At 39.6% G+C, this 63,256-nt stretch overlaps 3 protein-coding genes across 15 annotated transcripts; 2 read left to right on the top strand and 1 right to left on the bottom strand.

Annotated features, from left to right (window-relative positions):
* Positions 1-3,081: 3,081 nt before the first annotated feature.
* FAM114A1 (family with sequence similarity 114 member A1) lies at positions 3,082-41,859 on the bottom strand. 3 transcript variants are annotated; one of them, XM_087736882.1, is made up of 14 exons: positions 41,230-41,859; positions 38,237-38,586; positions 36,005-36,092; positions 26,052-26,165; positions 25,786-25,892; positions 23,908-24,042; positions 21,964-22,116; positions 19,588-19,711; positions 14,511-14,596; positions 13,207-13,374; positions 11,806-11,945; positions 10,456-10,528; positions 7,735-7,788; positions 3,082-6,145 (listed from the first exon to the last, which is right to left on the bottom strand). In XM_087736882.1, exons 1-14 carry the CDS (start codon positions 41,744-41,746, stop codon positions 6,044-6,046), a joined length of 2,211 nt encoding a protein of 736 aa, XP_087593008.1. In that variant the 5' UTR covers positions 41,747-41,859; the 3' UTR covers positions 3,082-6,043. The 3 variants fall into 3 exon arrangements, with proteins under 3 accessions (XP_087593008.1, XP_087593009.1, XP_087593010.1); XM_087736883.1 differs by having other exon boundaries at positions 14,511-14,593; XM_087736884.1 differs by lacking the exon at positions 41,230-41,859 and adding an exon at positions 39,232-39,415.
* Positions 41,860-42,046: 187 nt separating this feature from the next.
* Positions 42,047-48,643, top strand: LOC104009809 (toll-like receptor 6). 10 transcript variants are annotated; one of them, XM_087736887.1, is made up of 5 exons: positions 42,047-42,382; positions 42,569-42,646; positions 43,293-43,370; positions 45,407-45,571; positions 46,551-48,643. In XM_087736887.1, exon 5 carries the CDS (start codon positions 46,614-46,616, stop codon positions 48,576-48,578), a length of 1,965 nt encoding a protein of 654 aa, XP_087593013.1. In that variant the 5' UTR covers positions 42,047-42,382; positions 42,569-42,646; positions 43,293-43,370; positions 45,407-45,571; positions 46,551-46,613; the 3' UTR covers positions 48,579-48,643. The 10 variants fall into 10 exon arrangements, with proteins under 10 accessions (XP_087593013.1, XP_087593014.1, XP_087593016.1 ...); XM_087736888.1 differs by lacking the exon at positions 43,293-43,370; XM_087736890.1 differs by lacking the exon at positions 45,407-45,571.
* Positions 48,644-52,928: 4,285 nt separating this feature from the next.
* LOC104009810 (toll-like receptor 1) lies at positions 52,929-60,230 on the top strand. Of its 2 annotated transcripts, none has more exons than XM_087736422.1 (3): positions 52,929-52,977; positions 55,328-55,963; positions 57,341-60,230. In XM_087736422.1, the coding sequence occupies exon 3, from the start codon at positions 57,431-57,433 to the stop codon at positions 59,885-59,887; it is 2,457 nt and encodes an 818-aa protein (XP_087592548.1). In that variant the 5' UTR covers positions 52,929-52,977; positions 55,328-55,963; positions 57,341-57,430; the 3' UTR covers positions 59,888-60,230. The 2 variants fall into 2 exon arrangements, with proteins under 2 accessions (XP_087592548.1, XP_087592549.1); XM_087736423.1 differs by lacking the exon at positions 52,929-52,977 and adding an exon at positions 55,045-55,252 and having other exon boundaries at positions 55,906-55,963.
* The last annotated feature ends 3,026 nt before the right edge of the window (positions 60,231-63,256 follow it).

Here is a 63,256-nt window from a genome sequence, read left to right as displayed (position 1 = left end):
CCCAATTTAATGTCTTCTCTCCTATAATTTAATTCTGTTGTTCTTGCTGCCTATAGACCTCCCTCTTTTCTCTTCCTTGGATGGCTAAACTGTGACTTACTATTTTATTGCCCACAGTTATCCCACAGCTCTCTAAGTGTTTGGTTTTACTGCCCTGGAAGGTTCCACCTTTCAAGTTACCTTTACAAAACACCAAGAACAAGTAAACCTAAGAGGCTCTTATAAGATTTTAATCTCTGTTGAGTAGAGCTTCCCTTGTCTTGGAAGTATGACCCAGCCTACAGGGAACAGTGGGAGAATGGGGAGACATTGGTAAGAATGGTAAGGAAAAAAATGTGATCCTAAGGTAATTCAGGTTGAAAGGGACCTCAGGCAGTCTCCAGTCTGACCTCCTTACACTGGAGGAGGAAGGAGGGGACTAAAAAGCAACAGGTTTAGTGTCTTCCCATTTTCTCCTGAGATCCTCTTGGTTTCTCTCCTCCCATGTCCTCTTAACCCCTTGTCTTCATCTGGCTTTTCCGCAACTGAGCAGTGAGGAGATAAAGGATGTCCTGGGGCAGCCTGTCAGGCATAAGATGATGGGCAGGAGGGAAGAACCTCAAAAACCAGCAGGGGAAGGAGACAGGAAGGTGGAGGAGAGTGGGGTGAACAACACTGGTGGGGAAGGCAGAACTGACGGCATACAGAAACGTGCAAAATGGATGTGGGCAGAACCGGTAAGGGAACTGGCGGAAAGGCACAGACCACCTTAAATACCAGCACGGTGTAAGCTGCTGATCCGGTCTCTGGGGTAAGCAAGGGCAGGAGGAGCAGGACGGCATTTTTCCAAGTCTAGTAACCGGGCTGAGGGGCTTCTAAGGTGTTTAAAAGTTGTTTGAATTACCCAGTGTTCTGGCTTTCATTTAGGTGACACTGTCTGACCCCAGAACCGGCCCCTGTTGCCAAATGCCTTTCAGCCTCAACCCTGTAGCGCGGGAAGAGAAATAGCACACGTTTGTTTGAGTCATGCCTTCACGCCTTCCTCTTTACACCAGCAGCAAATTCAGTCCGCTAAGAATGATGACTAGTCCTTGCTGCAGTTTTTTCAGACTCCCTTTGCACACTATTGTAGCATTGCATAATAAATATTCTTTCACTCCTTGAGTAAAATGTTTGACAGGCAGAATGAATAGCTAGTGCTCTGCTTTGAGTCTGTCAGCACACCTCCTCAAAAGACTGTAAAGGGAGGCTGTGGAAAGGAGATCAAAGCGGGGAGACTAAGAAGTTCTTGGCGGATGCGTGCTCGGGGACTTTTGGGGTGCAGGCAATAAAGGGAGCACGAGCACTGCAGCTCTGGAGTGATCAGATCAGCTGTCTTCCTTCCTCTGAGCTCTTCCTCTTTCAACGTTCTTCTCTTTGACTTCCTTCCTTCAAGTTCATGCAGATTTTCGTTTACTTCAGAAGCGCCGTTATTCCAGTTCTGCTGGAACTAATCAGATGTCATCTCTTGTTTATTCTGAACAATGCTGAAAAATTCTTTCAGCGAGGCTTTTCTCTAATCCAACCTTGAAAATTGTTGCAATTTCCAGAGAGCACATCCTTTTCTTTTCCCCTTTGAAAATCATTTTCCCTCTCTCATCTTTTTAATGCAGCTCAATTTTTGACATTTTATTTTCAATTTTTTTAATTCTGAAGCTGCACACCATCATCAGTATCGTGAACACTGAGGCAGGAGTAAGAGCATGGAAAATGTACAGGTCGCACGTTGGAAGCAGCTGGTTATGTCCTCGTATTCTCAGCAACAAACAAAGGCTGACCTGAGACAGAAAAAAAGCGTTTGAAGTCCAGAGGGCTTTCCAGTCAGACTGTAAGAATTTCAAAGTGGGTCAGACTGGCTGATGGTGTCACGTGAAACCTTGCTCCAAGATGGTTTGAAAAAGAACTCAGGAAAGTCCTTTTCCACTCTTTACATTCTTTTGAGACGAGCAGAAAGGACAGGGCTGTCATCTGAAATAGAAGTGGAATGTCTCAGAGATAATCCTGAGCTGGGTGACTGCTTGTATGATAAAAACGACTTTTGTGAATCAGAAAAAAGGTGAGAATCTGTATTTGTCACTCAAAATACTGTGGCGTTTCAGACTCATTAAAGTTATTATGAATCCTGACTGGTGGGTGACATTGGAAACATCATTAAAAAGCATCTCAAATGGTAATGATTGTGATTTTGCATTATATGATTGAGGCACATTTTAGAGGAAGATATGGCTTCAGCGGATGATCTAAGCAGCATGAAAAAAGTGGAAGAGACAGTTCTTTTGTTCAGCTGTCTCAAGCAATGGATGCCTGAGCGTAGGAGCAAATCATGGGGAAGAGATGTTTACACATGAATAGATTATACCCTAAAAAGCAGCAAACAACTTCCAGCTTGCTTTGTTTGCCTAAAAACATAAATAAAAAAGCAAATACCTTTAATATACAAATACAGCAAATGACTTGTCTCTTAGTTTACTTCTAGCTCATCCTTCAGTGATGACCTGTAATAGTGGATCATCGGCAAGGCTGTAGGTATGCAGATATTGCTTTAAGGTTCATCTTGCTAAATTTCACAACTTAGTGAGTGCAAAAGCCGGCCTCCTTTGTCTCTGCCTAAACCGGTGTGCTCAAAAGTGAACGGAATGCCACGACGAACAGATCTGCTCGAGAGAACAGGTAATTTTCACAATCTAGGTTATTGTTTAAATTAAAGTATTTAAAACCTGGTAGTTTGACACGTACCAAGGCACACTCGGTGTACTGACCTGGAAAAAGGCGGTGATGAAAGACAGAAGAGTCTCCCTTAGAAGTTTAAGGCAACGTCTGTTTTTGTCAGACTCAGCAAAATCACACTCATCATTCCAAAGGTAAATCACAAAACCAGAAAGTCAAAGACTTCACTGAGGACATCCTCCCATCACATTCTTCTTCAAAACATTCTTTTTTAGTATACTGTCTCAGTTCTGTATCTCAAATGATTTATTTGACTGATGGAAAAATACAAACCAGTGTAAACAAAATATTCTGGTTACATCCACATAGAACTTTCCTACTGAAATATTATTTACCTAAAATTGATTTAAAGATGTAACATTCGGTTTTCCTAGGACAAGATGATCACATCTGAGATCCGACAGAGTATCCCTGTGCTCATATTCTGCCCTATTTCCCTTCCTACATTGTATGAATGTAAATACTTAAAGTCCACACGTTATTTTTTATAGCTTCTTTTACTTTAGGGTAAGGTACTTTATTCAATACATACATAATTTAAGCAAGACAGTGAAACCTCTAGTAAGGAATATCTCAGACAAGCAATCTTTGCCTTAAGAATGCCCCTCAACGATTTCAAACATTATCCCCTGAGGCTTCTAACACTATATTGTTCACCCTCTGCTAAAAGGCACCACTGTTAGTCAACACATTTTTCTGACAGTTTTAACACTATATATTCTGCACTGCATTTCAGAGAGAAAAAAGATCCATATGAAAAAGTAACTAAAATCATTTATATTTGAAAACATTAACTTGGCACAGGAACAATATGAAACAGCTACTGCTATGTTCTATGACTCATTTGGCAGTAATACCACGTTTACAGGTACCTGATGCAGAGCTCTACTCCAACGTGAACAGAAAGGCTTCTTGATCAAAAAATAATGATGAAATTAAAGCAAAAATAAATCCAGGATGTAATGGTTGATAGGTGAAAACACTAGACTTTTCTTGACAGCCTTCATTTGAAAAATAAACAAGCTTTTAACCAGGTATTATATTCTGCTTGCCAACATAGAACAACAGAAAAACCTGCGTTAAACAAAGAGGCCTTTTTGCAAGCTACTGAATGCTTTCACTAATGTCCAGATCTTTACAACTGGAAACGGCTCATGATGAAGTGTATGGAGCAAGTACATGGTCCTCAGCAACCTGCACGGAGGAGCTGTTCTTCTGGGTTAAAGTGGGTATACAAGAATGACCCCGGTCAGGTAAGTACAAGCGTCAGTCTCTTCCAGCAGCCAGAGAAGGCTGCTGGAGAAGAGTACGTTTATTCCCCGCAAAGTGCAGAAGCCAGAGGAGCGCTGGGTATGATGCAGTGCTGTGCATCAACTAACCATTATTTTGTAATCCACTTTTGAAAAGATGCTTTCAGAAATAAAGCAATGCCAGATGGAAGCATCATGGATATAACGGCTGGTGGGAGCCGTATCCTACCTTTGGGCTAGTGAGTCTGCTTACCAGCTGCGTTTTCCCCTGCCCCTCTTTTTCCCATGCTGTAGTAATGTTACCTGTTCAATACGGCATAAATACCAATGAATGTCAAGCTTCCTTGGCCTTTTCAGATGCCAAGGGGCTTCCTTAGTTTTGTGCACGTTGCTGTAGGTTTCTTTTTACGTTCCGTGCAAATGGATTTGAAGACTGTACCCCTTTGACGTACCCAGACAGATACCTCAAATCTATTAAATTACAGGGTGGCGGAAAACAGATTTTGCGTAAAACACCTTATTTCAGAGGTAGTGAAAATTTCATCTCTAAATAACAAAAGATGGAAAAGTCACAATGCGCGTGCCAGCAGAACAGGGACCACAATAGTGTAAGACACAAACGGGCCTTTCTGTCCTCTCGTATTTGGGCTCAGAAAAGTTACCATGTGCAAAGCAGATACATGGTTTCTCATTTCTGACAAACAGGATAGTATTTCCTCATGCTCTGTTTCATTAATTTTATGATGTATGAACTATGCTTCTATGATTAAACATATTCAGATGTTAACTACAATTAAAAAGCATTACAATTCATGAGTGTATCAAGAGGAAAAAATACAAAATAGCTGAAAGAAATGTAATAAACAAGGAAAATCCAGGAGAACGGGCTACATAAAATATTGGAAGGTTCTTCCTGTTCAGGAGGTAAACTAGCCTAAACAAACTCTGAGGTTCACAGCTCAGGATTTTAAGCGAAGTGTTATTATGAAACGTCATTCCTGCTGCTCAGTTATGCTCTGTCTAGCTACTGCCTCAGAGAAAAGGTGATCGCTCTGACGTGCGACCTCCCCACCCACAGCAACTCTAACTTCTTTACACAACTTCCTCTCTATGCCCCAAAACTGTATTTCTGAATTGTCAGTATCAGTAACTCCATTTGATAAAAAGGTTCCTAATGTTTAAAGCCCAAATTAAGCCCCAAAGTGCTAACGTGATAACACATCTAAAAGGAGATTATTTTGGGGGTGTTTCAATTGCCGAAAAAAAGGGAAATTTTCTATTCCTCGCATATTAAAAAGATTACTTTGGCCTGCAACGTTGTTCAGCCGTTGGAATTAAGAAATAGATATAAATGAATATAAAATTATGGGTCAGCAAATATAGAGCTTTACCCGTACTCTTAACTGGCTCAGAAAATTTCTTTTCGGTATAATTCTGCATGCATATCCCCCATGATTTTAATTTAGTAACGTTAATGCCTATTACTGTACAACTCTTGCAACACAACGTGTTATGTAAGTGGTACAGATTATGATGATGTTACTATTTGCTAGCGTAAAAATATTTAACAAGCAGAACACTACGATAATTTGTTCATGTTGGCTAAAATTAAATACTGAAACCAACTTTTGAGATATACATTTTTACCTGACAGGATGCAAACCATGGAAATGGTCATTTGGGCTGAAATGTTTTACAAAACTTTACATTCTAATTTGCTTCATACATCGTCTACAACTGAAAGGGTCAACATTTAGAATCCGTATTTAAGTCAATGCTAATATCAATAAACTTCAGTTTAAATTAATGCAAAGGATATACTCTAATGGAAAAGAAATTACTCACTTTACTAACTACTTGTAAAGTCTAAAAGTCTGGAAGGGTTTCAAGATGTTGTTCAATATTGTATGTGCAAAACCGCGTTTAGTGTCTTCAAAGGACTCTAAGTGGCCAGGCATCTCTCATACCATCCCGCCTATCTGCATACATTAAAGACATTAGGTCTGTGGTTTCCATTAAGCCCTGTGGTGACAACTGCTGGGAAACTGTCACTCTTGAGCTTTCAAACAACTGGTCTGGATATGTGAAATTTGCAGAACTGGAAGCAATAGCTGGAAGGCATCCTGAATATAAGTGGTACTGTTGCAACCCTAATGGAGAGAGAAAACACGTGGTTCATCAGTACAGCTACCATGTATTTCAGGAATTACATAGTACTTTTTAAATAAACTTTTTTTTTTTAACATCCGCATCATGCTATATTAACATACGCATTCATACATGATTTTAGAATCTGTAGATAACAAAAATGATAAATTACAACAGTTTAGAGCTAACAAGGATAGCCTGAATCACTATATAAAAATCTGATTTCCCCTCAGTTTGAACGCTTGGACAGTTTTGTTTTTAATGTGAGTAGAATAAAATGCCACAGTGTTCAGAAGTAGATTTGACTTTTTAAATACAAACCAGCTAGTCTTTTCATCAACAGAACTAATTTTGAATTTGCTGTAGGTGGAAGAAGTGTCACTGAAATTAACAGTTTGAATTATTATAATGGTTTTAACACATAGGACTATTTTTGGAATTTCTAATCCTGAACGGTATAGCAGCTTGTAATTCTCCATGAACCTAGGCTGTACTAACACATATTTGTATACAAATAGGGGATTTAAGAAGTACAAAACATTGTATTCCACAATTCTGGACATTCACAGATTTTGCAGTCCCTGGCGCACAGAAAGATATGTCAGCTGCAACAGCAAATTTACCCTATAACAAAAGAAACTGTATAGTAATCTTTACTACAGCTCTATTCAACTTCCCATGATTTTCCTAAAGGTATTGTTAATTCAGTGAAAAATTGCTTATTGTAAAACAATCTTTTCCTCATTTTTAAGGGAACACAGCTATTAGATACACAATGACAATTTGTAGTCACTACTATAGGTTTATTTATGTTTAAAGCGAAGTGTGATCTAATTAGCAGAGTTAAAGGAATTCGTGCTGCAGATAGTACACATTTTAGTACTTTCTGAGAATATTACTCCCTCTTGACCTCTTCTCTTCTTGGTAAAACTGAGACACATTTTACTCACTGTGCTTTTCTGATGAAAAATAGCTCATAGGGTCTAACAGAAGAGGTCACTCATAGATCACGGTGTCCAATAAAAGAAATCACTCGTGGACATTTTGGTGATGTCTGACACATGGTTATCCATGTGCTGACCAAGCCTGCCGCTAGACTGTGAATCTTTGTAGAAATCTAAATGGCCATGGATGGGAAACACTTTAGCATACCTGCAGCTCCAATGTTAAAGAAAAGAGAAGTCTGAAACTATCTATGAATCAGAAATACCCTGCAATATTTGAAGGAGGTAATGGAACAGTAAGAATAGACTTATCCCAGGCAACCTGTGAATAGGTTAGAAAAGGGCTAAACAGCACATTGCAAATTGTCTGCTGTGCTCTGACCAATACAGCAGCAGAATTGAAGAGCTGGCCAGTCTCACTTCAGTCATACAGTTCTTAAGAACCCTCCGTAAATGCAGTATTACTACTACAGTATTTGCGGGAGAGGCTGAACACAAAACCGAGAGGTTTATGACGTGGCACTGAACAGCCAGAATGATATTGTCATTACTTTTTATATGGTTCTTTCTTCCGACATAAATGCGACTGTTTCATTTCAACATCATTTTACTAGAACACTTCCTAATGTGAAAAAGTGAAGGCTTACCTCTAATAGCACACTGTTGATGATGGGGTTAAGAACCTCTGCCTTCATACTGCTCTGTAAACCAGACAATAGAATGAAATGCCAGGACAAGAAATACATTTAACAGAAATATACTGACCTCTGAAAAGTGGTTTTATGAATTCTATAAAGGTGTTGCTTCACCTTGATTCTTATTCATGCTGTTTATTACAGTATCCTGATAACTGTGTCTACATTTCACACACACTTCAGTAGACCCTACGTATTTCTGTCACTGAGTACAATGAACTAAGATGGGCCCACGGTTTTACTTTTTTATCCATTTATGTACTGCAGAGTTTCAAATTGCCTGGTTTCATATGGATGTGAGATTTATGTGATGACATTGTCTGTCCATCTGTCTGTCGGTGCCCTTTTCATCTCCCCCAAATTTTTTTAACCCCTTGCTCATTTTCAAGGAGACAAGAAGGAAAAATACAGGTCAGAAGGAAAATGAAGTTCTTAAAAGTTTCACAGATATCTGTGGTTAGGAGGAAATGAAAGGCCCAGATCAGCTCCCCTGCAGAAGGGAAAACAGGAGAAACTCAGATCCCCAAACTGGAGGCAGTATTTGTTGAGCTGGACAATGCAGGCTGGCCAGTAAACGTAGCTCAGCATGCATAGCATTCTTCTCAACCAGCAGATAGGAATAAAGATGGGTACAATGAGTAGTGACACTACTAGAGGCTAGAAAACCAAGATTTGTTAGCTCCTCTGCTTTTTAAAACGGCAAAAGTTCTTTCCTTTTTTTTATTCTCACTGTTCTTTGCATTGTATTTTTTAGAATGGCAGTAACCTCCAGCAAGAGTTGCTTTCTTTCACTACCAAACGGTGGACTTTTATTAGAACAAAGGAAACACAATACTGATTAATTTAACTGAAGGGCTTCCACTTACAAGCTTGTAGCTTTCTTACTACAGATTTAAAGAAACATGAAACACCTTAATTTTAGTTTGGAGAAAGATGGCAGAACAAAGCGAAGATGGTTAGAGAAAAGAAGAGCAATTTTACTGTCAGTTACTAGAAAATCCATTACGCAGTGCACCGTTTAGTTGATTGTCAATAAACTGAAACAGATAGAGAGCAGTATCAATTAAATACTATTGATTGTATGAATCAATAAGTTAAAGTTTGAAAGAAATCTTGCGTAGCAAGCAAAGCTGTTATTTCTTACTTCTGCATTACTGCTCACTCGGAAACATCGCCAACACTATAGACTATGTGTACAGCCAGCACTACAACTAGTGTCTGAATTATACAGATATAACTATGGGGATGGCATAAGTTTGTAAAAAAACAGTATTTCCTGTTCTAAGCCATTTCTCAGTTTTCCATGAGTTAATGCACTTTGCAGGGTACTGGAATGTGTTTGTGAACCCGGGTGCTGTCAGCAGGCTAAGGAGGAAGTTGAACCACTGGGACGTGCAGGAAGATGTAGATTTTCTCCAGTCCTGTGCGACAGGTGCTCCTTACTTTCCTGCTCATCACGGTGAGCAGAAGGCCCACATCTTCCTCCAAAAGCTTACAGGGATGGGGCAGCACATAAAGATCACCAGACTGCCCTACTAAAACTCTCTTCTAGAGAGTATGTGTCCACACAAATGACACAAAAACAATCTGGTCCTAAAAACTGAGTACGGAGTTGATAAGAACAAAACCTAGTGCAATGCTTATGAAAGCTTTAGTTTCCAATTTTCTGAGCTGCACCAGCTTAATATTTCATGTGCAATTTATTTTTATATGTCTGTGCATGTATTTATTGCAAGTGTCACACAAAGCTATGCTAAAATACAATCCCAAAATGCAAAATAAGCAGTTTCTCCCAGGGTAACGGGAAGGTATGTAAATTATTCAGAATAAAAGCAGCCCAATAAATCATGTTCTCTACAAATAAGACTGAAATAACTTGCTCAGAGATGTGCTGGAAGAGCTCATGGGAGAACTGGGAAAATTTCCTTTGATGTTCATGGAGTAATCAGGAGAGCCTAAGTTTGTTCTTCTCTGACGTTTACAGAACAATTTCAGCAACAGCACAATTTTTGCCTCTGGATCCTACTAGAATACTCAGATGTCAGTCATCTTTGAAACATCCTGAAAGGCAGGATACTATTTCTAGCAAAGATGTTCACAGATAAATGGATGTTCCTAAATGGAATATCTTGAGATACAAGACAGAGTGATTTTTTTTAAGATGGATGACCAAACAGATTTTCTAATCTCTTAAACCTTTTGAAAACACAGCGGCCCTAGGCCAGGGGATTTAGCAAAGGCTAAGAAGACAGCTTGTGAAACCATCTTAAGGTACTGGAAGTATTATCTGTTAATGGCTTCTACACAAATGCATTCAAAAGGGATAGGCTGCGTAGAAGAAAATATCTTCAGGTTAAGGGACTTCAAATGTGGGACCCTTTCAGTACAAGAAGATAAGAAGTGCTGAGTGGTGATCAGGCAAAATGGGAAATAGTGTCCAGAAAGAGACATTTCAGAAGGCAGGGGACACACTGCAGTCTACCAAGTATTATAAACTTTCTCTGCAACAGGGAATCGGCTGTAAAAATGCTCTGTGTTCTTGATCTGAGGAAAGAAGTGCGCTCCTTGCTGGTGCCTCATGTAAAGCCACCGGACGTCGGTAATAATTCCTCTTTCAAGAAGTGAACTATGTTAAAAAAAGCCCAAATGCTACAGAAAATGCTGTTATCTTACCCCAGCTGCTGTTAAAGAATCGGAAAACTTCTTTGATAAAGACGAAACTTCATTGCACATGGCACTTGTTAAACTGGTTTAAAAAAAAGAGAGACAAATATAAAAATACACCCTCGTCCTGTCAACGGATAAAAACCCTATGACTGTTCCTGGCACAAACTTCATCTTAGAAGCCAGGAAATGTTCTTAAGGTAATTTTGCTTCTAGTAACTTTTTAAATATTTTGGGGTAACTTTGTCATTATACAGTTTTTATATTCCTCCACTGAAAAATCCATTGCTGACTACAGCAGCAAAATGATGTCATGTTGGCTCAAACACTAGTCTTTTTTGATAGGGCAAGGTTTCAATTTTTTAAATTCTAAACTTCTAGTTAACTATTGTCTTTCTGATGATTGCAGCAACACAACTCCTACAAATACTGTTGGAAATAAATCAAACTTTAATGAGAACAGTGAGAAATTTCCTATCTAAGCAATAATACATCTACTCTGTAATAAAAGAGGAAGTACCCTTGTGGTTAAAATGCAAGAGAACAAGATCTATTCCTAGATCTTTCACTGTTTTGCTAAACATTCACAAGTGCATCATACAGAACCTCATCCTGCAAGGTGCACCATACCTTAGCTCTAATTCTGAAAAATACTTGTTCAAATACTTTGTTTTAGACTGAAGTGTTCCTGTGGACTTTGCTATTGTTACTAGCATTCCTAAAGATAAACACTTGCTTAAGTACTTTACTTACTTAAGACTCAAGTGCTTACAACATCTTGACATTAAAACCCACTGAAATCAGTAGAATCGATTACTACAGACAGCTTGAGATCTGAATTTTGAGTCCTACTAGATAAACTGGCTTCTTGAATTTATCTATGTTTTGTTGTGGTTTACTACAAAGTTGCCGACAAATGTGGTCTTATCATTTAGAACTACAGATTGATTTTTGTATATTTTTGGCAGATAAACACTAGATAATGAAACTGTATCGGCAGATAATAAGTCTGCATTATGCATGCTAAAAGCAAATTCTATATATGCTAGCACAGTATCTTTTGCAGTGGGAACAGGAAACACGACCCAAATTAGCATGCACATTCACTTGCTGCAGCAGAAACAACTTTCAGCCTGTGAACAGGTCGTGCTTTTGTAAACATACATACGTTAGCCATGTCAAGAAATGACAGGTAGCCTAGGTAACTTGATTACATGAGAAAATATAGCACCAGGACCCCTAAAGCCAATGCTGTTTGTTGATCCATGAACTTACTGTGCCTTTAAGTGCCAAACGCTGAACGGAACTTCAGTTTTAAGCAAATGTCAAATGTTCATATATGAAGTACATAATACTCACTTTGTCAGTACTTCTGCTTGATCTTGAGCTGTTTTTTCTACTTCCTGCCCATGTAGAATTAATTCTGCTACTTTATGAAGCTGTTCAATACAACGAGCAGTTACCTCAGCCAGACTTTCAATGGACAGCATGTAGATTTCCTTAAATTAAAAACAGGGACTAATATAATCAATAATAACAACACTGATAAATATATGTATAGATATATACATATAAAATAATTTGAAACATAGGAGCCCTCCCTGCCCCAACTGGAAATACCACCACATACATAGTGAAGTAATATCAGCCATAATGTCATCCTCACAAACAATACTGGAAAATGAAATATGCACAGATTATAAAATATAGACCTTATTAAGAACAAGTCTACCATTTATTTGGATGGGAACTAGGTCAGGCTCTCAGATTTTCCAACATACCACTTTTAAACCTAGTCCTAATGAATACAAAGATCCCTTAACTCTAGAATAAGTCATAATTACTTTCATATGGAGCCAAAAGTATTGAGTCATCCCTCAGATGAATCTCCAGAGTAGAAATGGATAATACTCCCAATTAAAAAGTGGCTTTTATCAGCAATGATACAAAATTCTACCTAGCACTATGGTGTTACAGCTTTCACAAGCTGATGCCAGCTGGAAATCTGCAATCGCATAAAAATCTGTAATATATACAGTGAAACTCTGTCTCCTTCTTTGGACCTTTTTTGTAAGGAAACATGACAGATAATTTTTTTATTAGAATTCATTCAAAAAATCTTGACAAAGATACCAACCACATTTAATATTGCTATAACTTGGCATAAAATATTCAATCACAAGTAACCTTATCAACAAGAGGCGTTGTCCAAATGGCCACAATACTTTTAGCCTTAAGTTCTATCTTTCATAAAGAGAATGGACACTTGTGAGTTACCTAAATATTATTTCTGTTTTGTCTGTTTGTGATTTAAACTGTTTAAGAGTTTAAATAAAGTTTGAGAATTTTTTCCATGTATTGTCACTGGGAGAAAGAGATGCCGAGGAATGTTGAGATATGACTTTCAATGTGCTGCTGACATTACACCACAGAATCCTTCAGCTCACTCTATGTTGTGTATACACATGCATACACACAAAAACATAGATATAAAAAAATAAAAACAATGCGATAGGCAGAGGACCTGCTACTTTGATACTTACTTATGGGAACAGACTAACAACAGTAAAAATATTTATGTAGGTTAGTTTCCTATTGGGTCTACAGTAAATAGTTATATATTAATATTTCTTAATACTTCCATGAGTTTAAAAAATAAGGACAACATATAAAACCAACACACAAAGGTAAAGAAGTAATCTTATCAAACAAAGTATGACAATTTGCTTAATGAAACTTATCCTCCAAAAGCTATTTTACCTCCACAGTTTTTTTTTTATCTACTTCTGTTTTATCACTGTCAATTTTATCTTCTTTTTCAGTCTTTTCTTCAGCAGGTTCTCCAGGTTTTTCTTTTAGCTTCTCTTCTATGTCTACTGGGGTGGAAAAACTGGCTTCTTCCAGCCATTCATGAGCTTTTTTCCTAGCCTGTCAAACAAAGAACGCAACCCCAAAGTTCAGTTCACATAGGGATTTCAAATGATGTTCCTGGACATTAATTAACAATACATTTAATTACTTCCTTTTTACATTCAGAAGTTTAAACATATCAAGCCTCTGCGTGGCACTTAGTTAAGTGTATATTTAAGAAACTGGAGGGAGAAGCATTTCTGACTGCATAAAGATAGATCAGCCAGGGATAATTCCTCTACAGGTATATTCCTAACCAACGCATAAAGTTGGCATTAATACCGAAGTTACTAATATTTCAGCTTTATGAGGTATCTTTCAAAGGAATTCACATAGAAATAATTTTCCCAAATAAGAAAAAAAGAAGGTGGTATAAAAAAAAGAAAAAAATATTGGAGAGGTAAGAGAGAAGTACTAAATTCTTAAAGGAAAAATAAATAGAAAATCACTGTATCTCCAGCTGCCTTCTCAGGCATCAAAGTAGATCAAAGTGGAAAAGCCTTGAAGTTTTATACAACTTCAGACTACTGTTATGGTTAGTAGGAAATGTATGATGTCTCTTTTTCAACATGAAGTCAGATTAAAATATGTTAAGACCTAAGCCTAAGCTAGTTATCCATAGTCTATCTATGTAGCTCGAGAGATAAATATTCGTCTGAGCCTGAGATCAGCAGGTGAACCACCTTTAAAGGGGCCTGATAGTACAAATGTGACTAGAGATGTGACTCGCTTCTACCCATCTAACTTTTAGATGATTGAAGCTAGATGAGATAAATCCAAGACTTCGTTTCTAGCTAAGAAGGTCTGGAGAAGTCCCTCAGGAAAATAAACATGATGAGCAAGAAAAATAATTCTGAACCCGACCTTTGTTCCCAGTATGTAAGACCAGACTCTGTTCTGCTGAGACATCCCTGGTTCAAGGCTTTCTAACATGACCCACTGGGCTAGCTAGTCATTGCAACTGTATTGCCTTACTAATCTCACTTCTTCTACAAAAGCTTTTCTACATTCATCATTTTAGTCCCACCCTCCTGTACTTTGCTTTCTGAACTGTCTGAACTGAGCTAGGTACTGCTTTCTGTCAGATTTCAGACCAAGCCCTCCCTCTTTGTCTTTGTCCAAGAAACAGGGGCAGCTCACTAGCAGGTGCTAACCTTATTAAGTTTGTCAGGAGTAGCAGCAACGTGCAATTCAAACAGCAGTTCAGTGAGCATGCTGACAAACTCTTCTCCCATATCTGCTGCAAGAAAAAACAAGACAATTTCTGTTAGGGTGTTATCACTAGAATTTTACATGATCAAATACATCCAGTCAGATAGTTTCCTCAAGCACTCTAGCACTTGAAAAACAGTGACAGTGATACAAGAAAGGGGTGTGGGGGGGTGTGCATGTATACGCTCAAACAAAGAAGAGAACAAGCAACAGAGAGACCTGTACAACCAGATATGCTAGCTTGACACTTCAACTACTCTTTCCACCCCATTCTAAATTCCACTAAATTTCACAAAAACAGGTAAGAGGAGAAGAAGCTGCCTGATCCCAGTTGTCTGACAAAAATATATGACCCACAAAATAACCAAAGAAGAGATACTAACCTATTCTTTCAAACCAAGGAATAAAAACTGCAGCAGGGCCAGATACAAATAACTTTCAGAGGAAACATACTGCAAAACATGTTCCCTATTGCTCTGTCTGCAAACCACAGCTAAGAGGTGTGGTTTTTTTCAATTTTAAGATTGAGCTTTGCTTAAGTGAAGAATGTTATCTGTTCCGCTTTGGAGTAATGAGCCTTAAAGAATCTGCACTTTTATTTCACAAGATTTATGAGCAAAGATAAATATCACTAGTATTCAAACTTCATCTTTATTATACATATTCCTTCAATTACTTGCATTTGCGATATTCTAACATGCTCTAAGTTCCTAAAAGTTGGTATTTTGATTGGTTCTGTTCATCTGCACTTACTGAGTTTGGAATCTTCATTAACATTTCCTGGTGGAATATACAAAATCCATTTTTTTTAGCCTGATGACACTAAAAGGTCAAAGTCCCCATACTAAGCCTGATAAAAGTCCAGCTACTTCAAAAAAGAATTTCATGTCTTGCTGTATTTCCACTTTTTCTGTTCATTTATTAGGTAGGGCCAGTTTTTCCATTTTTATGCAAATCTTCAGTACTGGTCTTAAAAGCAGAAGGCCATTACTCTACTGAGTAAACTACTGAGTTTGGGGATTTTGGTGGAACTGTTTACAGTCCACAGTACCTTGCAACATGTGGAAAGATGGTGGAATCTGACACCCAGATTATACTCTCCAAGAGCAAAGGACATCTCACCCTTGCTTATAGAGTGCCCATCTTTGGTGCTATAAAATAAATAAGTATTTAGCATAAAGAACTCTTCACCTGCAGTGACGAAGAGACTGAGCTTTCCTCTTAACAGCAGGGGAACAGGTCAAGAAGATTGTATTCTGGCACACCAAAGAGATGCAGAGAGTTCACTTCATTGCTGTCCTTATCAGTAAATTTTGGCAATAGGATTTTCAGGTTTTGCAATACAACACCTCTTGGTTACACTGAATTCAGTTGTTCTTAAAACAATGCCGAATTGTTTTATAAACTGCAGCATGCTGAAAACTGATAAGCAGTTCACTGGATCAATGCAAAATGACCAAGATTGTTAACAACTGGCATATTCAATTCAATACTCACGTTGGTTACCAGCTCCCTTAAACTCACATATGAAATTTTTGGTGTTAATGGCTTTCAAAATATAAGTAAAGCTACTTTTTCAGATATTCTCCTCTCATCAAACAACTGAAAGGTAAAGATGATGCAGTGAAAAATACATGAAAGGGCTGCATAATCAGAGTGAGAGGAAACATTAGAGAGAAAGGTATGCATTAGGCTTTCTCCTACTTGTGTCAGAAAACATATTTTCCTTTTCTTTCTTTTCATATTGATTTTGCACCTATCTGACTGTTGAGCAAAGACACAAAACCCCTACGATTCCAGTTTCAAAGTTGCCAAGAACAAAGCCTAGCCCCAGTGCTTTCCCAAAACAGTCCTCCAAAACTCACTGCAGTAACTTCTCCTTGTGTAGGACTGAAAGTGTTTACGGTAGAAACTAAAAGCAGCACTAACATCTCTGAATGAGATCCTGAGAGTCTAGGATAAGAAGAGATCCTGACAGTTTACATAAAACAAACAGCCACCCTTTTCAAACACTTGAATGTAAAGTACTGGTTCTCCTCCCAGCTAGTCTTTTTTTTTGCTGAATATTTATAGTGCTGACAAATGACACCATATAAATAACATGACTTTGATGACAAGAAAATAGTAACAAATTAACAATAAGTGGTAATTAACTTGTTTTCAAATACTGCTCAGTGGCTAGATAAGATTTAACATTTTCAAACACCATTAGTTAATCTTTGTAATTTTTAGGGGGGTGGCTTCCTTCCATAAAGTAAAAAAATACAAGTTTTATTGAGCTAGGAAGCACAAGTCAAAATCCTACTGAGGGCAAGTTAGCAGTAGTTTTAAACTGTTTAGCAAGCAGGATTAAAACTCAAAATTCCTCCACAGAATTGAACATAACCTGCTAGCTCTTGCCAAATGATGTTTAAAATTTTTGGTAACGTTAAACACAGACCATTTTCTTAGCATAAATAATTATGCCACAGAAATATGCCTAAGGTCCCAACAAGTCATTTCAGGTAAACAATTCCAGTTTAAAAAAAAAAAATCAACTCATACCTAGACCCTAAAAGATCAACTGTGCTCCCAGAAGGATACATATCAATGCCCCCAGAAAACTAAACTTATTTGTAAAATATGACCAGAATTCTAAGCGTAGTCGATAGCAAGTCACTGGAATCCAACTTAAATTATGTAAAAATTGACAAAATAAAATATCAATGAAACATTAAACTGTTCAATAGAACTGTGCTTCGTGAGCAGAAGCGGACATGCAAATCACATACAACATTACACGGAAAGGTGCTGGATATCGTTTTTATCTAAAAATGGCAGACAATTGCCATGTAAAGGCCTATTAACGGAATTCTTTAAGTTTTATAAGGTTTTATGCATTTGCTGCATAAATGCTCTTAATAAAAACACTTAAGATCCTGTGCATTAAGAAATTCAGGAAAAAGTCTGTTTTCCCTGACTCAGGAGGATTGTAAGAAGCCTTCATTCACTCTGACAATATTTTAATGAAGATAACACATTTTCGTGACTAGGAAAGGTACCCAGACTAGGACACTGTCTAGAAGGGACGTGTCAAAGCACTATACAGTTAAGAGCACTGTCAATGCAGTGCTGCATGTACTATGGATTATGGGCGAGAGGCTGAAGAAAGAAGTAAAGGCCACGTGTCCCAGGTTAGGAGCCTGACCACAGAATTGTAGGCTCAGCCCTAACAGAAAGCTGCTCTGAGAGGTGATTAACCTTTCTATTCTTTTGGTGTCCTCCAGTGGAACTAAAATTTATCCAATGTAATACTAATAAATGAAATTTATCTGTAGTTCAAATACTAATAAATCTTGAGCCTGAACGCACTAAAGGACATGAGTCATTTTGAACTGCAGCCTGAAGTAACACCCGTTCAGCTGTAAGGTGGAGAGGACACGTATGTGGTTATCATTTCCTCTGTCACAGAGAGGAGCATATGTTTCACTGCTGACTGGTTTGCTTTTGCAGGGGAAAATCTGCAGTACACTCTGGTTTGGTCTTTTTTTTTTTTAGGGTGCTCATTGCCTTGGTCCCAGCCTATTTAAAAGGCCGGTTAATGTTTCAAGAAGAATGATCAGCAGCTGCACTTCACTGAAAAAACAGAACTTCTGTCTACCAGAAAAAACATCACTTTGTGCAAGAAGCAGAGCTTTTCCTGCGGGCTGGTTTCAAAGCAAGGAACTATTTCCCACAGAAATTAAGAAACTCATGAATCCTCACTCTTAAGCAGGTCATACACTTTCTTGACTTCTGTTTCTCACAACCCCCAGAGGAATGTGGGGTTTTAAAGAGTAACAAGGGAAAAAAAACCAGCACAAACCTCTAGCATACTAAGACTTTACACTGAACACTCGCTGTCCACCCCGAGAAGAAACAATAAGCTCCCTGTGAGACACAACAGGCACACTGAGTATGCACTGCTAGAAAGAGCAGTCTGAGTGGAAAAGACTTTCCAGTTAGAACATGTGGATGTTAACACAGGTTTTCTAACTTTTCTGAAGGCTAGAGAAAGCGTACCTCACCATCTTGCAAAATGTAGGTTTTATGGGCAAAGCGCCCCTAAGAAGATCGAGAGGATGTGGAATAAATATCTTTTTATGTTTCTGAGTTTCTGAAACACAACAATATGGTGTTCAATGGCATAAGCCAGTCTTCAGTCAGGTCAAGGGGATTGTTTCTATTAGCTAGAAGAGGTTTGGTATGGATCTCACAGGCCTGGAGACATGAACTACGGTGGCTTTAAGCTAACTTTTTATCCTTCTGTTCTCAGCCTGTTCTGGGGAACGCCAAAATTCCTGACCTGTTTAAAACACCTATTTTGTCCCTAACCAAAGCACCCACCCATTTCATTGTAACTTTTGTGAGCTGATCTACAGACTGTCATGCTGATCCCATTCTCCTCAATGCTGTGCACGATGTCATAGTTACGGCATGCTTCTGCTACTTTAACTTCTTTCTCACACTCCACATGCCACATCTTTCCAAACAATACCTAGAAAGCAGCTTTGCCACTAGTTTTCCAAGTGACTTTCCTTCAAAAAGTTCAGGGTTCTTAAGTAGCTTTATAGCACTCTAATCTTTTCCTTATCTAGCAAGGGAGGGTGCAAAGTGAGCATGAAGTTGCTAAACAGAAAAGCATTGCTCAACACTCCAAAACTTTCAGATCACACAATTTCATAAAGAGATTCTGTAAGAAAACCTGTTATCCAAAAGGTTATTAATTTCCCTTCTTATTTTTGTTTTGCTTTCACTGATGATATAGCAAATATAATACTTCTTTACATTATATTTTCTATATCTCACACTTCAATTACCATATAAATTCAAAATTAAGCATTGATCAGCTTCCAGAACTTTTAGAGTATTAACTTTAGTGACTATCTTATGAAGAGTATTAGGATATCAGAAATTATAGTTTGGATTGTAATTTTTTAAATTACTATATTGCAGAAGCAACAATTATTCATATAGTTAAGTCTCTGTATTTCTAATTACCTTTCTGTGCCTGTACCACTTCATCATCTGATTCCTTTGGAACGAAAATCTCTTTTATAGCAATTAAATCATTTTTCACAGTCTCCAACTGCTCTCCATCAAGTGTTGCTAAATATGACTGAATCTGTAAAAGAAGGGACAGTAAGCATTCCTAACCAAAACAAAAGCATTTCTTAAATTGCTAATTTAGAGCCTGATACTAAAATAGGCTAAGAAATGGAAACTTCCATTATGCTCAAATCTTGTCTCTAACCTTCAAATGTAGACACATTTTTAGTTCTCATCAACAAAATCTATTGAGTATCACAACAATTACACCAGCCTTGCAAGATCATCGGGTCTCTACCTTCTCCCCGAACATTAGTTTTGAATTATAAATCTATGGTTTAATTGCAAACTGTAATAAGCATTTTGGGATTGCTTGGATGAAGACAGCAGGCAAAAAGAGCCCAGGCACAATTCATGCTTAGTCTTCATGGGAAGAGTTGGAAAAAGAAGCCTGTTTCCCCTCCTTCAAAATGCAACCAAAATTATTGACAGTCTACCAGTCTACCTGTTCTGAAGAATGTATTGAGATGTCTTTGCATGTCTCAGGTATCTGCAAGTCCCTGCATATCTAATAGGGTGCCATGCCTAAGAGGGATGGAAACAGATTCTTTGAATCACTGTTTGTTTGCACTACAGTTACGCAGTGTTAATCCCATGATTGCACTCTCTGCCTATGGAAGCCAAGAGAAATGCCTTCTCTCCCTTTGATGCAAAAATTTCACTTTTAGGTTTGTTTCAAGTTTTTTTCTTTTAAGCTTGCTAGACAGACATGCAGACTGGCTCTGTGAGAGACTGGAGAAAGACATTAGTTTCTTACGTTCCTCCTTGATGTGCCCAGCTCATATGCTCAGGGTTAAATGCAAGAGACCCAACTCAGGCCGTGAAGGATTACCTAGGGCTTTTTGGCCCTCGCTATGGCATTGTCCATTTCATAGGATTAACTGGGACCATTTTTAATGGAAACTTTAAAAAAAAAAGCTTTAAAATATTTTTTAAATCCCTGCTATTAGAAGGACATAGGACATTAGCAATGCCTTCTGTCTCTCTTGTGCTCCTCCTGTGGCCCATCAGAGTGTGGCTTTTGGGCTGTTAGTACAGGTCTCAAGCTTACACCACTGTAAGTATTTTGTGTGTGTGTGTATGGTAACTGGAATATGTTCTGTGAGTCTTTTGGAATATATATCATGGAATTGGACTTGTTGAGCCAGACAGTTGCACTCAATCCTGTGGGAGAGAGCAGGACTACGAACCAGGGGTTATCTAGGACATAACAGTAGGCACATAAGAAACCTCATAGTAGCAACCCGCACAAGTCTTCCTTACCCTGTGGTATTTAACAGTAAAAGAAAAATAGTCTTGACACATGCAATTAACCTGAACTTCTTATCTATTTATCTTTCTTGTTTTGTGGTTTGGTTTTTTTTGTTTTTTTTTTTTTTTTTGCAAAAGCAGGCCCTTGAACCTTGCATGTAGGTTTTGAATTTATAATTTTGCATTTAGACATAATTGCAAAAACTAAAACCAACATGGACAGTATGTACCTAGCTGTTATTAAAATAAGCTTCTTTTATTTGTGACAGCAAATAAAACATTAAAAAAATAAGTTGGTTATTTTTTATTAAAAATAACCCAGAGAGCACGGAGTGCTAATTACTAAAACAAAAAAGAAGAAAACATGTATTTTAAGAAATGTATTCAGAAAATTGTTTCAGTACAAAATACCACTTCTGGGAATCTACAGAAGTTCTGTTAATCTACTGTCACAGATCCACTGACAGCTAAAATCAAAAATATATTTATCAAATAGGCCTTAGTAACTTCAGCATGTTCTTCAGAGAGATATATAGCATTTGTATGCTTCCAGGAATGATATCTTTGGGTAGTTTTATGTAAGTTTAAAAACTAACACAATAAAGAAGACTTAGGAATTGAATAAGTAATCTGGAATTCATTTTAATTCACTAGCCTCTAGGTGTAGTAGGTCTGGAATTCCTGAATGTAAGTATCAGTGCCTGATACAAAACCAAAAGACACCAACTTCCTTGCAAATTCTGAAAAGACATCTGCATAGTGTCACAAGCTGAAAAATACACGCTATATATGGTCCTAACAAAAATAACTTTCAGTTGTGAAGTTGTTTGTTTTGAGTTAATCTTGGAGTTAAAATTTACATGTATTGAGATTGATTTCCTGAAGCCAAGGAATGACCTGTGGGACCAATCCAGCTTTCTCTGAAGTTGATGAAAAACTTACTGTTCATTTCACATGGACCTGTAGAGCAAAAATTTTTTACCAACCCTTTTGATTTATACTGTCTGCATACTGTACCTGGGCTTCACTTTCATTTGACAGGATTTCCAGAGCTTCCAGATGAGACAAACCCTGGAACTCATCAAAAAGTAGTCCATAATGTGCTGTTCTTTCAACTGTAACTTGCTGAGCCCGCCTCTGTTTCTCTTTTTCTTTAGCTTCTCGCAACAGCTGCAAAAATATACATAATTCCTGTTGTTTTATAGGTAGTGCTGTAGGTATGACAGATTTTATTACTTTCTGCTTCTGCTTGTCTAGGAAGTAGTAATAGAATTTGGGACTATATCACACCTGCAGAGCTGAAATTTTAGAACTGAAATATCTAACTTCTTTTTTTGATAAACTTCTCTAATAACATATTTAAGTAGTATTCCAAGTGTGGTTTTCCCAATGGTAATTGCTAACCATCTTTTTTAAAAAAACAATGAACAAACAAATAATCTTGCTTATGTTCTCATAAGCAATGTCAGCTATGGATACCGTATAATAAATTTAGCCACCAATTACAATGGAAGAAAAATAAAAAGGACTATTTCATACACAGCCTTAAAGAGTCACGCAATCCATTCCACAGACCACAAAATGGGAAGAATATTATTTTCAGGACCTACATACTTGCATGAACAATGTACCTACATAAATATTTCATATAAAATACTTTTAGCAGATACTAAAGTCAGTTTTATGTGACAGCAGGACTGACAAAAGAGATTGGCCTAATAAGGTATGACTTCTACCAAAGGTGGGGCAGAACTATATGCCATATACTTGGGGATATTTTGGAGTGATCTTCTTACACGCTTCCATTAGTGTATAAGAAGGATAGAATAGTGTATACAATAGGATCTTCTATTCCTTCCTTCTATTCCCAGGAAGGAATGGCCTCCCATATGAATTTGCTACAGTAAAGCTGGCAAATACCTCTGAACTGCATCTTAAGTCACATATAAGCCTCTGAATATAGGTGAACTCTCGCCACTTACTTACACTATTCCATCATTCAAAATTTCTATGCTATGTCTTCAGTTATTCATTTGTTAGGAAAGACTTATGATGGCATTTTTCAGCCTCCACCTTCAAAAGATCACTCACCAAGTTTTATGCACAAATCACTGAAAAGGAAGCACTGCGTTATGCAACCCACGAGAACTGATTTATGTCACTTTCTGCCTCAGATTTTATGTGTGAATTCATGCATATTGTTTAGGAAGGTATTCTCAAAAGCTCATTTTAACCCTGTGGGCCTTAACACAAGTTACTTGCTTTTGGCCTACTACAACAGTACCAGTCTGTTTACACTTACAATGACCAACACTAAAGATGAAACATCTCATTAAAAGAAAAATACCTTACTCCTCTCTACAAGGAAGTAAACAAGTAGTAAAATTACATTTTTTTCCAATGTTTCTTGATGTCCACAGCCTCTCTCCTCTCAGTATCTGGAGACCTAAAATAATTTTGTACTGACAGCACTTATACATCTGTTTTTATCATGTCTCTGAACTTTTAAACATATGAGTCACGACTGTGTAAGGGTACCATTAGTTTAGATGGACATTAAGATAGAAACAGCTTTAATTCCATATGTCATATTCCAGTATGACTCATTTCCAAGGAAAGTAATACTACTTGATATTTATGCTGGAAGATATCTACCTGCAGCTGTTACAAAAACACCAACAATTTGATTCTGTCTCCAGAGTGTAGTGATATATCACCACATATACTATGTTATTAAAATCAGCTATTGTACATGTGATTATGTAGAAAAAAAAGATTTTACTTCATCTTTTGTGGTTCTGTGAGGAAAAAGAAAGTGGAGCAAATATAAAGAATAATATTTATTTCCATAAGCCTAGCCAATACCTACTGCAATAAATAAAGCCTCTCCCTGAGGCATCTGAAATACTGGAAGAAGAATCTGAAACTGCATTGATAGAGCTGTATTTAAATAAATCCAACCTGAGACAGAGAAACTGTTCTTGCCATCAGTGTTTTGGTTCTCTTAAATCCAGGATCGCTTTCTGCAAGGACGTTCATGGTTGTCTTCCCAATAAATTCCAAAGCATCTAAGCCTCCAGATAATACACTTTTCCCCTGTATAAAATAATGCAACGTGGTTATTTTTTTTCTACTTTATGCTAATATGAACTGTAAAGAGTATTGCTTTTGCCGACACCATCTTTGAACATTCAGGTCCCTAGATTTTCTATGCTTTAACTAACAATAGGATTGATACGCTTATAAAATTATGTTACTTTGTTCTGAATACATTTTAAAAAAGAAAAAAATGAATTATACAAATATTTCTAGTTAATTAAAAGACTTACACCGGAGGAAATGTAACACCTGTTGCCAATAAAAAATTTATGAATAATACCACTTTAATTTTATCTGAAGCGGCATCTAGTCTGTGGGAACGTATTTTAGATATGAATCAGATGAAGCCAAAGTCTTTCATGAACAGGATGACCCTGCCTGACCTCACTGATTTCTAAAATTTTGACACTTGTGATGACGCTGGAACTGTCTATCGAAATACAGTTGGTTTTCCTCTGTCTTTGTATTAGCATTAGCCTTCACTCACAATTTTTCACATCCACTGAAGAAGAACTTTCACTGGCTAAAGATTTCCATTTCAACCTGGATTATGCATCTGTCAGATACTCATATGCTGATGTAACCTGACATATAATGGAAAACCCTACCAAAGTCTCAAATGGCATTACAGGCAACTTACTGAGATCTTAAGTTATTCTTTTGCTTGGTGACGTTCATCACTGTGGTATAGTAGCCTCTCTAGGTTTGCATAAGAGCACATTTCTCTTATTTGAAAACCTTATACAATGCTCAGGTAATCTTACTGGTGCCCAGTTCTCAGAAGCCCTACGATGCTCCAGATTCTGTAACAACAGTCTTAGGAATAGTCTATAGGAATCTCCCTCTGCTCCCAAAATCTTTGATATTAGAGTGATGAGGCATTCAGAGGGAACTGGATATGCACTAAAAAAGAATTGCCGCTTCAGAAAACATGCTCAGTGGGGAGTTAGTCTTCTATGCTTTTTTAGCTGATGCTTAATCTTTCATAATTTCAAGGGAAACATCATACTGAAAAGTTCAGAGAAAAACATTTGCTATGGTAATAGTGTGTAAAAAATGTCGGGGAAGAAACCGACACAAAAATTGATTTGGAAACAGTACGGTACAGGATTTTGCAAAAGCTGAAACACAGAAAACCAGAAAAGGATGAAGTGCAACACACAGAAAATATATGGAGAGTGTTAACAGGAGAGAACTGTGGACAAAAGGATTTGCCTCACTGAGTCTGCAATCAGACCACCTTCTGTGAAGGCTAATATGAAATGAGAGACTAGACAGAGAGGTGAAGGTAAGGGCCAGGGACTAACAATGCAGAGTTTAGCAAAAGTCTTAAAATAATCAAATGGAGTATTTTCTTATTTTATCTACCTTCGAAAATGATAACAAATCTTATCATACTTTCTCTGGAAGGACTTAACTGCAAAAACAATAGACGATGGTATGACAACTACAAAAAAGATTTCCCAAGAATTTGCAGAATTCTATATAGTTTAGGAGAAGGCGATACTTTTCACTGAAACTGGTGCCAAAGCAGTACCTGACTTAGTTGTGTTTGACCTTTTTTTTTAATTTGATACAGTCTCTGCCATGGAAGAGACTCTAAACAGACTTAGAACAGAACTGTTTTTACCAAGACCTACAACTTAACAAACTCCACCTGTTAAATGTGACCTACAGTGAAGTTGCACCTAAAAATGATGAAGAATAACTAGAGCAGAAAGGCCCACTAAAATGACTCACTGTGTTCTGTACAGCATTAGTGATAGCTGACAACATGCCACGAGATCCAGATGAAGGAGAAGAAGAAATATTCTCAGAAGAGCTTTGATCCAGAGAATCTTCTGCTTCTAACAAAAGAAAAAAAGCAAGCTACAGCATACTTTCAACTCTACAAGTCACAAATTACAGTAAACTGGATTCTGTGATCAAAATCTTAAAATTTTGTAAATTGGAGTAATTTGGCAGTGTCAAAGAGTTTTGTCCAATTTCAGTAAACTTGAACTTACGGATAACTGGTGTTTCAGCTGCAGGAGGCTCTGCTGTTTCTGAAGATGCTGAACTTGCGTTATGAATTCCTAGGGTAGTTCCTGCTTTTTCCTTTACTGCTGTTATCCCATGACCTGCAGCAGAAGCATATATTAAATTACATGATTTGAAAACTTATTACTAACAGTGCATAGTATTCTTATACTCCACGAATGATAACAATCAGAATAGCTATTAAATTTCCCTCAACTGCTTAATTTTTTTCTAGGTTAATAATTCACTTGTTCTACTATATCCAGTATATTAACTGACTAGAAATTATAAAGCTGAAATATAATACAAATGGCACTGGATCGGATCTGAAACGTAAAACTTGTTTCAGTGGCACACGTAAGTAGTTCCCTGCTTTTCAAAATGCTAAATATTCTGTTACAATTAATTTAAAGAGAAATTGATGGTCCTCCTAATGCCGTAGGGTTTGGCCTAATCTAGTTTTCAGAAGTACAGAGAACTATTAACCCACAATTAATGGACTGGGTGACGGCAGGGCTGAGGTAAGGAATCTGTTCTTCAGCCTGTTGCATAGGTGCTACGTTAGGTAAGTATTTTAGGAATACTGACCCAGGTCCTCAAAGTTATTTCAGGATTTCAGCTCCTCATTTGCTCATTTGAAGTCAAATTCTAAAATGTCTCTTCTCAAAGCTGCTGTTTAAATATACTTTGTAAAGTCTGTTGGTGTCAGATCACGAAGACAGAATTATTGTTCCAGTGGCAGCTGATCATCTACAGAGATTTTACTACCTTTACCTGACACATACGTAGTGACTCCCTAACTCTCTGTTCTATTAAAATGGTCTATTTTAATGTAAAGAATGTATGCTATTAGTGTTTTTATTGGAATAATTTCGACAGAATGGGATTGCTTTGCTGCTTTTCTACACGGAGTTTATTTACACCAGCAGATCACATGGACTGGTAATATCCTGCTATAGGACAGGGTGGGATTGCCTGGTAGTCAGCAAAAGGAGACAGTAGCTTCCTAATCTGCATCAGCTGTAGTTGAAAAACACTGCCCTTAAAAAAGACTACCCTCAAATTGTCTGCCTATTCTGCTTCTGGATATAGCCACAAGTATGTTCATGATATACTTCTCTCATTACAAATGATCCAGCTAGCACATCTTCCTTAGCTGGAAGTTCCTGCACATCAGCTGAGATGCACTAAGTAAACAACCAACCAGGTCAGCAATATTTCTTTCCAATACAAAATGAAATGGCTTCAGTGAACCTATTTTATTTTTTCTTGCACAGTACACCATTACTGCAGCTCACGTAAAGCTGATCACTTCTAGCACTAGGACAATACAGAGTGCTTTAACTATCTGCCTGCTTATGAGAAGTACTAATGACAATTTCGTACTTCTTTGCTTTGTTACCTTAAACTGAACTGTAAAAAGATAATTTATTTCAGAAAAGCCATTAGCACAGATGCTCAGGCAGATAGATACCTAGACATTTAAGGCATGAAGTCAAGCATATCGATTCATTAAATGTTGTCCATACTTTCCCACAATTGTGTGCACGTTCTATTAGAAAAGTTCAAAGCATCTTTTCTGAGTTACATTAACTAAAGCAAAATAGCCTATCACTTACCAGTGCTCTGCAGTGTTCCGAATATACATATACATATATATGTGTGTGTGTGTAGTCATACAAATATGCTTTTGAATATCTGATTAAAGAAAGATACAGCAAAACTATTTGAAATGGAGTAGGAAGAAGGAAAGCTTAGATTTATGATTCTGTTATTTCCAGATGGGTTGCACATCAGGCGCTCTATGAATTCAGTAATAAATATACTCTAGAAAAAATACGTGAAGCAGCACTACTGAAAGATCACATACAAGAAAACTGGAGTATCTGGAGGTAAACACCAAGAACAGATGTCCCCTAAGGAGCAGATGAGCAGAAACAAGTGATTTTCTATATGACAGCATAAGCTGCATGGGGTCCTGATGTTTTTACACTGCAACAGAGAGACTAGGCAGGTAAATGCTTTTACCCATCTAAAGCAAGTATGACCTTTGTCTATTTCATCTCATGTCTTACAAAATGTACCAGTACGTCCAACTGTACAGGACATACTAGGTTATGCACCACAGTGATTTAAGTCATTGCTGGGTAACGTCTTGCCTTTTGCAAAATCTGTTCCAATGCAGATACTAGAGAGTGGCGTACTACGTTGTCTAATCCCAATCTCCTGCACGTTTTAATTGGTTCAATGAAAATATTAGCATGAATAGATTCTGGAGTCATTTATTTACTCTCCAAATTCCTGGAACTCACTCAAATAACTATTAATTGTTCTTTTAAACTAATGTAATTGATACTCCATGTCACATTCCTTTCCATTTCTGCTGCTCACAACTTTTTAAATGAGCAAAAGAGTTTTATTCTTTCCATTGACTTACTTTTTCTTAAGGACTTGACTTGCTAACAAAATATTACTGTCCTGTAATTATATAAAAAATTAACTACAAACATTAAGCAAAAATGTCTCTTTAACTGTGTATGAAAGTTATTGATTTTCAGATTAATTTTCAAGTTTTTTTCTGTATCTAAACATTTTATTTTTTTTTATATTCTGTAATTTGGTTTGCATAGTTTTGCAGACAAGCTTATACTTCCAAGAAAAGGAGGCACACAGTTCCTGTACTGATATTTACAGACTTCTTATAAAACACAGCATTTTCAGGGCCGGGGTTACAGGCACTAAAATGATAAAAAAATATTTCAGGTCAGCTAGGAGTGGTTATGCTGAACTCAGCTGCATGGCATGTATGTTTGACTACAACAACAAAACCAGATGAGATCAGAAGACCACAACTGAAGCAAGTCAGCACTGTTAGATACACATATATGCACAAACACGGCAGAATCGCATGTTGCTTTGGAAATGAAAATGATTATTTGCAATTTCAAAAGAGACAGAAATAAAAGAGGTTGTGGGAGACGAGCCTCCATTTTAGAGATAAAGGTGCACTGGTTTTGTTACACTGGGTGTGGTAACGCAACTGAGCTGGTATTGTAAACTTAGGAACACCTCTCCATTTACTCATCTGTAACAGCAGAGACAGAAGAGCTATGCAACAGGTATTGTTAACTGCTTACTTTTTGAAGAAAGCATGCTTTTTTTCCTGTGTTGTTGCTTTTGTTTTCCTTGCCTACACGATTTCTGTTCTTTCTATTGGCTGGCAATTTCAGCAGAATATTGTTGTTCATCTTGCTAGCTAGAATCTTTCATTTGAAAAGGAAGGTTTTGCAAGCAGCGCCTAAACACGTGGCCTGCCTTTGAGGTTGCCTGATGTGCCCAAGGCCAGATCACAGTGCTCACAAATGCTTTAGTCAGAAACATCCCACTTCACTTTAGGCACTCTTATCTTCCATCTCCCAGCTTAGTAGCTTTGGATTCCCTGCAGAGCTGAAAAGAGGCAGACAGACACCTCTGGAGGGCAGTTCAGCACGCCTGAAACCTAAACCATTCTCTGCAGGAATTGCTGCCCCGTGTCAACCTAGTACTCCCATGCAACTGGACTCCCTGCTTCAGCGGTACAGATACAGAGGGTGAGTTTGAGATTTTGTCCCTGGCTACCACAGAGTCTTTGTCACCTGTGTTGCACCACGGGGACATTTCTGATGAACAACCGATCAAAATTCAGTCTAGTAAGATGAATGAAGCTTCATCTGGTTCAAGCTAAAGATGAAGATCAAGGCCTTAAATTAGCATCTGACGCTGACCGAGAAACGGAGGGACCTGAAGATGGCTGGGGTGGAAATCACTCCACTATATGAAGCATAGGTATGTGGAAAAGCCAGCTGTGCTCTGGTTTGTACACTAAAAAAGTGGGACCCCATTGTGCTCACTTTGAGGCTATCCTATTGGCACTCCATTCCCTTCAAGGCTTTAGAAAAATTCTCTTCCTTGTAGTTAAAACAAAAACACAGGCTATATTCTGATAATACCTGTGCTATCCAGTCTGTAAATCGGGAATAACTCCAATTAAGCTAGTAAATGAGACTAGTTTCAGATCTCCTTACTGCAATGGTAAAAGGTTTTAATAATAGCAATAGGCATAAAGGCTGCTACAACAGATTATTGGTTCTCAACCTCTTCTAGATCATAAACCCATGTTAAAAGATATACAGAAAGAAAATTGGACCACCATCCCCAAGAGCATGTCCACATTTCCTCCCATCTGATACTTGCATTCAGTATTCTTAAAAAGGAGGAACTGTGAAAAAGGGGGTTGCTAATACAGCAGCTGTAATGTGTTATTTACAGAACAGTTGAGTGACCACCATTTGATTTCAGGCACAAAACAGTTTTCCCTTCATCAGCTGAATTTATGCAGTGGGGAAAAAATAAAAAAAAAGTTTTTCTGAAGAGATTAACTGTCCTTTTTATGACTACGTAAGGTATAAGCATAACATCCAGTCTTTGGTTTTTTTTTAGTGTCATTCTTTATTTCACAACAGTGGAGATATCTGTAGAGAATGGAAAAGATATTCACATCATTTCAATACTTTCACATTATCTGAAGCATTTGCATTTCCGTTCCACACAGACTTCAGTTTAAGCTATGCAATGTAGATTATTACACATACCTATGTGTAATAATATCCAAGCTCATGAACACAGTGACATCACAAGTGACATTTCATTCTGTCATACTGAGTGACAAGAAAAGGTTTTCAGCATACCAGGGAGAACTATGGGTGTCTGATACTTCTGTGTGCCATTCTACCAGGTGAAGAACTAGATGAGGAATATATACAAGCAAAAAATAATCAAGATATCAGAATATCAGTTACAAGCAATGCATGAGAGAGATGCATTAAGCAGCCTTACAGTATGAATTTCAGAGACCATGTAAATTAGATAGCTGAGTTCTATTTTTTATTACTTTTATTGTGTAAGAAGTATTGACAGATGTTAGTCCTACCAATGGCACTAGAGGTAAAAAAAACCAAACTTGCATGGGGGGAAGCACATGCATACAGCACGACAGAGAACAGACTTTGCTTGGAAATGCAGCTTGTTCAGCACCACAACGCCACAATTCATGCATACAAAACAATACAACATATGGAAGGCAAGGCTTGTAGGAGAAGGTAGTAACTTTCATTAAGCTAGCAGATAGCTTAGTTGGAAAAAAACCCAAACAGGCAAGCTGTCAAGCATACAAGCTGTTTTTAAAAATGGAAGTCACAAGCTTCAAGTACAGACTGAGAATGTTTTGCCTCACTTAAGCCCTTCAGATAAAAGGTTTGCTGTTATGGCTAAGCTGACCTAATGGCTTCTTGGTGCTGGTATGGGAGGTTCTGCTCCTTCCACGTTCCATATTTGTCCCTACTGCTTGCCCTGGCACTTATCTCAGTGAGTTGGTTCAAGGAACTAAAGAGGCAGAAAATGGATTTTTCTTTCCTCTAGAGTTATTCTTATGTCAGTTTAGCTTTCTGAACTGCATTACTGGGAGCTCAGAGGAGCACGAGTGCCGGCACAGGGAGGAGAAAGAAACGCGCAAGGAAAAGAGAGAGCAGGACTGCACACTTCAGTGGCTGCTAGCCATTAGATTGGCTTAGCTGCAATGGTAACCCACTGTCAGAGCAGAGTTTTATTAACACTGTTACTAAAACACTGGATGGTGTAATTACTGATTTACTAAAAAATACAATTTAAAAGAAAGAGGGTAACAATAAGTACAACAAGTTGTGTATCCAGATCACAGTGAGCCTACTTCTCCCATCTCATCATCCCAGCAACAATTTCAGTGGATCTACTCCACTGTGCTTCCACAAGGGGGGAAATCAAACTTGCACCTTTTAAAAACGAAAGAAAACTCTTCAGCTCATTAATGACACAGATTCAATAACTTTCTTAGTGTGACATCTAGTGTCAGCCACTAAGCATGGTTCAGGCAGTGACTGCTACTAATCCAAACGCATTACAGATTCTGTTGTGTAGAGGAGTATCACATCTGCCTTGTGGCGGGGACCTTAATCCAAATTACGTCAAAATCAGTTCAAAGACAACAGACATTTGCTTTAGAATACAAAACCATCGCCAAAAAAATCACTGGCTATATATGCACAGCTAGTTAAAGAGAGATAAGATACAAATTATATGGAAACTACCTTATTGTTAGAAACTAAAATCAGCTATGCTAAACAAATTAGAGCCATGCAGTAAAAATGCTAATCTGTTTGGGAGCTCTAAATAGGGTTTGAAGGATAATGAAACTGAGATCCTTGGAACAACCATTTCAGCTCAATCTTAAAGAGAAAGGAATGTAAAAAAGAAATTTTTTACAGTAAGAATGGTCATTCACTGGAACAACCTCCCCAGGGATGTGATAAGAGTCCCCACTGCTGGAGGTTTTCAGAGATGTGACTGGACAAGGTGCTAGATAATCTCATCTAGGTGCCCCTTCCCACAGCCCGGACTAGATGATCTTTCGAGGTCCCTTCCCACCTGGGCTGTTCTATGATACAATTTGTTAAAAGCTGAATGTGTTTGGTTAGGCCTTTAAGATGTCATCTAGTCCATCTCAAACTGTTTCTGCTGCTTTTACAATTTTGAAGAAAAGTACAAGGAATAGTAAATATTTGCCATACTTAACGAGACAAGCAGCTGTGCTGTACAAAGGTAATGACAGAGCAACAGAAAAATCACATACCTGGTGTGATGGTGTTGCTGGTAAGTCTAATTCCAAGAAAGCAGCTTTACTTATACCATTTGCTACACTGAAGGAATAAGCAATATTAAAATGGACTGGATCATGGCAAGCCTATTTTCTGATGTAGAATAGGAGATGAAGTGTTAGTTGAACTGCTCAGATATTACATGGAGTAACTTGAGGGGGGATAATAAATATTTAATAAATAGAAGAAAGCTTATAGAAATTCCCCATAGCTTTAATTTTTTTCTCTCTCTCTGTCTCTTGCTAGGAATTATCATACTGAAGCAGATATATGGTATGCACAGTCCCACATCCTGTCTATGACACTGACAGACAGTAAATACTTCACAGGATCAAGCATGAATTTCCATAACAAACAATTAGGAAATAAGCCCTCTATATCAGGAATATAAACTACTATCTGCTGCACTTATTTCCTGGAACAAATCTAAGATTATCTATGTGGTCTTCCAAGTTACCTTGGGTTCAGTGAACATGGAAGAATGTACATTTGATTTCTGCTTAATTCAAAGTCTATTTTATTCAATAAATTCACAGAGAAAAGTTAGATCCAAAATTATTAGATAGTAATGTGGGAACTCAACCTTACCCTGACCCTAGCAGGGTCAGGAAGTCTGTCTAAGCTGTAGATTCCAGGAAATGGGAAGAGAAAACAGGGGAAGTGCTGCTTTACGTACATCTAGTTCTAGACTCTTTCCTAGTCGCTCTTGGCCACTGCCAGAAACTAGTTAATAGATGGGTCTTCAGTGTGACATAGTGCAACTATTCTCATGTAAAATTAAAATTATTTTAAAATTTTCTTTTTCCTTTTCTGCATGTGGATGCTCCTTTGCCTAGGCAACTTGACCTGTTCCAACTGTGCTCATTTTTAAATAATAATAATTCTAAGAATATATGGTGATGATATGTCTATTCAAAATAGACACAATCACACAACCTTATCAAGTCAGGCTGCCTGGACAACAAACTTGTTTGCATATTTACACTCCATGAAGATAGTTATGATGCTGATACAGTCAGATGGTATGCTAAGAACCCAGTATCAATTAAGCATGAATTTAACATATATGAACCAGGATGTTATATGGCCTATATAAAAATGAGATCATATTATTAAAAAGTCCATGGAAATCCACAGAGATACAATGCTGGCAGCAGGTTTTATAGACAAAAGTAACAAACAGCTATAAAAAGGTATGTCTTGTTTACTTATTAGACAGTAAGAAGGGATACAACACACATTCTTGTTTGTCTCCCAAACTTTTTCCAACAGCACTCATCATTTTCAGGCAAGCTCATGTCAGTTGGGCAAGAAAATATCTATGGACATACTGCCCCACAGAAAGTGTATATGCTTTGTGACACTAAACTGATCGCTCAGTGAGGCCAAGACTTATAAGCCACAGAAGACTGTGAGTGAGATTGCCACTGCAAGCCTGCAAGAACAGTAACTGTTTGGTAACGAATAATCTTATTACTCACAAACAACATTAGAATGTCAATTTGATAGAATACTGTTTATTGTAAAAGCCAAACAGAATATAAATATGGCTATCTCACAGGCAAAAACTGAATGACTTGAAAGAGCTTTGTTCCAAGAAACCCATTGCTGCAACTATAAAAATGAACTGAAGAATTCATTAGCATTACAATTCCAACTGATCAGCAGTAAAATTACTTTATGCACATAAATTTTCTTCTTTAGTTATTTACGTTAAGCCACATTCTTTTCAGAATGCTGTTGTTATGATGGTCTGAGAATGTAAAAGAGGCAAGGCTCATGGAAGTCTGTGAAAGAAGTACCGTTTATTAGACCTACTAATAGCGTTGGGAAAAAAACGGGCAAAATTTTTGCACGGTGGGCCTTCTTCAAGTCTGAAAGAGAAGCGCTAAACTTTAAGGTTAAATACAAGTTGAGAACACCTATGCAGTTCCACAGCTAGTTAAGCTGCCCTTGTCCCCATTGGCATGTTCTGTGTGTTCCCATCGTTTCCCCATTCAGTAGCATTTGGGTGATCAAATGGTGAGCCAGATTGGGGAATTTACAAACTGATCCAGCTGAAGATCCAGCTCTTACTTCATTTGTACTTTTCAAAATCAGTCCCATAAACCAGCTCCCCTCATCACTGCATGAAGGGTACTGTTAGCATGAGTGAAGGAAGAAATACATTGCTGGGGCAGGGCAGGCCCGCTCCTTTCAGCAGCAACCTTCACTTATGTCAATTTAAAGACATTTTAGAAAAACATTCTGAGTTTAATTAGATATGTTAATTGCTTGGACTGTATGACAGAAAAGGTAGTTACAAACTCTTGAGTGTGGGTGTTACTGGAAAAAAAAGAGAAGCTAGGGGAAATTCCCTTCTTCTCTGAGAAGTAGACAGAAATAATTTATTGCCCATGGAACAGAGGAGGATAGGGAGGAGAATTACTCAGCCTTATTTGGGATCATAAAACCAATACTTCTGTTGAATCTGTTATTTTTAGTAACTAGCAATTAATTTTAATTCCTAGGTTCATCTTTTGAAGGTGTTTTGTGGATCCTTTATGACAACTGATTAGTTAGCAGCTTGGTAGCTGTTTTGTGAGAAATTATTTCCCACTGATAACTAGGTATTTGGATGCTTCGCTTTTTGTCTGTGATGTGTAATGATTAAGTTTTACCTAAAGTCTTCACAAGGGCATACTATCAGAAATGAGAGTATAGGGAAAGGGAGACAGGGTCCATGTCTCAATATGTTGTTCCACTCTCTGAAGTCTGGTGTGATAGCTTAACAGTTTCGCCAGGTGTCAGTGAAAGCTGGAATGATTTACAAGAAATGAATGCATATTGTATAGATAGAAGTCACGGTGTATAAATCACAAACATGCATGTCCATGAATTTGGGTCGGAGTGCTTTGACTTCAAAAACCATAAGCCTTTGGGTGACAGTAATTGTATCAGATTATGTATCCTTTCTGTGAAGAAGCTACAACAAGGTAATTGACTAACTCTACAAACAAGCCCAGTACCTTGTCCATAATGTGACCCAAAGAAATATTTATGTGCTTTGACAGTTTAGGAAGGTCCTTCTTCCTATTAAAAAAAAAAAATCACGCTTGCCAAGCATGTCAGGACAAAACTGTCTATCAGTCTTTAAGATACAACATTAATGTGTCTAATGACACATTAAAATTACGATATATTTCCACACACTTTACTGATTGAACACTTACCCACTGTGGCAGAAGCTGATGACAGGAGAGACTTCCCCCAGGTACCCCAAGCTCCCCATCTGCTTGCTTTAGATGAGGAGTCTGTGGCCTGTAAGAACAAAAATATTACTCCACTGTCTAAAATTTATATTATCTAAAGGCAGGAGGAAACACAAAGAACTTGTCAGGCAACAAAGTCCAGCATGTAATAAATGATGATTCGAGTAAAAATGGCTGTGCCACTACTTACAAGGGTATACAATCTGAAAACAGGCACTTTGTAATGTAATACTTGGCTTCCCTGATCATGGTGATGCCTTCTGAAGAACGATTTTCAAGAGACAGCACATACAGAGAAACAGCCCAGAATGATGACTGACTAAAGCTTTCCCACCAGCTCCTCTGGCAGATGCTTAAGCTTTTGTGCAAAGTAGTCCTCGCATGAAAGGTAGCATTCTTATGGCACTGCAGGGTTGTTACTGTTCTCACCTCACCACTTCTTCCCCCAGAAGGAAACCGAGGTCATCAACCTCACTCTGTGTCTGTGAAACTGATCATTTGGCTGTTTCCATACCAAGTCAGATAGATAGGCTAATTGGAACAGCCTTCTGTAATGGGTTAAACTAACCTTGCAGGCTTAGACTGAAAGGCCCCATAATGGGTTCTGCAGGCTCTACTGCAGAGCGTAACTTCTAGCTGAAGAATTGTAACATCTGGCTGGGAAGGTGCTAATACCGGTGCACACATCTGTGCAGTGAACAAATGATCACAAGTTCAATGTGAAACAAGAGCATCCCTATGGAGAATTAGCTAAGAGTTTGGTGTCATACTAAACTAAAGCTTATTTCACATATAGTATCCCTGGGCAGACATGCCCTCCTCTAGCTTTATTATAATGACTTATTTATACTGCCGTTATGTTCACAGTTTGGTCACTAAGGCCAGACTTTTAAAGGTCTTTTCATTCCTAAAAGTGCAACAGATTCTTAACGGGATACTAAATGCTTATGGCCGGTGCTAGACTGGGTATTATGTGGAGTTCAAGCTTCTGTACATAAGAAAGCAGAATGGGAAGCTTAGTTCAGATCACCTATTCCTGAAAGCACCTAAAACTCCAGAGATGTCTTCACAGATGTCCTAATATTTCTTCAGGCACCTAATCCTATAAAGCCATACAAGTTTATTAGGGCTATTATTAGGGAGAGGAATCTGTCTCCTTCCTGAGTTCTACCAGGAGCCAGAGTCAGAGACTTCTCTGCCTGAGTCTTCTCAGAGGTGTAACCCAGTAGATGTGCACAGGGAAATCCTAACAACTGAGTTCAATAAAAACACAGCCACCTTCTACATTAATGTGTGGTATTAATCGATTATCAGTATTCCATATTTAAATCATATTAAGAAACTGTTGTCTCAAGAAAGTCTCCAGTAACATATCATCCCTACACAATCAACTCAAAATCAAAAGCCGAAGTATGCCAAGACAGCTCCGCATTGTGCAGTGTACAGATCCCCTGCCACCTTTTCTAGGTAGGTCCCTCTCACTGGTGGAGGGACAAAAACAATGTGTTTTAACCTTTTCCAATTTGTGGATGCCTGAAAATTTTTCAGTGGAGATGAGAACATCTTCAGCTGTGTCACATATATTGGATTTGGATGCTACGTAGGCTGTAAAAAAGCCTTGTTTTTCTTAGTTTCATTAACTTCTTGCAATTACTCATAGGACTCCGAAAGGTCCGTGGATCACAAATCAAACACTACTGGCCTAGAACAAATCAAAAACTACTGGCCGTTTCACCGAGCCTTGTGAAACATACACTGGTTTCGTAAAGTTAATGGCTTGAAAATTAGCAAGTACAAGACTCAGTGCTGCATATGCAGCTTCAATTCTGTCCTCTTCTAGGTTCATTCTGTGAACGGAATGAAGCAGATTTGTACAGAAAGCCAGATAACAAAATCACAGGAGTATGCTATCTACACAAAATGGACTAGATTCTTAATAAGATTTAGGCTCTGGTATAGTTTTATTGCAACCAGGCTAGAAAGACCAAATTAATGTCATACTGGCAAAGAGAAATTCAACTGTTCCTAGTTTCCAAAAGCTTGGTGTTGCAATTTAACTTATTTTATTTTCATGCAGGTTCTCTGTATATAACTCCCTAGGCTTTTGTGAACAACAGTACATACATTGTATAAAATTCTGTCCTTACAAAGTAGGGAGGGGAGGGCTTTCATGGAAAAGAAAGTATTACTTACTAGACTGCTTTGTTCATGCAGTGTTTCTTCAGATTCAGACTCTGCATCAAGGCTTACGGTCTCATTGCACTCAGTGGGCATGTCTTCAGTCGCCTCTCCATTGGAAGGCAGACTTTCAACTATTTTTTCAGTCAAAGGGTTTTTGTTAATAAATATGTCTCCTTCCTGCCCATTACTGGCACTCTGAGTGGCCTGCCCATGTTCGTCATGTGAAGACTCATGCAAGATCTCAGCTTCTGCGAGGTCTGGTGCTGACTCGTGAGGCAATGCCTCATTGCTGGGCATTTCCATTACTTCAGGCTTTTCTTCAGATGGGATGCCATCACATATGTCTTCAGACATTTTCAATTCTGAATACAGAAAATAAATTAAGGCTTTTAGGTTCCATAAACATTTGAATGACTATAAAATACATAGCATTTACCATAAGCTATTGCTGCAGAACAACACAGCCTTGATGTAAGGCCTCCTGAAGCATGGAGCCCTGTGGCACATGCACCATGCTGGCACTGATTTCACGATGATACTCTGAATACTCTATTCACTTTGCAGGATAGCACTCAAGTACAAAGAGCAGCATCACTGTTTTCCAAAATACAGTCTGGTGAGGGAGAAAGAATGTTCATTTGTTTGGAGAAGTAAAATATAAGAGCTTCCACACGGTTAATTCCTATGTTCCCTATTATACGTGTATGAAAGACCACTGGAGAACAGGATAATCTGAGCTGCAATAGCCAAGCAGCTCTTGCTCTCCTTCTCATCATTTCCACATACATGGGTTGCTATAGCCTGCTGACTGATGGAGAGGAGGATGATAAGCACAGCGTGACTAAAACTGTGGTGATATTTATGTGTTGGAAGAGGGGCATAATTTAGGAACATGACAGACCATGGTCCCTGCAGCCATTTCATAGACAGGAAGCATTCACTGCTCACACCGTTTCTAAATCATGTGTCTCAAAGCCTTACTGTCTCGGGAATGCAAAACATCTCACCTGCTCCTAAAAGTCCAGATATCAGTTCTGGAATTAAGCTGTGTGATTAAACTTCAATTCTGAAGGCAAGGTAAGCTTGCATGAGGTAGAGTTATTGGTTTTTTTCTTGTTACAAACATGTTTTCTCTTATTTACTCCTTATCTTCCAATGCAACTTTCTTTTTCTAAGTATTTCCCACCACTGCAGTCATCAGGCTGAGGATCTAGGAAGGGAAAGAAATGGCCATTGAGCAAGCTCTGTGGCTGATTAAGGAGTGGCAGTGGCAGTCCAAAAGGACTACCCTACAGTGATTACTACCACTTACTTGTGGGCAACAACAGTATGCCCGGCACTCTACTCAGAAGACAACCCTTGACAGAGAGTTGTAATTGCAAACTCTTGACTATATGCAGAGTTGCATGGCATAAAATAAACTCACAGAGTCCTCTCTGTAGATGCTGTACTGTCTTTTCATTGACTCCAGTATTAATTAATTAAATATGGTTCAAAGCCTTGTACCAGTTAGGAAGTGTCAAGGTTCTACAAGAGACCGAAGAACAGAAAAAAAAAAAGGCAAAAAAGCAAAATGTAACTGGGATTTAGAAGAAGCTCGCCTAAGAAACATGTATTTAAATTAGTATATTTTATTAAAGTCTATAGAATCATGTACATTTGTGGCTTTAGCAGCCTGTTTATTTCACTTGAATGTAGATCAGCTGTGTGAACAGTTTCAAGAATAGCATTTGGGATCAGTGAACAAGAAACATAAATAAACAAATAAGCACTTGGTGCCACTCATATTACTTTAGCTTACACTACAACTTAATGATCTTCAGAAAACATGCATTTACCAGTCAGAATCTTTACATCTGCCACAAATATTTGCAGTTTTCCATTACGAATACAGCAAACACTATAAAATGCTTTACTGTAGGTAAATACTGCCATTGTTTTAACAGTACTCACTGTGTGATGGGCAGCATCACCTGAAGAAAATTTTTGTATTTGTAAACCAAATTCCACCATCAGATATGAGGATCCTCTACTAAAACCTGTAAAATCTGTACATATGTGCATCAGAATTTTTGCACGGGGATTAGATCTGAATAAGAAAATGCCCAACACCAGTACAATTTGTAAAGGATCATAGATGCGCACATGAATTTTTGCAGGACTGGGTCACCTTTGGGGACCCCTCGGGCCAAGGTCCCTGCATTGTCTCCTAAACTTTCATCATGGGAGCAAAGCCCGCAACAGCAAACTACCACATCTGTCAGAAACCACAAGCTGTGCGTGACCCTGGGGTAAGGCATCACTCAAACTGCCACCCGTGAGACTATACTGATCTAAATCAACTCGGACAACTCCGCCCAAAGGGAATTACTCCCTACAGGTAGCTCATGAGCGAGATGCCCAGGCCAGCTCCGGGCCGGGCGGCAGGCGAGCGCCCCGCCCGCAGCGACCAGCCGCCCTGAGGCGGGCAGCGGCCAACGGCCGGCGGGACCGGCCGCCCCTCAGGGGTCGGCGGTGGCGGCGGTCCCCGCCGCGGCTCGGTGGCACCTGCCGACCCGCCGCCTGAGGAGTTCCATCCCGCCTCGGAAGCAAAGCCCAGCCGCCGACGGGCGCCCTCAGACGCGGATCACCGCCGCCGTGAGGGATAACTTTCTTGACCGGCCGCCCCGCGCTCCCCTGCCGCTCAACGCCTGCTGTCGCTTCTCCCTCCGCGGGACGCTGCGGGCACGGCGAGCTGCGGCGAGGGCGCCCCGGGCGCCCCGCGCTGCCGCCGCCAGCTCCCCCTGCCCCGCTGCCACCTGCCCCGCGCCCAGGGCGAGGCAGGAGCCGCCGCAGCGCCGCTCCCTCAAACCCGCAGCGGCCACAGCTACCCCCTTCTTTGCCTCTTTTTTTTTTTTTTTCTTCCAATTTCGAAATCTCCTGTGAGAGGAAGCAGAGTTATTAGTGAGGAGCCCGCAGCCACTTTCGAAAGCGGGAGAAAAAGCAGAAATCGCTGCGCTCCTTACCGCTCAGCAGTCCCCTTGCCGGCGCGCCCCCTGCTCCTTCCCCTTCCCCGCCCCGCCACGTCGGCAGCAGCGGGGGGAGGAGGCAGAGCAGGCCGGGCCGCCGCGGGCCGGCCGGGCCGCGGGGCGGAGGGACGGCTGGCCGGCTCCTCTTCCCTCGCTCTCCCTCCGTCTCTCTGAGGCGGCCGCCTGTTGCGAGGGGGCTGCTGCGCGCCGCTGCCGAGCCGCCCCAGAGCTCCAGGCTGCGGGCCGGGGCGGCAGCGCCGACCCACCGCGGAGAGCCCTCCCGGCCGCCATTGTCGCCCCTCATGGCCCCCAGCGCTCTGCGGCCCCGCTCGGCGGAGGGGGCGGCGGGGCGGCGGCCGGCGCGGGGGACCCCGCCGGAAGCGCCGGCCGAGGGCGACGGGCGCGGGTGGAGCGGGCTGCTTGCGGGGCGGTCGGCCGGCTCCCGCGTCCTAGCTGAGGCGGCAAAAGGGGTGGATTTGACAACGCTGATGTAGTAACGTTCATGCTGAGGCATTTTAAGTATAAATGAGTCTAGTCACTGAGCTGGCATCGTTTGGTTTTTTTTTTTTTGTAGGAAGTTTAATCGTTCCTCAAAGCGAGCTGCCGCTAACCACCCACTGAAGTGTGTGGCTGCGGAATCAAATAACTGAGATTTAGCTTTTCAGATGGCACTTTGCACCTTCGTTATATATGTGTTTACAGGAAATGCCCATAAAAGAAACTGGGAGGTGCGTGCAGACATTTCCAGTAAGTTGGTGTCAGCACTGGGTGCCCGCAGCCACGCCAGAAATACTCGACCAAGGGGATTGCAGGCTCTTGCCCAACAACCTGTGGTTCCTGCCGCTAATTCCTCGTTACCCTTTCCTCTTTTTGCCACTTCATTTTAAGGCGAAGTGTGCCCTTTTACTGTGGTAAAAGGCAGTTCCACAATTGATCATAGCATCCTTTCTATCACTAGTCTTCCTTTGCCGAAGAAAGAAATACTTGCTGTTGCCACAGGAAGCAAAATAATGCATGTGAATCACTGAGGAGAGCTGCTACAGGAGGTCACAAAGTAAAGCCCCAGTTCTCAACCGCGCTTCACAAATATGGATCACGCTACGTGACTTACATGCTTACCAGGCAAAAGTCTCTGAAGCTTCCCATTAAGGTAGGTGGTAGCAGAACAGATGTTTGTATCACTAAATAAGTCTATTTTGAAGGCGTTTCAATGAGAATTTAAGTATCAGGGTATGCTGGTAGTTCGAGCATCTTTTAGGTTCATTTATTAATGTTTAGATGTATTTACTGGGAATGAAATCTAGAGTGTCCCTAAGGATTTCCCTCTGCTTTTCAGTGGAGCTTGTGGAAGAGTAAGGGCACTGCCTTGGGAGGAAGCTCAATAGCTGGAGATTGATTTTCCGCATGATGGATGGTAATTTTGACTTTAAAGTTGATCTTACACTGTCAGTTTTGCAGATTCTCTACAAGGCTATGCATGTTTTAGAACTGCAAGACAGTATTAATCACTATTGTAATACAAAGTTATTAATTCAGGGTGAAATTAACATTCTAAATGCGTAAATGTATATGTCTGTCTCTTGGGATAGAAGGATGTATTAGTTTCCTAAGTTCCTAAATTACTTTCTTGAGTTTAGGACTTGCATTTTCTAATTTTCTTTCTCTTTCACTTTTCAGTAATTAATTTCACTTGTATTTTCTCACTATGGTAATACTGCAAATCATTGTGGAATAAATGAGCAATAGAGATTGAACACTTCTCATCTCAGATTTCACTGAAGTTTGTTATTACTCTAAGTTGAGTGTCATCACCTTCCTAATGGGTTTCAGAAAAGATACTTGCCTTTTAGTAAATAGATAAAGAAAAATGGAAGGAAACAACTACATTTGGCTACGTATAACAAAACACAGAAGTATATGGATAACATTTGAGGAATATATTAGTCTTCTTCCAGTGACTGCACTGGTAAATCTGAGTCGTAAATGTGAGGGCTAGTGGCATGCAATGAATGGTAATATGCTTATTTTGCTGTTAACATATGCTTTATCTGTCTTTGTAGTATATAGGCGGAACTGGAGAACTCAAACTATGCCAGTGGCCAGCTCATACTGTCGCTTAATTGAAGAGATACTCTCGAGTAAGGGTCTCTAAATTATGGCAGTTATTACATGTTAACCAAATGTACGTCTGGTTCTGTATTCATCAGAGTAATAGGTAGGTTATATTCAGGCAGTTAAACTGTTATATTCCAGAACAGGAGTGAATGTTTGGTAGAAGCAAGGTCTTGCCTTAGGATTTTATCTCATCCTAAGGATGGATAGCAAAATCTTTCTAGCTAAGGGCAGACAGTGGTAAGGTTTTTATGTAACAACACTATAAGGTGTCGTTTGGAAACCAGATGTGAATGCTCATGTCTGTATTCACAGAAATGGAGAAAGAATCGAAGAGTACCACCATAAGGCTCATTGGCATAACAGCGGAGAATACGAATTGTCCATATTCTGTCACTTACTACTTGTCCTATCTTTCCCTTCCTTTTTTGGATGACCTCTTTTCACTTGAAGCTGAGAGATGCAATATGATGTACAGAATAAGCTTTGAAGTGAAAAAGCATTTTTTAAGATTATTTCCTCTGCTTCCTGCATCACTGAAATGTTAAATCATGAATACTTTACAGTATGCTAACCCAGAAAGGTAAGTTGTAGTGTGGCAGCTCTGTATTTAGATCTCGGCTAAGATGGAATTTCTGACCAACATTATACAGAAATAAAGAGAGACTGTTTTATGTCTTTGCCAGGACAATAACCCAAGTGTCTGGGCATTCAGTACTGAAGTCTCTGCTCTGTTTTAATTTAAAAAAAAAAAAAAAAAGATCCCACCCACTGTTTCCATGTCCTCTATTTAACCTAATCACAACACTGCTGGAGCAGGAGAGAGATATTATTTTTCCATTCCCATTAAATGGCAATTACAATAAGACAAACAGTACTTTTATAAACCAGCTTGATAAGAACTTGACAACTAAATTGGTATAGGTAAATGAAAAAAAAATCCGAATAATGCATATAGACTTAGATCATTATTAAGTTCAGAGAGGAAGATGTTTGAATTTCAGTGTAAAACTTGCTCAAAAGAAGTACTTATTTTCATATTAATTTGATGAAGACAGAAAGTTGGTAAAAAGATTGATTTTTCCCCTGCTTAATCTATTGCAAAGCATGAAAACACATAGTTCAATAATAATTAAATAATGGGGAAATTACAGTAATGTTGTATGTGGAAAATACATCTGAAGGAAAGCAAATGTCATTTCATAAGCTGTCAGTAGATGGCACAAACATTTATATAAAAAGTTTGGGCGTTCCTAAGTATTGTTACACAGTAGGGCAGAGTTACAGGAAGTTTTCTTTTCCTGAGTACATTTACAGCTTTTTCAGAGACCAGGGATTTCTGGTGAGAAACTTTTCATTTTACTAATTTTATGCAGTTGCTAGTTAGCTAAAACTGTTTTGTATTCTGCATCTTATTTAAAAGTGAACCATGTTTTCCATAGAGGGTTATTAGCGAGTGTCTGATGTACTTTCAAGTGTATGGGTAAGAAATGAGAGTAAAGTTGCTTATGTTTAGTAAATTTATCTGAAGAAACTGGCCAAATAGCAGTGTCTTTGTATTAGCACTACACCCATAGTTGAGGGGGCCACAGTGATTTAATGGAAATAGTTTTTTACAGTTCAGGAATGGGTGTAACTTGATTATATGTTTCATCCGTGTGAAAGACATATTTTTAACATTTGAATTTTGTATTATGCCGATAACTTGCAAAGCGCATGCCTTACTACTGAACCATCATAGCTCAATGCACTCTGTACATTTCTGGTATGAAACTTTAGTCAGTTTATACTGAGTTTATATTGGAAAAACTCTTAAAACCTCGATTTTGATCTCTTCTCTCGCTCTTTAAACAACAGGATAATTTCTCACTATGATCTTGGTTTGCTTACGCTCCTGGATTGCTTCTCTGCTTATATCTTGATAATGCTTTTTGTCCAGTTTGAAGACTTGAGGATACTTCTGAATTGAAAGGGATATGACTATAAAGGATAATTTCTTCAGTGTTAGCCCCCAAATCACAGGTCATGTGTTATAACAGTCGTTAATTTTGTTGCTTCATAGAATATTCTAAAGAAAGTTTGAAGGTACTCATAAAGAATTTGACTGAATGCCAGGATATAGGAATGAGAAAGAAAATCAAGCACATGTGGAAGAATTGTATCCTTCTTTCACCTAGTCCCTGGATATTGCTGAAATTTTGTCATAAGAAGAAATAATGATTTGAAGGTAGATTTTTTTTTTCAGATTTCTTTTGAAGCTACATATTTTGTTTGATTATATACACATTAGTAGTGTTGCCCAAACAATCGGGATAACAGGATAGTGGATGCTGATTATCTTTTGTTCTCTGCATATGCCCAAATGCCTTTTGAGGGCTATGATGGTAAAACCAAATGTAATTTTTCCAAATGAAAATCTGGAAAAAAGCTGGAAAAGGTTTGCCATATTGCCCCACTATTTCTAGATGATTTCCAAGCCTAGCTTCGTGCATTCTTTACGAAAGAAGAACTCGGTGGACTGTCTGTTTTTTGTTGTGCTGTTGAGATTTTGTAATAGAGGTTGTGTTAGATCAAGGAGAATGTACATTTTAGACCCAGTAATGTAATTCTAAGAAAGCTTGTGGATTGGTTAGTGGTACAGAGGACGTAGTTCTCAAGGTTGTTGTAGCTTTAGTCCAACAAGTCACAGCTGTTACTGTCTCATTGTAGAGTCACTAGAAATCATGTTTCAGTCCAGGTTTTATAGTCACAAGTGCGTTTAAAAAAAAGTCTCTTGAGTCTAGTTCATATCCTTCAAGAGAGAGTCGGACAAGAGGATGACCATACTGACCTCAAATATTGTACTTCCTGATCAAAGTGTATAATACAGTTGTGGGAAGCCTTCATAATGCATTGCATCACAGCAATAATTCTGTAGGTAAGCAGTAAATTTTAGTCACCTCTGAAATCAGACGTGTTTTGTAAGAAACAGACTCATTATATATAAAATACAGCTTATTTACCAAATAGAAATTTCAAAATTTCAGTGGTCTTCTCTTAATAAAGGATGCCTCTCCTGAATGATAATAGGTGCTGTCATTGTTTTTTGAGTCAAAGGGAGAGATGAGAAATTAGAACCTTAAAAAAAACAATCTCTGTGATGGCTCCTGCATAGCCACTTAATGATACAATCTGGTTTTTCTTTTTATTTGTTTGTTTTGCTACAGGATTAGAACAAAGATGGACAGATAAGAAAAGTATTGAGCATCTCCAAGGAACCAGAAACCAATATGACAGAAAATATGAGATCTCTCAGAAACTTTTTTCTTTACAAGTGTCTGTTTGCATTAACTTTTTGGAGCCATATCAGCTTGTCTGTGGAAAATGAACTCTTTACATCTGCTTCTAATGATTTGCCAGAAGATGGTTCTGACAACAAAATCAAGAGCCTGCCACTCTTGTATACAAATAGTCATCAGCCCAAAGCTAATGTTGACTGGGTTGTGATACAAAATACTACAGAAAGCTTGTCATTGTCAGAAATCACAAATGGCAATGTAAAAAAATTAGTAGCTCTATTATCTAATTTCAGACAAGGCTCCAGGTTACAAAATCTGACACTGACAAATGTGTCAGTGGACTGGAATGCTCTTATTGATATTTTTCAGACTGTATGGCACTCATCCATTGAATACTTCAATATTAACAGTGTAACACAATTGTCCGACATCGAAAGCTGTGTCTTTGACTATTCAGGTACCTCTATGAAAGCACTGACAATTAACAACGTTACAATCACAGATCTGTACTTCTCACAGGATGACCTATACAAAGTATTTGCAGACATGAATATTGCAGCCTTAACAATAGCTGAATCAGACCTGATACATATGCTGTGTCCTTCGTCTGACAGTGCCTTTAGATACTTAAATTTTTTAAAGAACGATTTAACAGATCTTCTTTTTAAAAAATGTGACAAATTAATTCAACTGGAGACATTAATCTTGCGGAAGAATAAATTTCAGAGCCTTTCCAAAGTAAGCCTCATGACCATCCATATGAAATCGCTGAAATATTTGGACATGAGCAACAACTTGCTGAGTCACGATGCAGCTGATGTGCAGTGCCAGTGGGCTGAGTCTCTGACAGAGTTGGACCTGTCCTCAAATCAGTTGACGGATTCCGTGTTTGAGTGCTTGCCAGTCAACATCAAAAAACTTGACCTACACAACAATCAGATCACCAGCGTTGCCAAGGGGATGGCTGAGCTGAAATCCTTGAAGGAGCTGAACCTGGCATCAAACAGGCTGGCTGACCTGCCAGGGTGCAGTGGCTTTGTGTCCCTGGAGTTCCTGAACATAGAGATGAATTCGATCCTCACCCCATCTGCCGACTTCTTCCAGAGCTGCCCAAGGGTCAGGGAGCTACAAGCAGGGCACAACCCGTTCAAGTGTTCCTGTGAACTGCAAGGCTTTATCCGTCTGAAGAGGCAATCTGGGGGAAAGCTGTTTGGCTGGCCAGCGGCATATCTGTGCGAGTACCCGGAAGACTTGCGAGGAACGCAGCTGAAGGACTTCCACCTGACTGAACTGTCTTGCAACACGACGCTCTTGCTTGTGACAGCTCTGCTGCTGACGCTGGTGCTGGTGGCTGTGGTGGCCTTTCTGTGCATCTACCTGGATGTGCCGTGGTACGTGCGGATGACGTGGCAGTGGACGCAGACGAAGCGGAGAGCTTGGCACAACCATCCCGAAGAGCGGGAGACCGTTCTGCAGTTTCATGCGTTCATTTCCTACAGCGAGCGCGATTCGTTGTGGGTGAAGAACGAGCTGATCCCGAACTTGGAGAAGGGGGAGGGCTGCGTCCAACTGTGCCAGCACGAGAGAAACTTTATCCCCGGCAAGAGCATTGTGGAGAACATCATTAACTGCATTGAGAAGAGCTACAAGTCGATCTTTGTGTTGTCTCCCAACTTTGTGCAGAGCGAGTGGTGTCACTATGAGCTGTACTTTGCCCATCACAAATTATTCAGTGAGAATTCCAACAGCTTAATCCTCATTTTACTGGAGCCGATCACTCCGTGTATTATCCCTGCGAGGTATCACAAGCTGAAGGCTCTCATGGCAAAGCGAACCTACCTGGAGTGGCCGAAGGAGAGGAGCAAGCATGCCCTTTTCTGGGCTAACCTGAGGGCGGCTATTAGCGTTAACCTGCCAATGGCTGATGGAAAGAGGTGTGGGGAAACAGATTATTAAGAATCTTTCTAATGGAGTTTCTTCTGTTTTTTCTTGGTGACGCAATAAATAATTTATGATTTCTATTGGTTGTCAATATATTTAACTTTTTGTAACAGAACCTTGTTTCTACATAGTTGCCTATGCTGCCTCCTAACTGTAGGCAAAGTTCGACTCACCTTACTGGAAGTCTCTTGAGGTTGATACAGAGATAGCAAATCACAAAAGAGTTTGAATGTGGATTTAGAAATACAGCTTGAAATACTGTAGATAATTTTTCTCAGCAGAATAAAATCTGGAGCAGTTGGTATAGTCATATGGAAGAGTGCTTGAGTTGCTGGACAATTTGCAGAGCTGCATTAATCACAAGGCTTAGGCAGCTTAGTCACAGCACCTCTTTTGCTGAAATTAGTTTGCAAGAAAGAAAATTACGCATTCTGAGAAGACGTCTGGAAGTCCAGAACTTGAGATGGTTCCTGGGTAGTGTTTTCTCAGATTCAGTGAAGCTTAGAAGGATAGGACCCAGATACAGGACTCTGTGAACATCCAGCACAGATGAACAAAAATGGCCATGCCACAAAAGGGGACTGAGTGAGGAAGAAAAGTTTGGGGTTTTATTCTTAAAAAAAAAAAAAAAAAAAGAAAAGAAAAATAAAAATGGAAGATGAGCTACTTTACCTTTTGGGGCTCATAGTTTGGCACTGCTGTGAGGGAGAAGCAGTGAATTGACAATCACAGCTCTAATTCCCATCCTCTGATAGAGTTCTGGTACCATTTTGATCCTGAGAGATACCCTGACCAAAGGGACTGAGAGGGTATCTGCAGTAACATCATAACTGCCTTCATCATCATTGGTTATAACTGGAGAAACTCTTGACTTCTCTACATCCTGCTTTTTTTTTTTTTTAGCTTTCTACTTTTTTTCTTCTCACCCATATATCTTACTTTATGCTCATTATTAGAAGAATCTGTGCTTCTCAGCCAAAACAGTATCTTTTGCAGCACAGCTACAAGTTCTGATCAGAAAGGCGATAACCAATCAGAGGCTGAAAAAATTTGCCAGGTCTTGGGACCACAGGTAAGACCCTCTATTGATGGGGTCAGAAAGACAAGCTGCATTTACAATATTTGCTGTCCTTTGTAGAAATACAGCGGGCCCCGTGACCTGTACTTGTGCCGTTTTTCCTTCAAGAACACATGGCTGGGCTCCAGCAAATGTTCACAACTGCTAAAGATGATCACAGCAAACTTCCTCTTTGCCCCCAGGAGGGCAGGCATTTGCTGTCTGGAACATCAGACTTAAATGTCCAGCAAGCAGGAAGTTTTCCTTTCAAAAATGTGTTTCAACATGAAGACGAGAGAAGAAGGGATGTTAAGATGAAATCCTCATTTAGTATAGAATGTTTGCATTCTTATCTCATTCTCGTCTTCCATTATTATTAACAAAAGATTTTAATTTTGATTTTTTTTTTGCCTGAGGTCTAAGCAGGCTGAGGTCTCTTGACTTGAAGTCTTGAACTGTGAGTGACTGTTTAATAATTTGTAGGGGAAAGGTCAAATTTAACACCTTGAGCTCTCTCATCCCACTTAGCCTCAAAATTAATACAACACATCTATTACCAAATTGCAGGCATTTCATTCAGGACTGTGGAAGGAAATGTTTTCTGTGCTTCTTCCTTCCCCTCCAACCGATGCTTCAGTGTATGGCTCATTTAACCCTTAGCAAACTGAAGATGAACAGACTTAACTTGGTTTGCATATCCCTTTCACACAGCCAGGGACAGCTGGATTGTTACACAGTGGCCTGCTTGAGAATTTTCTTCGAAAGCCTCAGAGTTTTAGGTCAGCAGCCCTTGAAACTTCTCTAACACAGTTAACATCCCCTGTTGTGTGTGAAGCTTGAAGAACTCATTTGGCTTCTTCTGTTGGCTGGAGGACAGAGAAACCCTCTGAAAGTCAGAGCGTGGACCAGGAATCCATCCTGTTACTCAGGTGGGAGCCCACAGCTGGTGCCAGAAATTAATTGTTTCTTTCAGGAGTGGAAGGTTTTAGCAGGGGTTTGCTTGCCACTTTGGAAAGAACTTGGGAACTACATGACCTCTGGCAATGTAGCTGATGCAATCGTAAGCAGAAATATATAATTACAGGTTTCTGGTATACGTCCAAAATCCTTTTGTGAATAATGTTGGAAAGGGAGGCTTGTAATGAGCGTGGGGAGCAATTAAAACTTGTGCTTTGAACCAGAAGCGCACATACTACTAGATTTTTGTCCATGCTATGTGCCAGATAATTGACAAAACAGGTACACATGCAGTGAATTACTGCATCTAGTTTCTGTGATTCCACGGGAGAGAATGAGTTTCTCAAGCAACACATATCAGAATATTGCAAACAATTATTTTAGGCTCCATCAAACTCTGAACACTTTCTATAAAAGCAGTTTTACTTCAAGAAGAAATTTTTCCTGTATGTGGGCCCGTGTGTTAGTCTCACAGCCCATGTCAGCACTTTATCTGCACATTTTGGAAAGCAGCTACCCTTTTCTATGCACCGTGGTGATGTGAGTCTGCAACTGGTTCTGCCCTGAAAGCTGTAGCTGCTAATGCACTCCAGGTATTAGGAAAAGGGAGTATGTAAATATATGCTGATGTCAGATACCGTATCAGAGTAGATTCCTGGCATTTGACTAGTCGTCTTGATGACTAGCCGGAATGCTGTTTTTACATACATAATAATACCAACATACAAAACTGATAACATGGGGGTTAAACACCCTCCAAAACCAAATGTGCAGAATGAAGTGAAAGTGTAGATGTTTTTATGTATATTTAGGTAGTGTGTAGTGTAAAGGAAACTGAACTGTGATAGACCAGGAGTCCTGACACAATGTGGGTTGCTCTGCTGAGCTCTCAGCTCTTTTTTAGCTTTGGAAATGTTACAAAGCATCAGCACTGAAGCTCAGCTGCAGGGTGTTAGAGCAGGGGAAGGCGCTCAAGGGAAAAGAATGGGACTCTGTGGGAAATGAGGCATTCTGCTGAGGGGAAGGTTCAAAACCTCTGTTAAACCTGTGTTTTTACTCAGGGCTTCAGTTTGGCTGTTTTTTCTTTCAGAAGCATTTACTGAGATTGACTATAGTGCTCATTTGTAGTCACTGTTCAGTCAAGAGGAAGCAGTATTGATAAACTGATAAATGAGAAAGTTCTGTATTCTGCAAGGTGGCTCTCTGTTACCAGTTTGATTTCCACAGCTTTGATCCTTGTGTCTGTTTATGCCCAAGCAAAATAGGCTCGGGCATAAATGCAGTACAATCTCTGCTCATTTTGACTTGCGGTGGCACCTAGCCCTTGTTTCACCTACTTGACACACAGGGTTAAGTTGTGACAATGAGAGCTGCAGTTGAAGATAAGGTCCTCGATATGACCAAACACGGGCTTTGCAACCTTTAATAATTTTATTAACTATTCATGAGTGCTTCAATGAGTCATAGAATCATAGAATTGTTTAGGTTGGAAGAGACCTTTAAGATCATCAAGTCCAACCATTAACCTAGCACTGCCAAGTCCACCACTAAACCATGTCCCTAAGCACCACATCTACCCATCTTTTAAATACCTCCAGGGATGGGAACTCAACCACTTCCCTGGGCAGCCTGTTCCAATGCCTGACCACCCTCTCGGTGAAGAAGGTTTTCCTAGTATCCAATCTAAACCTCCCCTGGCGCAGCTTGAGGCCATTTCCTCTTGTCCTATCACTTGTTACTTGGGAGAAGAGACCGACCCCCACCTCACTACAACCTCCTTTCAGGTAGTTGTACAGAGCGATAAGGTCTCCCCTCAGCCTCCTTTTCTCCAGACTAAACAACCCCAGCTCCCTCAGCCTCTCCTCAGAAGACTTGTGCTCCAGACCCTTCACCAGCTTCGTTGCCCTTCTTTGGATGCACTCCAGCACCTCGATGTCCTTCTTGTAGTGAGGGGCCCAAAACTGAACACAGCACTCGAGGTGTGGCCTCACCAGTGCCGAGTACAGGGGCACTGTCACCTCCCTGCTCCTGCTGGCCACACTATTCTTGATACAGCCCAGGATGCCATTGGCCTTCTTGGCCACCTGAGCACACTGATGGCTCATGTTCAGGCGGCTGCCAACCAACACCCCCAGGTCCTTTTCCGCCAGGCAGCTCTCCAGCCACTCCTCCCCAAGCCTGTAGCATTGCATGGGGTTGTTGTGACCCAAGTGCAGGACCCAGCACTTGGCCTTGTTGAACCTTAGTCTGTCTGCTCTGGCTATGTTTTAACTCTGGGTTTCGCACATCTAGGTTCCCTTCTGCATTTCCAGCTGGAGAGATTCTTCACACCTTTGGGCATCATGCTGGTCCTGAATAGCTTCTGGTACCCAGCTGAGCGTAGCTGCGGTTCCTCTCAGGGTAAGTAATCACAACATACAGGCAGAAGCGTGAAATGTACCTTGAGGAAAGGCTGTTTGTGAAGATAGGTGCTCATTGATAGAATCAGATACAAAAAACCCCCAGAAATATAAACTTCAGAAATGGGACAAGTTATCCGCGTGAGTGTATACACATGCTGACTATGGAAAGGATGGTATTTAGCTGGTACATTTCAGGATGCGTGAACAGGAATACACTGCTTTCTGGTTCTTGTGTATCATGCAAAATGACAATCAGTAAACTGAAACCAGCCCGAAACACAGCTTTGCTGAATTGGTTAGTAAAAATAACGTTATGCAATGTTCCTAATGATTTAACAGAGGTATTCAGGAGTATCAGTTTTATTTTAATCAGTTGCAAATTTTTCTTTATGGTAAACTGTTTATTTGAATGTATTTTAAAGTCTCATAAAGAAGGGTGGTAAGGAAATTAAACATGCTACAACTAGAGATGTAGATACTTTTGCTTTTTACAGCTCTGTGCGCACTGGAGTCAGTTCTGACGAAAGGTGATGGTGTATTTGATTTTGTCCATTCAGCAAAGGTTTTTCATGGATTATATTGGAAGTAAAACTGCCACTGGTTTGCATAATTTAGTTCTCAATTTGATTGTGATATTATTGTTCTGTCAGCAAGTGCCTTAGTTTATTCATTTTTGTGGATTAACGCCCAGCAATGGGAACTTCTCCTTTAACTTGAAGACAAGACAGTATCAGCTGACAAGCAAACTCTTGCTGCTTCTTGAGAGACATTCATGATCCCTGGTCTTGTCTTGGGTCACAGATGTCTCAGAGTTTTCTGTAATGTATTACTCAGGTTCACTGCACCGAGGAAAGCAGAATGGTTTCAGTTCAGTTTCAGTTCCCACTATCTTACTCATCAATCTCAAAATGAAAAACAGGCATTTTCTTTCAGCAAAGCAAAGGGTTAAATTCTTGTTTACAAAATTAAAAACGTAATTGCAAAAGAGAAGTTTAAAAACAAATTTAGTGCACGCTTGAAATATAGCAGGCACTGCTACCTAGAATAAATTTTCATACTTCTCAGTTTCTTTAGCTGAATCCCTTCTTGCTTTCAGCTCTCCTCCAAGGTGCAAGACTCTAGACTGAGTCCAGAATAGGCCAAGGTGCCCCTTTTCCCCCTAGTTCGCTCATACCTGAAGAATTCATTACATACTTCATGAATTTAATCTTAAAATTCATTAAGATTAAATAAATCTTCATTCATTTATTCATCTCTGCTTCTTTCTTCCATGCTAATTAATCTTACTGAAGCATGTTGTATTAGTTTGGAGGCTTACGGGAGTGAGGTGTTGGTTTTGGTCATTCACATCTGTCTTTGCAATGCACTCACTCTATGCTCTGTTGATTTGCTTGCTAGGCTCATGTCCCTGTTCAAGATGTTCGTTAAATGGCTGCTTTATTGGACTCCTCCGTCCTCAGATTGCCCTATATTGCTGTGTTCTTCATGGCTTCTTTACAGCTTTCATATCATAGCAAATATTCTCTATAGTTCATTTTTTATAATTTTTTGAAGAAAGCTATAATGTGGGGCATCCCCGATAACCATCCGAGGCATCGGATGTGTAAAAGTGACTGAACCATAAAGGTTTTGAACTGTGCCAGTTTGCCCCTGCTCCTAGCTTTTGAGATGTAAGCTTTTGCCATCTGTCCATGTGCTACATTAATTAGTCAGCTTGCTGAGGAAAATAACTCAGTGGGGTAGAGCTCTGCAAGAGATTTTGATATGAAGAGAAGCTGGTGGTAAAGGTTCTGCTTCCTCTTTTCTGTGTGTGCAAAAGAGGAGATGCAGTTGACGAATTTCTAGAACATCTGTGTAACCATCAGAAGCAGACATGAAATTAGAAATGCAGAATTATTTAAATAATCTTGCCTTGGTGAGTATTCCGTAACGCAGATAGGTTTATTTCCTCCTAAACCGTACAGTTATGTAAATATTGCAGAAGTCAATGTATTTCGAGTCTGGACTGTTAAAGTTTACCTTCATTGTGCTCTTAATACCTGCAATGTAGGGAAATTCGGTTAATTCTTAGAATTATATAGCCTATATAAGAAAACCCTGTTCTTTCTACTTCCGGAGGAAGTAGTAATTTTTAAGGAATTAGCATCTCATGTGAGATTCCCCCAGCTTGAAGACTACATATGTTTGAAACTCTGTTTTGAGGATGTTAACCGAGTATGCAGAGGAGGTCTTTTGCTGGATCTTCGATTGGAGATGAATTCCATGCTCAAATGGTGGGTTATATTTGCTCCATTATTTACATTTTTTTTCTTTTTGTTATATGTATTTTGGACTTCATCAAATCTCAGGTGCTGGTGTTTCTTCACTGTTGGAAGGTATTCTTGCATTTTGAAATTTCAGTGAAAATGCTCATCTGTATGTTGAATTTCAACAAAGAAGAAAGGAAAAAATGGTTGGTATGGCAATTTTCATTTTTCAGCCAACTCTTATTTAATACTGTCATAAAATAGTGTTGGAGGGGTAATCGTTGATCCTTAATATTGCTTTGCTACACGTCTGCTTTGTTCTTTGACTGTGACACTATTCAGTGCTATACAGCGTGGGTCGTCCCTTCTTGCAGTGTGTAGCATAGCATGAACAGTAAATGAAAACTCCTCTGGCAATGGAGCACGGACCGTTGGGATTTTTTCTCCCTTCAGAACATTTCTTTCTTTGTTCCTGATGTCCCTTTTGCCCAGGGGGAAGTTCCTCCAGATAGTTCCAGATCAAAGTTTATTTGATTCAATGGGTTCTTTACCAGCCTGGACTCTGAAGGGGCAGCTGCTCTTTGAAGGAAGCTGGGTCAGATTTCCTTGTCTTGGTTCTTCTTGTGAGTGCTATTGTACTTGGACCAACCATCCCAGCTTCATTTCTATTTTGCACTCAGATATCCTAGCACAACTTTCTGAAGACAGAATTTGACCTCTCAGTTGGATTCTATTGAGGTAAAAATTTACACTTTACTGATTATTCTTTTATTGCTTTTGGTGATGTTAATTACACATGTTTTTGCCTTACTTATTTGAAAGAAAACTTGATTAAGCTTGGTAGGAGACTTGGAGGGGAAGGCATGAGTTTTGATATCAGTCAATCAAATTATTGGGGACTAACACATGTTATAACCTAGAACTGAAAAAATAGGCTTTTGGGTTTTATTTAACAAAAGATTACACAGGGGCAGAATTTTAAAACGTTGGGGTTTTTTCAAACAAAATCAGCACAGGAAAAAATTGGAGCTGTTTGTCTCCTGAAACAGTTTATGAGTTGCTCATACTTCAGGTTGTCTGTGTGTGCTGTTAAATGCTTGATGACAAGAGAATAATGCCCAGGTCATGCTTTTTCATGATAGGACTGATCCCTCTCCAAATCTCTGTAGGCTATTGATAGACAGGCCCATATACTAATTCTACTGGACCATTTTCCGTATCCGGAAAATCTTTCCCTCTCTGGGCTTTTTGATCCTTAGAACTAGACTCATTGTCCCTCACTGTTTCTAGAGAGGTTCTTTGTCAAGTTGCAACTGTGGGGTAATTTGGAAAATGTAGGAAATTTCCTACCTAGGAAATCCAGGAGTCTTTGGAAGTGTCAAGTGTTTTGTTTCGGATTTTGGGTACCACTGCTTCATATGTAGTGTCCGTTTATGCTGTGGTTTTCCTGTTAGTATGTTTTTGGACAAACTGGCATTACAATATTAATGAGTCAGGATAAATCCTCCTCAAGCGTCTTGGCTTACTGGAAAAATGGACCCCTAGGTCTTTGTGCTATAGCAAAGACAAAGCTGATCAGCTTCTCTGATCGGCTGACCGTGAGGGGGTGCGTAGCTGTGTCCTGGGTCTTTGGGGTGTGAACAGGAATATCCTTTCGCTTTTCTGACTGAAGAGGTTGCTTTTGCACCGGTTCCTGTGAGGGTCCACAGGGCTTTTGGAGTTCTGTCCCCAGACATGTCTGGACATGGGGTGTATGCAAAGAGCAGATGGGAGGCTTGTTGTGTTCTCCTTTACTCCTAAATGCATTGATGCCTGTTTGTACCAGTTTTGAATTTTTGAAGATTGTTGAGGAATTTGTATTTCTTAACATCTTTGTGGATTTTTTAATTTACCACTGATTGTATTCCTCCCATTGTAAACAAATTAGTTTCTACTTAACTGAGAAAATCAGTAATTGGAATTAAAGAATGAGGGTGAGGAGGACTGATAAGAACTTAGAACAAGAATATGCAAAAACAAATTTTTTTTTACATACATTTTGTATTGAATTTTAGCAATAAAAAGCAAATTCAACAGTTCAACAACTTCAGCAAATTCCATGTTTTCTTTTTGTAGGGCTGGACTCATCACTGAGACATATTGAACAGCAAAGAAAGATATGCTTCTATGTTTCTGTAAGGAACCAAGATAAACCTGGAAGGCATAATGGGACCCCTTACAAATATGTATGTCTTTGCTTGTGTCTTTACATTCACGCTATGGAATAATATCCAGCCAACTGTGGAAAATGAATTTATTGCAAATTATTCAAGCAGCTTGCTAACTAATGTTCCAAAAAACATTCCAGTCCATACTCATGTATTAGATTTATCACATAATAGGATCTCTGGACTTAGTATCTCAGAATTTATTTCTCTTTCTGACCTTCAAGTATTAAATCTTTCTCATAATCTAATTACGGAGCTTGACTTCGGTGTCTTCATTTTTAATCAAGATTTAGAATACTTAGATTTATCTAATAATAACATTTTCAAAGTTTACTGTCAAACTCTTGCATATCTTAGACATTTAGATCTTTCTTTCAATAAGTTTACTGCCCTGCCCATCTGTCAGGAATTCGGGAACATGTTTCATTTGGAGTACCTAGGATTAAGTGCCACAATGATAGGGAGGTCAGACTTCAGGTATATCATACATTTGCAGCTGCACACTGTCTTCCTAACCTTAGAAGACTTTTCTCTGTATGAGCCTCAGAGTCTGACAGCCTTGAATACAAGGAGCCTCCATATTGTTTTTGCAGCAAACCAAAACTTCAGTTTTTCCCTCTTGTATGATGGAATGAGCACTTCAGAAATCTTAAAAATAGTTAACTTAAGATATACCTTGAGCTACAAAGATTTCCCCGCTCCTTCTTTAACACTTCTGAAGAAAATCAAGACAACAGCTCTGCTGCTTGACACTGTGGACTTACAATGGGCTATCATTTTGCAAATTTTCCTGTTTGTTTGGTATTCACCTGTGGAGAATTTGACTATTAGAAATTTGACTTTTCGGGGACCACTGGGGGAGGTGACTGAGTATGAATTTCTACCTTTATTAAACTCTCTGGAAGAATTAATATCTTTGGGTGGCTCCATGAAAGCGCTAACTTTGGAGCATGTTCGTAATAAACTTTATTATTTCAATCAGGAGATTCTATACAGACAGTTTTCAGAGATGAACATTGCCAATTTGACAATATATGATGCCTATATGCCACATATGCTTTGCCCCAATAGAACAAGCTCATTTCAGTATTTAAATTTTTCTCGTAATTCCCTGACGGATGAATTGTTCCAGAACTGTGGCACTCTGACAGATCTGAAATTACTTATTTTGGAGAGGAATAAATTTGAGAGCCTTGTCAAGGTAAGCTTCATGACCAGCCGTATGAAATCACTGAAATATTTGGACATGAGCAACAACTTGCTGAGTCACGATGCAGCTGATGTGCAGTGCCAGTGGGCTGAGTCTCTGACAGAGTTGGACCTGTCCTCAAATCAGTTGACGGATTCCGTGTTTGAGTGCTTGCCAGTCAACATCAAAAAACTTGACCTACACAACAATCAGATCACCAGCGTTGCCAAGGGGATGGCTGAGCTGAAATCCTTGAAGGAGCTGAACCTGGCATCAAACAGGCTGGCTGACCTGCCAGGGTGCAGTGGCTTTGTGTCCCTGGAGTTCCTGAACATAGAGATGAATTCGATCCTCACCCCATCTGCCGACTTCTTCCAGAGCTGCCCAAGGGTCAGGGAGCTACAAGCAGGGCACAACCCGTTCAAGTGTTCCTGTGAACTGCAAGGCTTTATCCGTCTGGAGAGGCAATCTGGGGGGAAGCTGTTTGGCTGGCCGGCGGCATATACGTGCGAGTACCCGGAAGACTTGCGAGGAACGCAGCTGAAGGACTTCCACCTGACTGAACTGTCTTGCAACATGACGCTCTTGCTTGTGACAGCTCTGCTGCTGACGCTGGTGCTGGTGGCTGTGGTGGCCTTTCTGTGCATCTACCTGGATGTGCCGTGGTACGTGCGGATGACGTGGCAGTGGACGCAGACGAAGCGGAGAGCTTGGCACAACCATCCCGAAGAGCGGGAGACCGTTCTGCAGTTTCATGCGTTCATTTCCTACAGCGAGCGCGATTCGTTGTGGGTGAAGAACGAGCTGATCCCGAACTTGGAGAAGGGGGAGGGCTGCGTCCAACTGTGCCAGCACGAGAGAAACTTTATCCCCGGCAAGAGCATTGTGGAGAACATCATTAACTGCATTGAGAAGAGCTACAAGTCGATCTTTGTGTTGTCTCCCAACTTTGTGCAGAGCGAGTGGTGTCACTATGAGCTGTACTTTGCCCATCACAAATTATTCAGTGAGAATTCCAACAGCTTAATCCTCATTTTACTGGAGCCGATCCCTCAGTATATTATCCCTGCGAGGTATCACAAGCTGAAGGCTCTCATGGCAAAGCGAACCTACCTGGAGTGGCCGAAGGAGAGGAGCAAGCATGCCCTTTTCTGGGCTAACCTGAGGGCGGCTATTAGCGTTAACCTGCCAATATCCTTGGAAGCAAATGAGGAGCAGAGTGATGTTAGTTCTTCTAGTAGTGTAAGTCTGTATGTGAACAACTGACTTGAGTGTCTTGCATTAAATTGTGTTAATCAAATTTTTATCGTTTTTTACAGTATTCCTTGTTTATAGCAAAATGTAATTTTGATACGTACAGAAAATGTTATTGCTTATTCTAGTCATGAAAGTAGTCAGAAGTCTTCTGTATTTTCCCATCATCAACAAAGGGAAGGAAAGAGACATTTTCATAGTGATTACACTGACTTTTGTAGACTTGTGTTGCCTTTATTTTGGACTTTTCCTGTTGATTCTAGCCATCTTTGAAAGTAACAAAAGTAGTAGTTGGTTCAATGTCATCAGGACTGTCAAGGCATGCATTTAATCTCTGTTCTGACATGGATGTTGTGTGGTTAAGGTGGAAGGGATCTGCTTCCTTGGGTTTAATTAAGTAATACAAAGAAGAAGAAAACTCTTGTTTAAATCCTTTCTGGTACATTGGTATAGTAGATGTCAAGGGTACAGTATCCCTACACCTTCAGACCTCACTGGGCCTTGTTATGAGTCTGTTTTCCCTTCCTGGAAGTCTTTCCCTTCATCACAGACAGAGACTTTTCTGGGTAAGAGCTGAAAGTTGGAGCCATTAATCCCTGTTTAATATTCTTCTTCCTTTGCTGTACTAAACATTCCCACTTGCCTAAATTTACCTACTAAGTCGTGATTTCATAGAATTTGCTATTAGTTATCTTCAAAATAATAGTTAATATCTGAACTTATGAAATTTTTCTAGTATTATAATATTGCTGCTTTTTGCTATGGTCATATCAAGCTATATTGGTTGCTTGTTTTTCCTGTTTTCTAAAATGTAGTTACATATTTCAATAAAATATTTTTCTTATTAAGAACTCTTTCAACTGTAAGAGGGCAAAGAAAAATGAGATGCCTCAATCTATTACCGTTTCATTACAAAAATTTCCCTCAGTTTTGCCACTGTAATTCTTCTGTTAAATTTTAAAATATATTTTGTTGCTATCTCTCTGCAGCAGCTAATAAGTACCTACATTATAATGTAGTTTTATAGGTATTTAGAATACTTTTTACGTGATAATAATGGGGAAACCCCTCATATTTATAGAAAATTGGCAACGCTGCAAATGAACAGTAAGAAACAGAGCTTGCACAACCATTGAGAAAGAGCGGTATTACCAGAACTGTCCCTGAATGGGTCATATTTTAAGTATTTAAACTCAGGGGCTTGATGTTTGGAGGTAAATCCTCTTTTATCTTCAGACTTTCACTGAACTCGGTTACCTTGTCCTTTTATTAGCAGGTGGTGAGGGTCATCATGCAGGTGAAAAGGCAGTAATTGTCATTGGGAAATAACTTCTCTGCTAAAATCAAACTGATTAAACTAATGGTATTTGTTGATAGGAGACATTTAATCATTTGCTGTGCTTGGGTTTAATTTGACAATCTAATAAACCTCTCATTTTTTCTCTGTTATTAAATTTTCCGGTGTCATTTCACTGGTGATGAGGAGTTGTGTAATTATACTTACCGCTTAATGGAAATGCAAGGCCCTCTGGCCACAACCGTGAGCAGCACGCGAGGTAAGCAAGCCAGTAAGAGGATGTGATCCTTTGCACTCGCCGAGGCGGCTGACCGAGCGCCTGCCAGGCATGTGTGGTGGTAGCCAGATGAAGCAGTGGACGGGCAGCTACGGGACATCTTCCCGGTGTCCAGAGGTGCTGAGACGCCGCTGTGCACCCACCTGCCAGCTCAGGTTAACTGGGTGTCCCAGTAGGATGCTAGGTGCCTGGCTCTGAAAGTAGACCTTTGGAAAGAAGGGCTAAAAATCTCTATTAAGTCTTAACTTCAGGTGAAGGGAAGTTGGCTACTGACTTGTTTGGTAACACATAACTGGTGTCTCCCCCCCGCCCAAAGCCAGGACCAAGCTTTTTTTGTGTGCCTTAAAAAGGGCTGCTAAACTCTCAGTACTTCAGTGGGAGCTGGTGGATGCAGCATGCTTGAAAAGGTTATTTCTGTTGAGGGGAGGTGTCCAAAGACACAGAGGAGCTTAGTGCTCTGCAGGAGTTTGAGTCAGGAAAGCTTTACCCTACCCGGATAGCCACTCGTGCTTCGTGGCAACCCAGCACAGCGGGCAGGGGCATCGGGCACCATGGAGTGCTGCCGAGCGTGCATGACAAACCTCGTGTGCCAGCCAGCCGGCTACGGCAGGCTGCGAGGCGCTTTCCGCAGAAGCAGTGATGTTAAACCTGGGGCTGCAGCCTGAGTGCACCACTGGGCCTGGGATGTTTCCTTCTTGACAAGTTTTTCACAACGGTGCAGCATCCCTCTGAGTGCAGGTTCTTCACTTCCTCCGGAACATCGCTGTCTGCTCTTAGGCAGCGGCCTGGCTAAGCTTTAGTGGCTTCTTTATTTCAGCTGCAGCCAGAGTTGCATCGTCTATAATTTAAGGCTTGTGTGCTATACAGCTCTCAGGTACTTAAGGAACTGTTCAGTTGCAGAGGCCAGTGCACATGAAGCTGGTTAGGAGTTTTTGTAGCCTTTACCTCCCCAGGGCTCCTCTGCGCTTTACAGTGGAGAACGCTACCAGAAAACCTGCGTCCCTCCTGCTGAAAGACTTCTCCCCCTCCCAAGCGTTACAGTCTAAGGACATGATCAGCATTCACACTTAGTGGTAACATTTTAATGGGCACATATTCTGGTCTGTTTACTAGACGAGAAAAGAGGAAATAAAATTTCTTAAATCAGGCTTTCCAGTCTCTGTAAATGTAATGCATCAGCAAACTGGGTTTTATGTCCTAAATAATGTACGGGGTCTGGGCCATGGAAGAGTTCCTCACCTTTAAGGCTGTTCTGAAACCTGAGTTGTAGGTAGGTGTGAAAGGAATAATTTGGTTTCTGAAGTCTGCCCAGTATGTTGGTTTTGGATATCAACCCTCTAACACCCCTTTATACTCTGTCCTTCCTACCTCACAAATCTTTCATGCACATGCCAAATATTGCAGTTATTTACATACTGTACCGTACCCTATAGCCACTGAAAATACACTTCTGAGTTCCTTTGATAAAGCAGATTCATTTTATTTTTTTTTAAAGTTAGCATTTGACAGTGTTTCTCATCACTTCTCTGCTGGAACTTCCATTTTCTTCTTCCCTGAAACTCTGTTTCTGTTCAGTGGGTGCATAAAGTATTGATTATTTTTATTTTGGCCCAATGTAGCAAATTCTTTTCTTCATAGGTTTTTATGAGGCAATGCGCTACTGAAGATTTGTTTTTAAATGTGTTCATAGAGGTGTTTCTTGAGGAGAAGTTTTCAAGACTTACAGGACTTGAGTATCTGGTCGAACTCTTGAAATACTGTCATGCTAACGTCCATATTTATAAAAATGATGTCAGGTGCTGCTCTC

This window comes from Nipponia nippon, unplaced genomic scaffold (assembly GCF_047370975.1).
Source record: "Nipponia nippon isolate SJK-2023a ecotype South Korea unplaced genomic scaffold, ASM4737097v1 scaffold_6, whole genome shotgun sequence".
NCBI classification, from domain to species: domain Eukaryota; kingdom Metazoa; phylum Chordata; class Aves; order Pelecaniformes; family Threskiornithidae; genus Nipponia; species Nipponia nippon.
The sequence above is the reverse complement of the archived record's forward strand: the minus strand, read 5'-3'. Positions and strand labels throughout refer to the sequence as shown.

What these genes read in the sequence shown, in the direction of transcription:
- FAM114A1 (XM_087736882.1), bottom strand. Translation starts at nt 41,746, where the DNA reads ATGCCTCAGCATGAACGTTACTACATCAGCGTTGTCAAATCCACCCCT. An exon ending in GAACAGTTTCTCTGTCTCAG is followed by an intron (nt 22,117 to 23,907) that starts GTTGGATTTATT and finishes ATATTTTTGCAG; the next exon opens with CTGTTGCGAGAAGCTAAAGA. An exon ending in ATAAAAAAAAAACTGTGGAG is followed by an intron (nt 11,946 to 13,206) that starts GTAAAATAGCTT and finishes TTTTAATTTAAG; the next exon opens with GAAATCTACATGCTGTCCAT.
- LOC104009809 (XM_087736891.1), top strand. Translation starts at nt 46,614, where the DNA reads ATGACAGAAAATATGAGATCTCTCAGAAACTTTTTTCTTTACAAGTGT.
- LOC104009810 (XM_087736422.1), top strand. Translation starts at nt 57,431, where the DNA reads ATGGGACCCCTTACAAATATGTATGTCTTTGCTTGTGTCTTTACATTC.